Source organism: Myotis daubentonii, chromosome 4, assembly GCF_963259705.1.
Source record: "Myotis daubentonii chromosome 4, mMyoDau2.1, whole genome shotgun sequence".
Lineage (NCBI taxonomy): Eukaryota > Metazoa > Chordata > Mammalia > Chiroptera > Vespertilionidae > Myotis > Myotis daubentonii.
Window position 1 is genome coordinate 21,188,834 of NC_081843.1, and position 72,089 is coordinate 21,260,922.

Here is a 72,089-nt window from a genome sequence, read left to right on the forward strand (position 1 = left end):
ACTAGTACAAACCCCTGGGTATTTTACTAAAATCTCTGTTTAATCGTTAAACCCGACCTTGTAGAAGCCTGTGTTTTCTCAAGGATACCTACCCTGTTGATTGGATCTAGAGCAGTGGTTCTCAACCTTGGCTGCACATTAGAATCACCTGGGAATCTTTTTAAAATCCTGATTTCTGGGCCTCATCCTCTGGAAATTCTGTTTCTTTGTTACTAATGTTGTGGCCCCTCCCATAACAAAGAAACAGAATTTCCAGAGGATGAGGCCCAGAAATCAGGATTTTAAAAAGATTCCCAGGTGATTCTAATGTGCAGCCAAGGTTGAGAACCACTGATCTAGAGGTTAATTTTAGTTCAAGCTGTTGTTACAACAAAAGCCTAACGAGGCAGGCAATCGAGGCTATTTGCTCCTAAAGCAAACAGCCCCTTAGCCTCTCTTTCACAGAAACATGTGTCCGAGCAATCAGTCATCCATTGTTCAGGGTCTGCCGGTCAGCCCCGGCACACCTCAAACTGAAACATCGGCTCTTGGGTCTCAAGGCTGCCAGCTCTCATGTTGGAATTTACATTATTGGCTTTCCTGGGTCTCCAATCGGCTGATTATAGATCTTAGGACTTCTCAACCTCCATTAATTATATGAGCCAATTAATATCTATTCTCTCCCCATCCCCACTCTTTCTCTATTGGTTGTGTTTCTCTAGAGAACCCTGACTAATACAAGTTCTATTTCCACCATCACATAAAAACTTTCATGATGGCAAGGAACATGACTTGCCAGAGAATTACACCCACACCCATCTGGACCATTTTTCTATTCATTTTGTCAGTAAACCCATTCTTTATGCCCTTACATTCATGCACCTCGGTGTGGACATCAATTCCTGACTGTCCTGAGCAAAAATGAACTGAGCAAGTAGCCATATGTCCCCATGACTTCATTACTTGAGGATCTACCTTGTGTCTGAATGACAAACAGTTTCCCATTATTGAGGCAAGAACTTTCTATACTCAACCCAGTCTCCCAGGAGGTTTTCCAATCTGGCTGGTGGGAACAGACCAAAAATAACCCTCACTATTCCTGGACCCAAGTGAATGCCAGCACTGCTACTTCTAATCTTTGGGGGTGGTCCTTTCCCTGGCCCTGATTGCTGTCCTCACCCACTTGTATTGGTCAGTACTCAGCTCTGTAATCAAGAGGGACCTTAGGCAGATCTCCTGGTTTCTCCGTTTGTGCAGGTCACTTTTCTCAGATCTTGTAAACTCCAACCGCTCTTATGTTGAATCTAGACTCGTCTCCATCTGGTCAGCTCAGAGATTTCCCAGGATTTACCTGGGTTCCCATTTTTAAGTTCCAGCCTGGAAACTCAAGGCAGTGAGATGGGGCATTCATAGGACTCATGTAGTTTATTTCCTATCATCTTTTGCCTGCTATTGAGTGTCTTAAAAAAAACATGTCATATAGTTTTGCCCATTTTTGGTTGCTTTGTTTAGTAGATTAGAATATATCCAATCCCTATCGCTCTATCTTGGTCAGAAATAGAAGCCAACAGGATAAAATTTAATGAAGATAAATGTGACCATTAAATCTCTCAAATATACCCCTAGCAGTTAGAATTTACACACCCAAGAGTTATTTTTGCAGCAAATATTGAAAACCCCAGAATCATTAAAAAATCAGATTAGAACCATATATTTTACTGGGTTGAAATGGAAAACTAACATCTTCAGCAGTGAGCCTTCACAAGCAACATGGGTTTGTTCAAACTCCATCACTTGCCATTCATCTGACAGATTTCAGGATATTGCAGAAAAGCTGGGCACTCACCCCACCTCCTACCAGAACAAATATTTTCTTCTGGCTTTAGAAGAACCTCTATAAATGAATCTAATCTGACAAGTGAGAGCCCTCTTTGGGAAATTCAGTAAGCTCATGCCTACTGCAGAGTGGGCAAGCCATCTAGGCACAAGCAACCCCAATTCACACCTGTCAATTGACAGGAGAAGTTAATGTATGACCTTTGGCCACATAAAATGACCCTTCGTCCCAGATGACTTATCTCCCAGACATCTCCAGCTGAAACTTTAAAAGACAGTTTTATTTTGTTTTGAGAAAAATGTGAGTTAAAGATTAGAGGCACCTCTCCAATCCCATGGAGACTCTAGTCATGGAAAATTAGCAGTTCTTTCTGTGATTTTGCCAGCTGTTTGCCCAGTGAAGCTGCAAGCATATGGAAAGAGAGAGACCTAGCTGTCCTCAGATCTTTGTTGTACTGACTCATGTGTAAAGAACCCTGGAGGTAAGACATCAAAACCTGTCCGGCCAGTGTGGCTCAGTGGTTGGGCATCGATCTATGAACCAGGAGGTCACAGTTTGATTCCTGGTCAGGGCACATGCCTGGGTTGTGGGCTCCATTCCTAGCGTGGGGCGTGCAGGAGGCAGCAGATCAATGATTCTCTCTCATCATCGATGTTTCTAACTCTCTCTCCCTCTCCTTTTCTCTCTGAAATCAATAAAAAATATATTTTTTTAAAAGATATCAAAACTTCCTGTCGTCGCTCATCCCATTATCTATTACTCAAGTTCTTGTTTTGAAATGATTATAAATAATGATAAAACTAATAAAATAAACACAAGACATATTATGATATAATAAAATACTTTAAGAGGCCATGGAGATCATATAAATGAGTAAGCGGTTTAGGTGGGCACTAAGGTAAATTGAGCAGGCCCTCCTTGAACTGAAGTCACTTCCCACATTCAGCTGACCATCTCCAGGTGGGAGGAAGCTTCCAGTACAAGATGGTGACCTAGGAGGCTGTTGAATTCACTTCCTCCCACGACACACTGAATCTACAGCTGCACATGGAGCCTTTGATATACATGAGCTACCCAGGCACAATTCTCAGTGAAAGAAATCCAGAAACTAGCTGAGCAACTCCTACAGATCCAGTGAATGAGAAAATATCACATCAGAATGAATAGAAAAGGGTTGATACACACTCCATAAACCCCACTCCCATCAGCAACACACAATCGGGAGGGAATTCACAATGCCCAGGTTCTCCCTGAGGAGCGAATGCAGTGCCCCAACTTTTAAGACTTCCAGGCAGGAATGTGGGATTATCATCAGTTCTTCATATTTTTCAAGACTAGCTAAAAAATATAGTTTTTTCATGAAATCTTACAATTTTGAAAACAGTAAAACCATCCTGTGAGTCAATAACTTCAGGATCAATTTGCAACTTCTGAAAGTAGTATAATAGGGTTTAGATCCAAAGAAAACTGGATTTAAATTTTGGCTTCATTTTATATTAGCTGTGTGGCTTTTGTCAAGTTAACTAACTTCTCTGGTCCCCAGTTTCCTCATCTATAATATGTTATTATGATTTATAATTGACCTGCTGGTCATCTACTCAACACTCATTCCCCTCTTCCTCCTTCTTAACAGAACTCATGTTGGTTGAGCCTTCATGCCTCCCAAAGACTCTATGGCCTTAGGGAAAGCTTACCTCATCCCCAGTTCTAAGAATAGGTCTGGTTTGTTGTAACCTAATCCTATTTGCCTTCTCAGTAATTGGGTCAGGAGTCCAGAATTAAGCCATTTAGCATATGGCATTGGTCCAAAGATGGGCATAAGACCTAATTTGGCCACATAGAAGTTATCCCAGGCATTGCTGGCGGCAAACTTAAAGTGATGAAGGAAGCCGTTTGAGAACAAAAATGACAATTCCCAAAGAGGAGAGTCAAGAGATCACAGGGAAAAGAACCAGAACCTTGATCATACTGCACCTGAAGTCCACCCTACCTCTGGAAATACAATCAAATCATTCAATCACAGAAGTGAATTAGTTGATAATTACCTATAGTGAAAACATCCAAATTCATACCTAAGGACTTAAGATACTGTACCTGAAGTGACTGGCACAAGGAGGCACTTACTACATGGTAGGATGTAGCATTAGAGAACTTTAACACTCCTATTATATCAGATTTTAAAATATATATACTTCCATAATATAACTTATGAAACTCGAAGTATCCCCTCCCATAATAATGTATTATTTCAATGTAATTAAATTTATAACATCTTGTTATTAATCGTGATGGAATGAAAGGGAAATGAGCACAGGTCTCAGGAGAGCTGTTCTCCACGATGCAGGATGCTGAGCAGTGTATGTTTATTCCTTGCGTTGGAACCAACTGAAGCAAATCCTCAGGAAACTGTCTATGGGGATTCGGGCAAGAGTACACCAAACATCAGCAGATCAGCCGGTTCATTCACCAAACGTTGGGACTTGTCGAACACTGTGGCTGGCCTCCCAGGCCCAGGCAGAATCCAGCTAGCGTCACCAAGATGAACAGAGACTCCTCCGTTCCTGGGATCCAGCCAGCCTTGAGGCACTGGGAGCCTGCACCAGGCTGTCACACCCGCAGGCAGGCAGCCCTCACATGGAGGTAGGAGATGGGGAAGGAGAGAAGCCGGAGGACAAAGGCAGAGAACAGGTGAAGAGGCCCATTCTGGCTGTGTAGCTCCCACCTGGAAAGGATGACAAGGAGGGCTTCTGTCCTACCTGTGGGGAGGTGCATAGACAGACACTCTTCCAGAAGAGCCAACAAAAGCCAGCTTGCAAAGGAACCAGCTCTGAGCACTGCCCCTTCACACTGGGCCCCATGCTCCTCTCTTGTGGTGGAGAGAAATCTTTAACTTCATTGTTTTGTGTGACAGCAGATGTTTCCCAGACATGTCAAAAATGAAACAAACAGTAGAGGTTTTCCCCTTCCTGAGGCGTCACCATCTCTCTAAGATATCACCATCTCTAAGATCCAAAGCTTGGCTCACCACCTATGTCACAGCTCCAGCCCAATATGGTATTGGCTCCCTTTGACTCAGAGGATTCCTACTCTATTTTCCCGGTAGTTCATCCTATGATACATTTTACTTTACAACGAGGTTGCACTAAACCCAGGTAGGTTAGCACTGGCCATGGATTATAGAGCTTTGGGAGGTCCATAGTACCATCACAATGTCTAGCATATAGCAGACACTGCACAGACATCGATCTGGCTCCACAACAAAATAAGGACTGGGCTAGGAAGTCTCCATGGGGGAAAGGGAGCTGAAATTCACAACTCCTTCTCCCCAGTATTCTCCTCCCCCTCTGGTATTATTTACTAATCAATGTGAAACTCATCACAGTTTGAACCTGGTCCCTCCTCTGATTCTTCATTCTTCCCTACGTGATCTCACCCAATCCTCAGGCTGTAACTGCCACCAATAAGCTCAAACCGTGTGTATTATATTTTCCGTCTAACCTCAGACTCTTCCCTCCAAATGCCTACTTGAGATCTCCACATGGATGTCTCAAACGTGTGTTTACTCCCCCCGATTTGTTTCTTCACCGGTTTTGTAAAAGGCACCACCATCTATTCAACTGTACGAGTGAAAAATTATTACCATATATCTCTTTTATCGTCTCATAGTCCTCTATCAAGTCTTGTTAGTTTTACCTCCAAAACATGCATTGAGCCTACCCACTCCTCCCAAGTCTTCTCTGCCCTAGACCAGTGGTTGGCAAACTGGCCCCTTGAGTGTGGCTCTTCCACAAAATACCACGTGCGGGTGCGTACATACAGTGCGATTGAAACTTTGTGGCCCATGCCATGGGGCCAAAAAGCCTCATGTGGCTCATGAGCCAAGGTTGGCCGACCACTGCCCTAGACTATGTCATAGTCTCCCAACTGGCCCGGTGCTTACACATTGAACATCCTATGGCCCCAGTATACTCCCGACCAGCAGGCACCAGAGTAATGAAAAGGATACTTTCCTTTGCTTTATCTTTTCCCAGAAGAGAGTTGCAACAAATTATTAGTATGTGTCACCAAATTAACAAGTTTCAAAATGAAAATTTTCCCCAGAGCCCTGAAGGAAATAGATCAATACATCTGTCTGTTAGGCAGGCTGGCCTCCACCTCCAGACTTGCACCGGGACTAAGGCAAATTCGAACAATACTTACATTTTCTGTATGACCCCAAACCAACCCAAACCACCGTTCCCTCAAGGTGAAGGCACGGCCAATTTCGGTCCTTTCAAGTTGCCAGCATCAGGTTTCTACCATTTGTCAAGCTATTCACTGGATGCCAGCTGGAAATGATTGACTTGCATTGCAGGGCTGGCATACGGTGCTTTTGACTCCCAGCCAAGAAGGAGAGGCTGTGTTCCAGGAGAGATGCCACACACCGAGATGACGCCGACGAGAGGCTGTTGACTTAGCTCTCAGGCTGAACACCCAGGGGGCACAGCCCACTTCTCATGGGTCCAGCAGGACACACGAGGGGCCCAGCTCAAGCTATGTATCTGGTCCAGAGAAGCAGAATTAACCTCTGTAGGGTGCCAACTACATCCTAGATGTTAGGCTAAGTGCATTGCGTGCATTTAAATGTTGCCATAACCCTCTATGGTTAGAATTATCTCTGTTTTCAATCAAGGAAATGAAGGCTTAAATCAGGGAAGTAGCTTGCCCAGGACAACCCAGATAAGGAGAGGCTTTGAGCACCGCACTGTCCAAACTCACATCCCACTAAGTCACAGAGTGCCATGGAACATGCCTTCAGGTCTCAGCATGGCACATGCCCTGGCTTCTCTCACTACATATCTCTTGGAGGCTCAGCCTGTCCCTGTTCCTGAGTCCAGAGACCCAATCAGTTTTACAGCACAGACCCACAGGATGGCTTGGTCTCCTGGGTGCCTGGTGTCATTGCCAGAAATGTTTGTGGAGCATATGATGGTCCAACAGACAAATATTTGCAAAAAGTTATCACATTCACCCTGTTTTAACTCCGGTCAAGCTCAGAGAATCAATTGAGCAGGCTCTTCTCTTGGCATCAAAAAGGAACCAACGGTGATCATTCTCGTTGTCAAATAAAAATATGCCAACCAGGCCAGTGCGGTCTCTTCGTGGGTCATTAAATCAGGAACTTTTCCTACAACTATTTTAGAAACAAAGGCTGAAAAAAGCATCAGTGTAACTTGGATATGAAGTAAACTCACTCTCAGTTATATACCTTCCATTCCTTTCCTGTCAGTTGGGTAATAATTTACAAGGTTGTTGCTTCTTAAAGCAGAGGCCTGCCTGCATAAATCAAGAGGTTAATGTAAAACACGTAAGTGGTCATGTCAGGTGTCATCAGTTAAGGCCAAATAACTTTCCCTCAATACTAATGCATAATACTCCCAGGAGAAGATGTTCTTTTCTTACGTGTTTGGGCCATAGATCTACTTGAGCACTTCTATTTGGCTTGCTATGCAGTAACTTCTCCATTTCCTACTCCCTCGACTAACATCAGAGCCACAGGACATATAGTTGCAATTCAGTTGTTAAAAAATGAGACTGGAATACACCTCCATTTCTCACATTCTTGCCTGTACATAGCTTGCAGTGTAACAGTATCAGTTAAAGTAATAATAATGATGATGATGATTATCATCATTATCATAAAATAATAAGAAGGCAGTAATGACAGTTGTGAAATGCGTACCACCAGCCAGGCTCAATGAGAAGTGTTGTACATAGAGACTTTCATTTAATTCTGCTTTAATAAGAACAGATGACTATAATACACACACACGCACACATTTTAGATAAAAACCTGGATTCAGAGTGGCTAGTAACTTACACTTGGTCAGTATGTGGCCAATTCAAAACCAATTCTGTGATATTACCCAGCCCGTGAATTTCTCTATGCCACACTGCTCTTCTTCTCCCTGACCAAATTCCTCCCAAGGTAATCCCTTGGCAAGAGGATTTAGATCTGAAATGCATCTACCGCCCTAGCTGGTTTGGCTCAGTGGATAGAGCGTCGGCCTGTGGACTGAAGGGTCCTGGGTTCCATTCCTGTCAAGTGTACATGCCAGGGTTACAGGCTCAATCCCCAGTAGGGGGTATGCAAGGGGCAGCCGATCAATGATTCTCATCATTGATATTTCTCTCTCTCTCTCCCTTCCTCTCAAAATCAATAAAAATATATTTTAAAAAATTAAAAAATGCATCTAGCTATCCCTCTGTGATCTCTTCCTCAGTAAGTGTAACATGTGTTCCCTCCAATGAAGAACACATGAATACATGCACATACATTTTATCTATTACAGTAACCATGTACAGACTGCTTTCCATATGCCAGGCTGTGGGCTAAGACGTAAATACTTTTCTGATCCCTGTATTTCACCTGAGGGAGCAGATCTGGAGGAATTAGGTAACTTGCCCAAAGCCTTAGAACAGAAGAGTTCTGATCAGGGGTTCAAACCAGACAAGCTGGCTCCAGTGCCCACACCCTTAACTGCGAGGCCACAGTGCCTCCCAGGCAGCCCCATCCACCAGTGAACTGGACAGATCTTGGGACAGAACTGGACGAACAGCCTACGTCCCACCCCAGCAAAACAGGTCCTGGTTTACCTTCCCAGCCCTGGGAGTCGCCAGCGAAAACTCTGTGCTTGGCGAAAGAACAGATGTTTAATAACTTTGCAGTAGCGAGGAGGAGGTTACATAACATGGCTGAGCTATTTTTGAACTTTGGAAAATGCTGACTGCTCTTTTCAGAGTGCCTTCTGTAAAACCAGGAATGTTCAACCTAAAGACTATTTCCCCCTTGCCCCTACTCTTTTCATTCTGGAATCCCAGAAACAGAAACAGGTCCACAGTCAGATCAACACGTCACCCAGAGCAAGCCCTCCTTCATACGGGTCCAGCATCATAAGCAATCAGTCACTGTTGCCATAGCCTAACTACACCAGCTCTGTGCAGACGATTACGAATAACACCCATGAGGACCACCGAGGGGCATCACCACTAGCCCCGAGATGTGCTCACCAGTCGGAGTGGGACCCAGAGCCTCTCAGTAACGCAGCGTGAAACCATCAGGTGTGGCTGCACCTGACGCTTTTCTGAAGCCAGTTGCTTCCCCCACCCCCACACAGTGGGGGTAGTGAGAGCTATTTCTTCACTAGATGCTTTACCAAGGAAGACGTTTTAATCCAGTTGAAATGTAACTTTTAAAGACTGGCATGAGAACCCCTAACTCTAGAGTCCTGGGCTCCACTGAACAAGTGATGGGTCCAACTCTGTTCTCTGCCTTCAGCCATCCAGCAACCAAATGTCCATCCAACGGGGGTGATTAAATCACAGACGCTTAAGTAACTTCTACAACAGAATACAAAACAGCAACTGAGAGGAATATGTATCTTCTATGTATCTTCATAAATCAATCAAAACCATAAGGTTGAGGTAAAGACAATTCTAACACTTTAGATACCATTTGGTACCTAAGAAAGAACTAAATTGGGTCTAAAGTTGCACATATTTCAACAACAAATGTGCATGAATTTGAATGACATGATGTTTATTGTAGTGTTTCCCCTCCCGTGGAGAGGAAGGGAGAGAAGCAGGACTGGACAGAGGTATGATCAAGATTTCTACCTTATCAGTAATGTCTTATTTCTTTTAAAACTGTGAGACACATATAACGTGTTAACCTTTGTTCTCTGTGGTAAGTACTAGGGTGGGCATTTTATTGGACTCCATACTTTCCCATAGTATTCTTTCTGAGAGAGAGAGAGAGAAAGAGAGAGAGAGAGAGAGAGAGAGAGAGAGAGAGAGAGAGAGAGAGAGTTCTTGTTATCTGAGTTTGTCTTCAGACAAATCTCTCCTGTCCTCATCAGATTGTACATTCTCTGAGGGGCAAGGTTACACCAGGCCTAGCACAGGGTCCATTGGGTGGGAGGGGTGATTTCTGGAGGATGGAAAGATACAGTCTCCTTAATCCTTTTCTTAACAACCGCCTTCGTTGGGCTTTCTCAAGCCCCCAGTGCTCGCCTTGCCTTGGAAAGGGCCGCTCTCCCGGGCATGCTTAGGAGCACTGTGATGATGGGGAAATGTGATCCGGCCCTTGCTTGTGCCGGATTCCAGCCCCACACACTCAGGGAGCACCACCGCGCTCCATAAATGGAGAAAAGTTTCATTAAACACCAGGCAGCAGATGATAACCTGCCACACCTGACGCATTCCTCCTCTGGGGCTGAAACATCAGCTCCGAAATTGCCTCCCTCAAAAGCACGACTCCTGGAAATAGCACGACGGCCTTCACAGCAGGAGGATTGTTTTAGGAATGGAATTCAGGGTGGTCACTGGAAGGAGATCTGAATGCCTTGCCAATGATCCTTCTCAAATTCCTTTTCCTGTATATATTATATTTCAATTGCCCTAAAATTGAGTTGTGTTACCATCGAAATTATACATTTCTGAATATCCCAGCTGCAGGGCACTTCTTGTAATGAAGAGTGAGGATCATCAGCCCAGCGCTTGTCTCTGGGCTGGCAGCAATCCTGCCTCTGTGAGAGGCGCCCGTGTGTCCTACAGATTGCCCCCAGTTCCTTCCTGCTATTTGAACAATTATTTAAAATGCTGGAAGTGGCAATGTAGAAACAAGATCATTAAAGAGAGGGGTGGAGGGGAAAAGGGAAAATTTCAAAGGGCCATGATTTCCTAATTCAACTCAATTCAAGAGTTGTTCAGGATTATGTCTATTTTATGCACCTATTACACACACACACACACATACATACATGCACACGTGTAAACATACACACACCTCCAGCCCCAGCCCAGAGATAATCCCTGAACTGGAGCAGATTCAAAGTCCTAAAACCTTCCAGAACCATTTTAGAGAGAGGCGTCACTCTGCTAATAATCAACCAAACTAGTCTGCTGACCCTCATTTCTGGTGAACAGAAAAACTTCACTGATCACTCTGACAGCCACTCAGTCATTCCTAGGTGCTGGGCACTGTGAAAGCAGCACTTTTCATGCATCGCCTCATTTCATCCTCACAAAACACCTAGCACGTTGGTTCTTGATGCATGACCCCCAGCCCAGCAGCACCCGCATCACCCGGGCACTTGTTCGAATTACAGAGTCTTAGGGTCCACCCAGAGCTGCTCAATGAGCTCAGAGCGCGGGGCCCGGCAAGCCGACTTAACCAGCTCTCTGAGTGGCTCTCATGCATGACGAAGGTCAGAGCCGCTGCCTAGAAAGTAAGTGCTGTTATCATCGCTCCTCAACAAACTGAGGCCCAGAAAAGTAAAATGATCGTCCAAGTCACATAGAAAGTGGTTGGCACAAGATTTGAACCTGGACAAATCTGACTCCAGAGTCCAGTCCCTTAATCACGGTGCCACGCGGCTCGTTATCTGAGGGTTGAACATGGATTAAAACAGCAAACAGCGGGCAAAAGCATGCAGGACGGGTGTACGAGTGTGATCCTTCTACATCTTAACAGCTGAGTCATAATGATGGGCCACAAAGAACAATGATACTTCTCCCAAACATACCTTTTAATTTAAATGTCTACCAAAATGGGAGTCATTATATAAATTATGATACATCCATGGGATGGAATATAATGCAGCTTTGAAAGCGTGTTTGCCAAGATTTCCAATGCCCTATAGAAATATGTAGGACACAAGAAGGGGAGAAATTCAGCTACACACTCAGCCAAGGAGCACCACTGTGGGCAGTTTTCCAAATGTTAGCATGTTGGTGAGGATGTGGGAAGTGAAGTGATTTCACAAATGGCTGGTGTGAATATAAATTGATATAGCTACTTTGTAGGACAATCTGGCAGTAGATACTTAAATTTTAAAATGCACGTGCTCTGTGACCCCCAAGTTCTGCTTCTCGGAATCCACCCTAGAGAAATACTTGCACATGTGCATAAAGAGACACATAGGATGATTAGCACTGCAGTTTAGTTTCTAATGAAAAGAAACCTAAAAGAACCCAAATTTCTATCATTATGAAGGCTGGATAAATAAATCATGGTATATTCCTATTGAAGAATGCAATGAGTAAGTTACAAAGAATGTAGGTTTTCATATGTGTATGTTTATAAGTGTATATCTACATATACACATATCTATATATTCATACATATGTATGTACACACATATATCTACATATATGCACATACATATTTGAAATATATCTATAGATAGAGAATTGATGGATGGATAGATAGATAGATCTCAACTGTAAGTTTTCATGGGATATTGTTAAGTAAAAAAATTAAGTTTCAGGAAACAATATAAGAAGTTACTTAAAAACAAAAGGAGAGGAGAAGAGAGGAAGCGGGGAGAGAAGTGCAGAATCAAACAAAATAATCCCATACGCACAAACACAACACTCCTGATTTTCAGTGCACATTTTCAGCAATGAGTACGTATTGCTCTTAGTATTTAAACAAACAAACAACAGCAACAAAAACACAACTCTGATCCCAAGCAGAGAGAGACAAAGCAAAGCGCCGCCTCTTACTGGTGCAGGGTGTGCAGCGGGGCCTCCGGCTTCTCCGTCTGCCCGTAGCAGCTGGCCTTGGCCTCCGGGATGTAGGAAAAACTGTCCAACATGGAAGACGCGGCAGTGGTCAGGATTCCCAGGCCGTCCCTTACTCTCTCCTGCAGGCTGTAGTCCCAGTCATCATAGGACACTGAAATGAGTCCCGATGGAAACTCTTTGGGGATGAGTTCTGTGTTCCCAGAGACCAAGCTGGGGACAATCCAGAAGAAATCATACCCGGTGAGGCCCAGGGAGCGGGCCTCGCTCAGAATGAGGACAGCCTCATCTTTGGAGCAGTAGAGCAAGATGACAGAAGAGTGGATCTTCTTTAGCTGGACTTGCGTCTTGGCATCGTCAAAGGAGGTGTCCAGGGTGATCACGTTCTGCATGTCCCAGCCCACAAAGCTGTTGTCCACTGTGGTCTTAATGAAGCTGATGAAGTCCCTGTAGCCGGGGTAGATGGTGGTCACCAGGGAGAAGACATGCCAGTCATAATCCTGCATGATCTTCATCATGACCACGGCTTGTTGCTGGATGGACGCTCCAAACTGGAAGAAGGTAGACGTCGGATCCTGCCAACAGGTAAAAAAAAGAAAAACAAGATGAGGCAGAAGGCAGTTTATCCAGCACCATCTGTCTTTATAGGCTAACAGAAGCTCCTTCCTAGAAGTGAGGGGAAATAAATCACATATCTATTCATTCGCAAACATTCCTGAGCACCTACTGTACACCCCACCCTGGAAGAGATACTGAAAATACAAAGAGGAGAGAATTCCTGGAGTTGGAGCCCACGCCCTGATACACTGAGGAACATCTGTTACTTCTGTCATCTCATCATCTATTCTCCTCATTTTCCTCTAGTTCATCCCATCCACCTCGCCCCTTTGAGTCCATATGTTTCCAACAGAATGAACTCTCTCTGGCCCCCAGGCTCATGGCTGGGAAATGAAGCCATCAGAGACAAAACAACATCAGTAAATAGAGACAGATTCCTGATGGCACTTAGACCACCTGGAGCCTGCCGTGCCCGTAGCCATTGACTCTGGGCCTGTTGGTTTATAAGCCAACAAGTTCCCATGTTCACCTGAGCCAATTGTAGTAGAATTTCTGTCCCTTGAAATCTAGACTCCTGTGTAATATAGAGGATAATAAATGCTGGGTGGACATCTATCTGCTCAATCAACAAATATTTGGTGAGCACCTAACTGTGCAGCAACAGCTTGGAGAAATGATACATACGGCAGGCACAGACATCACCTCTGTCTTCATAGATCTGCTGGGAATTTGAGAAAGAGCAACTTCCATAAACTGGGGGCTGAGAGGAGCACGAGAGAATGTTGAAGGAGAACCCAGGTGTGGAAAAGGGGAAACGGGTGGTTATTAGAGTCAGAGGAGCCCCGGGAATACATCTTGACTATGCCAAGAACTACAGATAAATGCATTATGGTTTGTGAAACAGAGGGGATGAGATGATGTTGAAGAGCTTGGCAAGAACCCCATCACATATGGCCGCAGGGGTTATGTTCAGAGGCTTACACCTTATTCCGAGCACAAGGTGGAGCTGCTGGGTGCTCTTATACTGAAAGTGGGGTGGAGACTTGTGTTGGGTTGAGGGGCTTCTAATAGCCCAGACACCTCCCCAAGCCTATGGTCTAATCCCAAGAACAAGTTTCCATTTGGAAGAGGCAGCTGATACATACAGTTGTATTACCTTCACACCCCTTAACTCACCAAAGCTGCATGAGGACCCTCAGAGGGTGGTATATTGTTAGCAGAGGAAATAGGCCCAAACTGGTCGCAGCCAGTAGTATCCAAACTCAGGCTCTGATTCCACGTCCAGCACCCTTTGCAACACAAACCACAGCCTTCTTGGGGTCACTGAAGATCAGCTTCACCCGCGGTGCAAAAATGCCAATGAAGCAAGGTATATCTCTGTGTTGTAACAAATCGGGATTTGACCAACGCTGAGATGTATTTCTTCCCGGGAACTAAGAAAATTCTCGAAGGGTCCTTGTTGTACCACAGCCATGCGTGTTTTCATTCTGCATGCTGTGTCTACCACGTGTATTCCCACAAACTTGGAAGTACGAATATGGGAATGGGAACTCCATTGTCTGTGTGTGTGTGTGTGTGTGTGTGTGTGTGTGTGTCTAAAGAGTGAACAACTCCATTCATATCTTTCAGAACAATACTTTGTAGTTGTGTATCTTAATTCTGAACAAGTCTGCATAATTTTTGCTGTGGGCTCTCACTGAACAGGAAGTTTTATCTGAATGGGCCAAAAGCTATAGTTCTTCGAAATACTCCCCTTTTCCAAAATGCAGGGGTTAGGGGGATAATTTGAGTGCACTGTGGCTTGAAGAAAGAGAGGAAGAAAAAAAACAGGAATAAATGCCTTCTGCGCCCCTTCCAACATTACAGTTCTATGAATTTTACCTAATTAAGTCAATTAAAATGGAAAACAGGTTTAAAGACTTTGGGTCCTTACCTTTTTCCCTACAGTAGCTTTTGGAGAATGCCAATATTCTTGGATGGATTAATCATTTAAAATCGCCCTCAACAGGACTGTGGACTACTGAAGGGCAGAGATTCTGCTGTCCTCATCTCCGTCCCCAGCACCTGGCAGAAGGCTTGGCACATGACACATCGGGTAATGGAGGGTGAGGAGACGCGTGAGTGGATGAATGTGCGAATGAAGCTTAAGGAGAATGTCCTTGGTTTGAACATAAAGTGAAAGGGGAGAATTCAGCATCTGAGGCTGTGCTTCGTATGGCTCTTGAATGTCATATCCAAAAACTAAAACCTTTCCACATCGTCACCCTACTACCATGAGGAACCCCTTCTCCATTAAACACCCGAAATATATTTAGGGTGTCCTTTATTTATAACTAGGGGCGAATATCGTGCACTGGGTGTGTGTGGGGGGAGTGTCCCTCAGCCCAGCCTGCCCCCTCTCACATACTGGGAGCCCTCAGGCGTTGACCCCCATCACCCTCCAATCGCAGGATCGGCCCCTTGCCCAGGCCTGACGCCTCTGGCCTAGGCGTCCGGCCCAGGCAGCGGGGACCTGCAGTGGCAGCGGGGGGCGCCGCGATTGTGTGGGCTCTGCCCCTGCCCCTGCAGGATGCCTCTGGCTGAGGCGTCCGGCCCGGGCAGCGGGGACCCACAGCTGCAGCAGCCCCGCGATCGTGGGCTTCGCTTTAGGCCCAGGCAAGGGGCCCCTAGCTCCCGGGACTGCCAGCTTCGACCGTGCCCAGCTCCCATCGCTGGCTCCACCCCTACTTCCTGCTATCACTGGCCAGGGCAGAAAAGGCGCCTGATTCTCCGATCATGGCTGGGGGGCAGGGCAAAAGGGGCCCCAGGGCCACCTTTGCCCTGCCCCCCAGCTCTTAGCACCCCCCTGGGTTTCCGATCACTGTCAGTGGCAGGGGGCTTCTTCCTGCTTTCCCTTTCGCCTCCCTGCATTGTGCCTACATATGCAAATTAACCGCCATCTTGTTGACAGTTAACTGCCAATCTTAGTTGGCAGTTAATTTGCATATAGCCCTGATTAGCCAATGAAAAGGGTATCGTCGTACGCCAATTACCATTTTTCTCTTTTATTAGTATTGATGAGATATAGGAGCCCTATAAGCCCCAACAGGTATCCATAGAACCTCAATTAAATACCCAAAAAAGGCAACAATATACAGAACCCACCCACAGCAGAAAGCACAGAAATGAAGTCAGAAGGCAGTTATAGTCATCAACCTTATGTGCTGTCACGTGCCTCTTGGAATGGGACTGAAAAGTTCCAAACTTAATTACAAAAGAAATGTAATAAGGAGCAAAGGTGCCTCTGAGGAAGCCAGTCACCAGGTACAGCATGACCGCAAAAGGCAATGGGACCAGCATCTCCTTGCACTGAGCACACAAGGAACTAAGGAAGTTCTCAGGAGGACATACGCTAAGGGCACAGCTGGAACCTAATTTTAAAAAAAAGTCTCTGAGCCTAACCGGTTTGGCTCAGTGGATAGAGCTTCGGCCTGCGGACTGAAGGGTCCCAGGTTCGATTCCGGTCAAGGGCATGTACCTTGGTTGCGGGCGCATCCCCAGTAGGGGGTGTGCAGAAGGCAGCTGATCGATGTTTCTCTCTCATCGATGTTTCTAACTCTCTACCCCTCTCGCTTCCTCTCTGTAAAAAATAAATAAAATATATATTTTTTTATAAAGTCTCTGAGACAACCCACATACACAAACTTCCTTGGAATAATTGGTATTGGTGGAGGTGAAGGTCAAACATGTTACATGTAGGAGTTGAGGGTATGTGGGATGCTCCAACACCCTTACTCCATGTACTATGAGCTAGACATGACCAGTGTACCCATGAGCAGCTTTGTGCACAAGGCAGAATTGTATGCAAATGCAGTTTTATCTGGTTCTCCACATAGAGAGGAGGGCACGGCTGCATTGGGAACTTTATGAAGGAGAAAGATAATTATAAGGATAGCAGTTCATTGGCCAAGAGCTTGGCACAGGCCATCTGGGGAAGAGTATGTGCAAACTCATTGCCTTGTGCCATCCCCACCCTCCTGTATTGCCATACTTTAATCCAAGTTCAATCTCTCCTGTTACTCTCTTGTGATCCTCACTAAGATCTTCTCCCTGGAGGAATAGCAGTGTAACTTCTGGGGTCAGACTACCCAGGTACCAATGCTAATTGTGTGTCCTTGGGAAAACTCACTTAACCTTTCCAAGCCTCAGTTTGCACATCTGTACAATGGGTATGGCAATGCTAATATTTACACCAGCTAACATGACAGAAGTGCTTACTATATATGGCAGTCATGTGGCTAACAACACTTTATTTTGAGGAGATTATCCTTTAATCCCACCCCCCAACCAACTTCCTAAACTGGTATTATCCCCATTTTAGAAATGAAGAAATAGATTAAGAATAGAGTGACTTTTCCATGGTTACACAGGCAGTGAATCAGGTTTATCTGCCTTCAAGATTCCAAGCTTTTCACCCCTGCACCATGCTGTTGGCAATGATAGCATTTTCTCATTGAGTTGTATAGAAACTTCCAGTACAGTGCCCACCACATATCAAATGATCAACAAATGTACTAGTAAATCACTGTTATTTCCCCATAGGCCAGGAATCTCAGCATCTCACATCAGGGGCTCATGCTACCCCCTCCACTAAGGCGGTAATTCACACTCTGAACTTGAGAATCTCAATAACTCACCCTATTCATGGCTGCCTGATGCTTTAACCAATCTCCTTCTCTACTCTATAGCCAGTCACCTATGGCCTCCCTAGACCTATCACGTTAAATTTAGACTCTCTAGCCTACCCCTGCATGCTCACCAGTCAAACCTTGTAGTTGAAATAGCATGGGCTCTGGTCTATCAAACCTCAGTTCAAGTCCTCATGGGGTTGCTGTGAGGATGGGATGAGCTGGTAGAAGTAATGGGCTCTTCTATCTATGAGGACCCCAACAGCTTGGGGTTCCTCTCCATGTGCTCTGCCCTCTAGACAACATAGACACCCCAGAAACCTAAGGGGATCCTTATCCTCTTTCAGAAACTGGTATCTCCAGATCCACTGGCATGCTGCTCTTACATTCCCCCTGCAAACCAGCCCACTCTCCCTGAGCACAGGAAGCTGTGTGAAGAGAAGAAGGAACTGTCTTTCCTCACAGTGATGAATAATGCTTTGGAGAGAAACCATCACTTGTGTCCTTCATGGACCTCATGTGGTTACCTTATACCACTTTCATTTCCTCTGACATCTGCAACAAACTTCAAAACCCATTGTGGACCAAAGGCATTGTAATCCCCTCAGAGGGATGGACTCGAGAGTTATTTGCAACACATAATTGCACAGCGAGGCACTGAAGAGCCTCACGTTTAGCATTGGGTTTTTCTAAGGTGGTTTTATGGACTGGCAGGAGGTGATGGGGGAACCTGGCCACATTCCCAGGGCCTGGCAGCTGATATGCCAAATGGCCCTTTCTTTCAGGGCCCTGACCATTCTTCCTGCTCCCTGCATGGATAGCAGAGGCTGTCCCTCCTGCCACCACTCGGCCTGTCCTTTTCGGATTCTGTAGCGCAGCCTCTGACCACCTCTGGCACCAGCCTCCTCGGCAGCGTGAAGCCGGGGGAGAAGAACAGATTTCAGACACCCACTTTGGTTCTGAAGCAAAAGCAGTTTTCCCCATGCTCACTGCTCTGCAGAACACAGAACAAACTGTTTTAAACACAAAGCGAGGGAGGCAGAGAGGTGTGGGATTCTGGGTGTCTGCTCTCAACTCTGTGCTTCAGTCCCACATAAGGTCTCACTCTAATGTTCTAGAATGTTCCAGGGCCTGACTGGGTGCTCAGGGTCAGACCTGACTCCATGGGGATCAAAGTCTGATATTTAATAGAGTCTAATTCCAACTTTTCATTTCACTTACTCATTCCACAAAGGCTATAAAGGGCACCCACACCCGTTATCTCTTTTTTCTTTTAATATATTTTATTGATTTTTCACAGAGAGGAAGGGAGAAGGATAGTCAGAAACATCAATGAGAGAGAAACATCGACCAGTCACCTCCTGCACACACCCCCGCCCCACTGGGGATGATGTGCCCGCAACCATGGTACATTGCCCTTGACCGGAATCAAACCCAGGACCCTTCAGTCTGCAGGCCGACGCTCTATCCATTGTGCCAAACCAGCTAGGGCCCATTATCTCTTTCTGATTCTAAGTCCCCAAGAGATGAGGTATTGCAAGTGGTTATAACAATCATGGATGGCTTTTATCATGAGGACACAGGAGGAGAGGTGAAGAGATTTTCCTAAATCTACGTAGCTCCAAGCTGACAACAACATCTGTTATTGCAAAATGCCATGCAATGTTTCCTTACACCCAAGAGTAGCTCTCATTCCTGGCTGCACAGAGAATCACTTGGAAAGTTATTTAAAAGCGCCAGCACTTGTGCTCCACACCAGTCCAACTGAAATGAATTTCTGTGACCTGAGTATATGAACTCCAGCCCTGATTTATTTGTTTTTCTCGGTCTCATCTCAATGGCAGGGTGTTATTCAAGTCAGTGTCTTCAAAGCCTGGCACAGTGTCTGACACACAGTAAGGGCCCAGTAAATACTGGGTGAGGAAATAAATGAGCAGAAGCCTCCTTCTCAGGAAGCATAAGAGAAACAGGGTCAACCCTGCCCCCATTTCTATAACTTATTTTCCTTCTGCCTGCCAGGGTGGGACCAACAAAAAGGATAATGATGCAGGTGACCCAGCAGAGATCAAGAGAAACTCCTTGGGAGTTTTCTTTCTCCTGTCAGAGGATTGCCTTGGTGAGCCATGATTTACTGTCTGCCACTCTTATTGTGTATCAACTGAGCTTTTAAACATTTTCATTTCAGTTTCCATGGATGAGATAAAAAGTAAAGGTATCAAACTTGATAAGCTTGAGGATTCAGATGAATAGCATTCTCACATCCATATAAGCTACATCTGTCCTATGGGAGGATTTCTATCCCATCATTACCCATCCTCCTTATCATCATCCTCCACCACTATCATCATAATCATCCCCCCATCATCATCATCATCATCCCCCACCATCATCATCATCAGTCACCATATCCATCCATCTTCATCATCATTATCCACCACCACTATCATTATAATCATTCCCCACCACCACCATCATCATCATCATCATCATCACTCACCATCATCATCCTTCTCCTACTCATCATCACCATCACCATCATCACGGTTACAATCACAACTAATAGTAATTGGACATATCCAATATGGAGTGAGAATGTAGCTTGCCCAAACTCACCTAGCTTGGACTTGGCAGGGCCAGGATTCAAGACCAGGCAATCTGAATGCTTAGTTACTGGAAAAGTGATTTCGGGTATGCGGAACAGGAAACGTGTGTGTGTGTGTGTGTGTGTGTGTGTGTGTGTGTGTGTGTGTGTGTGTGTTTTGAATAACCACCACTCAATAAAAGAAAAAGAAAACCTCCAGAAATGAGAATTAATGTCAAAGATCTCCAATCAATTGGCAATCAGTTTATGTAGGAGACTGAGGCTGAGGGGAGAAATCATCCTCACGCGCCGTTTCCTAAAAGCACATCAGCTCCATCATCCACAAACACAGTATTTCATCCCAAGCAATCTCCGCTCATTGGATCATTTCATGACTCATGTGTTAGCCTTCATTTTTTTTCCTATCAGGAAAGCGGAAGGGGTCTCTTCCCACATTTACTCCTGCAGTTAACCACCACTCAAGCTCAGATTACTTCTTCATCACCCCCCACGTTTATTTCTTCTTCCTTTCTCTATTATACCTGCTTATGTTCAGACTGTCAGCAGTTCTCTCTCAGACTATGGAGTCCCTACCCCAGTCTCACCTACATGCCACGCCGCTAACAGAGCTCTTTTTAATGTTCACATTGGAGCACTGTGTCCCCCTGCTTAGTTTTTCTCAGCAGCTCCTACAACGTTCAGGATAAAGTAGAAACACAGACCAACCCCATGACTGTTCAAGTGTTTGGGACTCAGCATCTATCTCAGTACCTGAGAGAGGTCAGGTACTCCATAAACATGTAACAAACTGAATTACTGAGAGAGCTAATGAAGCCAAGTAATGATGCTTGGAAGGAAAACCAAAGGAAGCCTTCATATTTTCCCCTGTCCATCATTCCCCAAAACACATCAGCTCCATCACCCACAAGCACAGAATTCCACTTCAATCAATCTGCACTCATTGGACCTTTTTATGATTTATGTTCTAGTCCCCAGTTTGCTTCCCTTGGGAATAAATCCGCCAGCATTCTTCTAGAATAGCCTAACCCTCTTGGCTCTGCTTTCTCCTCCTCTCTCTTCAAATGAGAAGTTTAATCTTAAATTCCTGGTGACTGTTGGGTTCCCAGCGAGGGTAGCTATCCAAGGTGGCTGGAGTGATCTGATTCAGAAACCAGGAGAGCAACACCAGTCTTCACTCAGAGTCTGTTCACTAGTCTTCTGGAACACAGTGGAAGGGATGGGTATTAAGTAAGGTGATTTCTAAGAAGAGCTCTACAATTTGGGGATCAAGGAAGGGAACCTTTATCCACCTCTGAGCCTGGGCTTCCAACACAGCATCGACTGGCCACCTATGACTATTTAAATATAAATTTAAATATTTGGTTTCTCAGTCACACTAGCCACATTTCAAGAGTTCAATAGTCTTTATACTTCAAAGCCGATGCTCTCCTACCCCTGCCAGCCTCATCCCTAAAGATGCCAATTCAGTTGGTCTGGGACAGGGTCCAGGACTTTTTTTATTCCCTCAGTGAGTGTAATGTGCAGCCAGGGTTGAAAACACTAATCTGAGCCTTCAGTATCCAGCCCTGTAGCTGTGCATCAGCTCACTTGGGGAATTTTTTATGCTTCCAGATTTCTCAGCTCCACGCCATCCCCCACTGCATCGGAATCTCCATTAAGGAGCTCTAGATAATATGCACTAATATTTTCCCCAGAATATGCTGATGGACAGCAAGACATGGTACAGCTAGTCCAGCTTCCATATTTTCTAGGTGAGGAAACTGAGGCCCCAGAAGCTTGGACGACTTGTTTCAAATCAGTGGAACCATGTGAACAGACACAGGGCCTCTCGCCTTCTAATTTGGTGCTCTCTTTGCTGTGTCATGAAGCCATCAGGTACGAAATGTTTTCTACAAGGAACAGGGGCTTTGTAGGAGGGACATGGCTTTGCTGACAGCCCGCCTGAGATCTGCTTTTAGCACAAGTGAGCTATTTAACTTATGCCTCTGTTTTCCCATCTGAAAAATTGGAATAATAGTAACAGTCACAGCCTTAACGGGTCGCTGTGTATATTTTCAGAGGTAATGCACATAAAGCACTTGGCACATAGGAGGTGCTTGCTCAGGCTGAGTTGATGTTAATAGGTGTGATGATGGTAGCCTTGACCATCAAGCCCCAAGTACCACATCCATCATGGACTTCTTAATGTCTCACTTCCTACTTATTCCTACCCTTCTGAATTGCCAGCACCTTTGTCTTTACCTCCCATCCGCAGCCCTGACTTGTGTGTGGTTGCCTAGTGGCTGAGAGGCACGGATCTTGCCTGCCCCTCACACTAGAATTATACAGAGCAGGGCACCAGGCCGTTCTGAGTCCTCCTCAAAACCTTGCATGGCACCAGGCCACACTGCCTTAGGAATGAAAGTAGGAGAGGTATTCTGAGTCTGCAAGGCTGCCAGTGGGCAGAAAGGGAGACTAGTGCTTTATGTATTTGAATGAACCTGCCAGATGTGCTGCTCTAGAAAGAAATATTCATCTACTGATTGCCTTTCTTAAAATATATATATATATATACACACATATATACTAGGGGCCCAGTGCACGAATTCACGCACCTTGAAAGGAACTGTGGGCCGTGAGGCTGTAGTGGGCACAGGTGCGGGTCTCGGCCCATCCTCTATGCCCCTGCCTGGCCCCTCCCACCGTGGCCCCCAGTCTCCTGTGTGCTGGCAGCCCCACTCCCGCTGCCACCACTCACTCCCACTGATTGGGGCCCAGCACCGTCAGCGAGTGTGAGCAGCCCCAATCGCCCCTCAGGAGCAGGGGTAAGTGGAGTAGCCCTGAGGGGCGATCAGGAATGGTGCCAGGCACCAGCAGCAGGTGTGAGCAGGGCCAGTGCCGGCAGCAAGTGCAAGCACCAGGCAGGACCGTGGCATGTGAGAGCAAAGAATTTTCAGTAACCACCAGAGGCTTGCCCTGATGACAGCGACCGGTGCCCTGCCTTGATCTGGCACCCCTGCTCACCTGCTCCACCATCCCGCCACAGCCGACACCCACCATGTTCCATGTGTGCCCCCCTGGTGGTCAGCACACGTCATAGCAACCAGTTGTTCGGTTGTTCCACTGTTCGGTCTATTTGCATATTAGCCTTTTATTATATAGGATATTATATACATTAAATACACACACACACACACACACACACACATATAATTTCAGAGAGGAAGGGAGAAGGAGAGAGAGATAGAAACATCAATGAAAGAAACATCAACACATTGGGGATCGAGCCTACAACCTGGGCATGTGCCCTGACTAGGAATTGAACCGCAACCTCTTGGTCAACCACTGAGCCACCTGGCCAGGCTACTGATTGCCTTTCATTCATTCAATGAATTTAACAAACTCTGGTTATGTGCCAGGCATTGTTCAGGGGAAGTGAATCTAGAGACGAAGGCTACCAAAGCAAAGGTCCCTGCTTTTATGAAGGTTCCATTCTTAGGGGATTAGATAGACAAGGAAGAAGGAAATCAATACATAGACTAGTTTCTAGGAAAGCAGATGCGCAATGGTTCAGGAGTGGTGTGGAAAGCCCGGGAGCTCTGCTTTAGATCACCCAGTCGGCCACATTGGCACTCATCAAAGGGATACCAAGGAAAAGCCAGCCAGGAAAAGCTGAGGGTGGGGGTGCAGGTAAGGAGAGCCATCCAAGCAGAAAGAACAGCGTGTGCAAAGGTAGGAAAGGGTTTAGCAAGTTCAAGGAACAGACGGAAGGTCAAACAGCTGTTATTTAAAGGAAAGTGGTGGGAGATGAGTTAGGATAGTAAATAGAGGCTATATCACACAGCAACTGTCCAGTAGATCTGGAAGGGTGTCTGGATTTAATTCCTAGGCCAATTTCATTCCAAACAACACCTCTGTTAAATGCACCATTAGTGTCTCCCAACAGGGGAGCTGGGAGGGGACCTGGAACTTGGAGCATGTTGGGGTTTCATGTGAGCCAGCCCTGTTCTTCCCTTTGGAATTCTGATCTGTGCCCAGGGGGAAGCCTACATTGAAGATACTGTAAAGCATGTAACTGTCAGCTGTACCAGTTAGTCGATTGGTACCCTAACCCCTAATGGAAAGGCTGGAACTCCCGTGTCTACCTGGGCATTCCAGACTTTTTCTCAGTTCATCATGCAGAGCTAAGCTCTCCCTCCAGCGAGTCATACAATGCTGGAGGAGAGAATGCACAAATGCATGGAGAGATGTATTTCTTGACTGCACCAAGAACAGCCCAACATCCTCTGCATCCATCAGAACCGCCGATGATTGATGCTCTTGGTCCCAACCCGGCTTTCTGGATCGTTAGCAGGGCTGGCCAAGAAGGGACACCTGCTGAGATTGAGGCTCTTATTTCTATGCAAGGACATAGCAAAGGCGGAAGCTGGCTTCACCCAAGTGCTCTGTCAAACTGCAGGTGAGCATCGAACTCAAATCTTCCAAACAGGGTCGTTAGCAATTACAGATCACTGAGGCTACACAGGAGCATCATTTGTTGTTGTTGCTGCTGCGATAGTTATGTTTTATTTTGTGTGTGTTTGTTTTTTTGTCAGTTCCAACTGTAGCCATTGGCCTTGCTCTGTGCACCTGAAGCCATTTTTTTCAGATCCCTTTCTTAAAGAAGCATGAACCTCCCTGAGGCATATTATAGGCATCTGTTATTCTGACCACCGACCATCCTTTCTTCCTTTACTGATAATAGTGAATTTCCACTGGGAGCCATCCTTCCCCCTCTCTCAGTCAAGCCAAGTGGCTCATCCAATCCCCACAATGTCAGCAGTTAGTTCAAGGGTAGGAGCATGTCCTAACCTGGCCCATTCAGACTGACTCCCAGGATTTGTGGAGAAAGCAACTAAGAAAAGACAGTTTCCCTTATTGTTAGACTTGAGTTTCTGGCAGCCATCCTGCACCACTATATTCCATCCTGAGAAGGAACCCATCAAAGCCAAAGGCAAAGCTGAAAGACAGGGAGTCACCATGTTCTAACATCCTTGTTGAGCACCTTGTTCAAGCCACCCCTGCAGCCGAGTACCAATGCTGTCATTGCATGTCCCAATTAATTATCTCTTTCCAGCGGTTCTCAACCTGTGGGTCGCAACCCCTGAAAATACATCCTGCATATCAGATATTTACATTACGATTCATAACAGTAGCAAAATTACAGTTATGAAGTAGCAACAAAAATAATTTTATGGTTGGGGGTCACCACAACATGAGGAACTGTATTAAAGGGTTGTGGCATTAGGAAGGCTGAGGACCACTGGAGCCAATTCAAATTAGCTTTTCTGTCACTGGCAACCAAAGATTCCTGGTGCCACTGAGACTAGGAGAAAAAAAAAAAGAATAATGTGATTCATTCCTCACTCACCTTCCAAACTTAGATCAAGAGAATTCAAACTACACAGTTGTGTGTTTCCCTTCCCCATCCTTCCCTTTTCTTACCCATGCTTTTCCCCTTGGAGCAGCTGCCTCTCTCCACATATCTCCCTCTTCCTGCATGAGCTCTTTATCCTTTTTTTATTGTTGATTTTTCTTCAATATGCTGCTGTGATTGGTTTCTTCTCACAGTCTGACAGCCACCGCCACCACGACCCAGATGAAAGACATGACAGTTGCCACCAGTAATAATCATTTGTCATTAAACCGTTGCAGGGAAGAGAAAAAGCAAACTGGCCGTGTTCGTTACATCTCGATCTCTGGCTGTCACACTCGGAGGGGCTGCTGTGGAACAGCAGGAGACAGCTTTATTTTTGGAAAAAGGAGAGTCTCTGGTGTTCCCATAACACCTGCTGGGGGCAGGCCCTGGTGGTAAACATCAGAGTACAGAGGTCCTCTTCAAAACGCCCATTTCTCCAGGAAATGTCTACAAGCAGCTCTGAGACCTGAGCCTGTGGAGAAAACTGCTTCTCCCTTTGGGAGTCTGTATGTTCATGTTCTTAAAGGCCCAGAGGTTGGTGCCAAATAGACAGAGCGTTCAAGCCTTGGCTCTTACTCTTACTAATGTCAGGACCTTGGGCAAAATCCTTAAGATCTTCGAGACACCACTTTCTCATGTTAAATGGAGGGAACATTAGTCCCTACTCTCGGGAGGTTGGTGGGACTGCGATAATGCATAGATTGCTCTCAGCACATACCAAGAGCTCAACTCACGGGAGCTGGGATTAGGCTGTTGTCACCATGAAAGAACTATAATGACAACAGTGAAACCCAAAAAGGACAGCCCACCAGCACAGCATCAATGCAAACAGAAGAGGTGCCCTGTGGCATGTCCCACTAACAGCCTGACACCAGGCTCCAGAGCAGCTTGTACTGTGTGCCGGGCACGAGCTGGGGACCGACAGGTAGACAACTCGGCCCAGTGTTAAAACTCAACCCCTTCGTATAGTTTCAGTTTTGCAAGATGAAAGGAGTTCTGGCTATGGATGCTGGTCTTGGTTGCACAGCAATATGTAGTACTTACTATCACTGAACTGTACACCAAAACAGTCAAGATGGTCATGTTTATGCTACATATATTTTCTCATAATAAAAAATGTTTGAAGGGAGAAAAAAAACACCTCAACCCCTTCAGTGCTGAGCAAACCAGAACCGCTCCTCAGCCAAGGAGAGTTTCAAGTGCATTTAGTCCTCACACTGTCCTTCCCATGAAGCATTTCTGTTCCTATGCTGCAGTTGAGGAAGTTGGGGCTTATGAGGATATGCCTTGTTGCTTTAATAAACATAGGAAGCACCGGGGCCTTGTCCACTGCAGGTGCCACCCGGGGGGTGCAGGCTGGAGCACTGCCCACAAGCTCCCAGGTAGCACGTATGTGCTGGTCCAGGGACCGAGCTTGAGGAGCAACATTGGAGAGGCTCAGTGGCATGGCCGTGGTCCCGGGCAGCATTGGGCAACGCAGAGGTTCAGACCCGACCCGGGGTCTGACCCATAGCAGCCTTCCGCCATGACACCAGGGGGGGCTCTTTCTTCCAGGAAGGAGTGGGGAGTGACACAGACAGTGTCTGTGGTCGGAAATCCTCACCTGTGAGTTTCCATCAGGCCTCCCCTCTGGGGCTGTGACAGCCGCATGTCACAGCCTGTCCGCACTGTCTTATCCGACAAAGTGCTTGGGAGAGGCCAAGTCAGAAGGCACTGCACTGCGCGGAAGGAAGGAAGGAAGAGGGGCTGCTCTGGGGTGAGCCGCCCCACTCCTGGGAGAAAGCTGGAGCCCCCCAGGAACCAGCGATTTCCGGGAGGTAGGTGCCCACACCCATCTGGGTGAGAAATGATTCCCCTGGGAGCAAAGCCTCCCTCTCTCTTGCGTGCGGCCCTGAGGTGTTCACACTCGAGGGAGTGGCTGAGTCTTTCCCAGCCTCCGTGTTTTCATCTTTGGAATGGCCCCAGGGGGACTGGTTACCTGGAGGGGCGGTGGGCATCAGGGAACCGAGATACACAAATCTCCGCGAACTGCAAAGTGGGGGCCAACGTGCCAGCTCTTTGGGTACAAACGAGCACTGCCACCTCCTCTCCCCCCCCCCCCCATCCACCCCCACGGTGCTCCCGGGTACACACTGTCCAGGCCTCTATTGTGGATCTCATCACCTGGTATTTTAAGTACCTGTTTAAATATCTGTCTCCATGTGACTAGATTAATGCTAATGTACTTCTGCAGCAACAGCACCCAGTCCAGCTCCTGGTACATGATGGAACCCAGAACATGTTAGCTGGAGGCATAAGTAAGCAAAGGAATGAATGAATGAATGAAGGAAGGAAGGAAGGAAGGAAGGAAGGAAGGAAGTGGGTTGTAGGTATGACAGAGTGACGGAATGAATGAATGACTATTCGTTAAGAGTGGCTGGGTGAGGGGCGCATCCATGGAGTTAGGAAGGTGAGGTACAAGTGAGCGTTGCGTGAATGGGGATGTGACGTGCAGGGAGCTGGGGGGCAAATCTGAGTTTCTGAACCACAGGAATCTTTTGCTACCCAAACATTCATGACCTGAAGGCAGGAAACAAATACAGAATTTAGGGGAGTGAGGTTGGCATTCCTTGCTATCTGAACTCTTGCTACCTGCCCTCCAGAACTCAGGAACCAAACAGTTCCAGAGGAAAAGGCTATCCCTCCCTATCCAAACCCAGGAATGGAACAGATTCCATCAAGAACCTGTGTCCACGCTGCTGTCAGCACTGACTCTGGGCTCTCGTGAGCACGGGACACACTGCTTCCCTTCCCCAAACTCCACCTCACTCCCAAGCCCCCTTTTCTGCCTTCCCCTCCCCATTACATACCCTCAGCATAGCAGCCAGACACAAAAGACCACAGACTGCCTGGCTCCATGTATATGGCACATCCAGAACAGTCCAATGCACACAGAGAGCAGACCAGTGGTTGCCCAGAGCTGGAGATGACAGGAATGGGGAGGGACTGCTAACGGATATGGGGTTTCTGTTTGGGGTTTGGGAAATAGATAGTGGTTCCCTGACATTGCGGATGTACTTAATGCCGCTGAATTGTACACTTTAATATGGTTACAGTGGTAAGTCTTAAGTCTACTTTATCACAATGATAAAGACAGAATAAATAAAGAAAGAAAGCAGGCCCTACAACTGGGGTTGACTGCTTCATCTAAGTCCCTTCAGTCTTGTAGCCCCTCTGGTGAGATGAAGGTCTTTGGACCTCATGGTCCCTTGAGGAAGAACGCCTGGGAGCCTGCAGGAGCATGCTGCCATCCATATCTTCCTGCTTCTCCCGGGTATCTGAAGTCCCCAAGCAGCCTCATGGGCATCAGTCACCCACCGACCTCACAGAACCTATTGCTTGAGGGGCTGTGACAATGGTCTGCTCCCAAGCAGGCGTGGCCCTTCCTGTCCTCTCACAGGCTCAAACGGGATGGTACAAGTTTGGCCAGAGCACAGACCCAGCAGGATCACGGGAGGAGAGCTGGTGCGGTGGAAGGCACACGGATATTGGGATGAGGCATATCTGCGTTCACACCTCCGTTCTGCCCCGTGCTAGCCTTGTGGCCTTGAGAAGCTGACTCAACATCATCAAGCCTCCGCTTGAGACAGGAAAAGCAATCGCCACCCACCTCATGGATCAGCTGAGCTCATGTACATAAACCTGTCAGCACCATGCCTGACCCACGCCGGCTACTACCTACCGATTATTGCACGCCAGTCCCTTTTTCCACATTATCTTGTTTAATCGTTAGCACGACCCCATGGAGTAGGCAGTATTCATGTCAAAGTGAGTTCATTGGAATGCTGCTGGATGTTAAGCCCTAGCTTGCCACCACTGGCAATGTGCACCCTGCTCTTCTTCAACCGTAACCTGTTTGCTCCCTTTCCTTGACCCAACGCTGGCTCCTGTTGCCTATACTCTAATGTTGCCTAAAGCTCCCCTTTCCCCAGCACTGCGCAGGTCATTGACGGCTTCTCCCTCTGAAGTAATGCCTCCACAGCAGAAGTATGAGCCCTAAACTAATGCCAAGAGATTTAGCAAGCTAATCTGCCCCATTTCCCTTGGACATAATATTCTGCTTTCTAATCACTTGCCCATGAAGTTCACAGATCCCGGAGCTTCCTGTCACGCATGTAGACTGGGGCATCTGAAGGGCCTCAGATTTATGCATTCATTTCATGCTCTCAGAGACAAATAGACCAATTATGGAATACCACTGGCTCTTTGATCAGGGCCACCGTAAATGCTCATGTGCGCATGTGCGTGCTCCCGCACATCAAAAAGCCAGCATTTGTTTGTTCTCTGCGACAAGCGTTAAGCTGAGATCCACTTGAAGCTCAAAAAAGAAGAGGATTAGTTGTGTTCAGAGTTCACAACACAATTGTCCTCTGAGCACAAATTAGGAGCATAAACTAGGGGTTGGAAGGGAGTGATTTTAACAGAAAAATTGATGGTTTGACTGTTTTCCTGAGAAGTAACATAAAAGGGGAAATTGAGCGCTAGCCTCTGAAGAGGGTTTCAAATCACTATTTATTATTTAATTATTTATTTATGGGGGGGAAAAAACCACAGTTGACAACGGTCGGGCTCTGACCTGGGGCCTCCCAGTTGCAGCCACACTCAGTGCTGGCTTCATGCAGGGCCCAAGTCAGCTGACTCCTCCTCGAGCTCAGCAGGTGTGTCTTCTCCAGCCTCGGACACAGAGGAACTTCAGAGCCTCAGACGCAAGGGGGGCCCTGACAGGTCACCCGCGGCCCTCCAGCCCCAACACTCCCCCTCACCCTCAGATAGTTCACATTTGTTTCAACCCTTGCAGAAGCCATGGGAAATCGGTAGATGGGTCCCTTTCTTCCCTTTTTAGAAAGAGAGACCTGAGGCCGGAGGGTAGGGGAGGAGGTGGGCCCAAGGGGAGGTCCTGCCTTCTGGCTCATTGTGTAGAGTGCCACTGACTCTTGTTCCAAAGCACTTAACACCTTTATGTTCCAAACAATTGCTATGATTTATTTATTATGTTTATTGTTTCCTGTCTGACGACTGTCCCTGATAGAATATAAGGAATATTTTTCTTGTTCATTGATGCATTTCCAAGTATTTGTAACAGAGTGTGCTGTATAATGGAGTGTAATACATATATTTGTGAAATTGAATTGAAGATATTCAAGTTGTTGTTGGAAGGAAGGGAGAAAGTCAGGCAAGGAGAAAGTAGGGAAAGAGGGAGAAAAGAAGAGAGAGGGAGAGGGAGGGAGGAAGAAATAAAAGAAGGGAGAAAGGGAGGGGGTGGGAGGATGGAGAGACAGAAAATGAGTGAGGGGGGAAGAAATCAGGAGCTAAGGTTTTCTACAGTTGATGAAAAGAATCCACTGAGGAATTTTAAGCAGAGATGTGACATAATCAGATGTTTTCTTCTGAAGGGACCACTCTGGCTGGAGCATGAACAGCTGGCGGAGGGGAAGAGTAGAGGCAGGAGGAGCAAGTCAGGAGGACACGGAAGCAATCCCAGAAAAGGGGGAGCCACCTGAACTTGAATAGTGTCAATGGAGACAAAGAAGAAATATCCCAAAGATGCTTAGGAAGTCGATTCAATTGGCTCTGGCAACCAACTGATGGGATGGGATGGGATGGGATGGGATGGGATGGGATGGGATGGGATGGGATGGGATGGGATGGGATGGGATGAGATAGGATGGGATGGGATGGGATGGGATGAGATAGGATGGGATGGGATGGGATGGGATGGGATGGGATGGGATAGGATGGGGTGGGATGGGATGGGATTGGATGGGATTGGATGGGATGGGATGGGATGGGATGGGATGGGATGGGGTGGGATGGGGTGGGATTGGATAGGATTGGATGGGGTGGGATAGGATGGGATGGGATGGGATGGGATGGGATGGGGATTTTGGCGTTTGGAGGGGGAGGGACTTAAGGAGAATGATTAAAGGAATGTGATGTCACTTACCAAGGTGGAGAACAGGTGAGAACACTTGTACCCCTGGCACCTAGCATGGTATCTGACATAGAGAGGTGGCTCAGTAAATGTTTGTTAAATGAAGGAGGGATCAAGGCAGACAAGCAGGTACTGGCAGGAGAAGGGAATAAAGGTTTGGACGAGCTGCTTGTGAGACGCCCAGGTAGATGAGCCCAGCAGGCAGCAGGAGATGCAGGTCTGAGAAGAGAAAAGAGGATAGAGCTGCCGTGTCAGAGACAGGAGCTGTGCTCCTGCAGGGGCTTGTGGACAGTAGATGACATCTAACCCATGCAGAATGGGACGAGCCTTGAGAACTTTAGGAAAACATTAGACTGTCTGGGCTAGCAGAAGGAAGGATCCATGAAAAGGAGACAGAGAAGCCATGCAGGAGAGACACAAGGAGAAAGCAGGGGAGCATGAAGGCTCAGGAGCCAAAGGGAGCAGAGAGCTGAAGGTGGAGGGAAAGGTGAGAGGTGTCCCAAGTGTCCAGGAGGACAATGACCAGAAGGGATTGCTGCACAGGCAGTGAGAGGGTCACTGGGGCTTTCGCAGGAGTGGAGGCACAGAGGCCAGACCTCAGCGACCCAGAGGGCAAAGGAGACACAAGAAGTGAAGCAGACAGTGGAAGAAGACTCAACACTCTCCAGCTAATCTGTGCTTCCTCTCCAATGCCAAGGTGTTTTGAGGCAGAGAGAAGAATCCCTCTGCTACTGGGATCAAACTGGGGCCAGCTGGCTCCTCCCCTGCCTTCTTTTCCCATCCACCGGTTCCTTGACATCCTTCCTCCTGTGCCAGACAAAGAAACGTGTGCAAGAAAACACAGGACATCCTCAAACAAGTCCCTCCCTGCTGAAGGACAATGAAGGGAATGTTCTCCTTATTGTTTTATTCCAAATGCAGGCTTGCGATATACCTTCAGTGTTGAAGAATGGGGTTCCTTAGTTCTTCACTTTGGGCATCCCTTTCTCTTTGCAGAGAAAATATAAAACCTAATCGTGTTCTGCTCCCCAGAACATAAATGAAGTAAAGGCCGGACGCGGTCAGCCGACTGAGACAGCCTGAGCCTCACCGGCAGCCTCTGGAGTAGGGACGGCCGCTCTTTGCAGCTCACACACCCTGCGTTATCTTCCTGTTGCCGGCTCAGTGAGGGCTGCCAACACCCTCTCACTGGAACAGGACAAAGAGAACCGGACACGTAGGGGCCACTGAGCACTCGGCTCATTAGCAGCCCGCTCAGATGCCTCTTTCTCTAAAGCTCACGTGAGATGGCGATTGGACAATTCTGGCATAAAAACCCAACTCTCTTCACGTGTTTCATCCCTTGCCAACCAAATTTCAGGCCACAAATTAGAAAAACAGAAGCACTGCAGGTACCAAAAAAAGCTAGGGATTTAATGAGCCTTTTGCCTCTAAATGACTCTATCTCTCCACACTCAGATGAAATGCCTCAATGAAGCGAGCCAGGCTGTGGCAGGAGCCCCAAGACTCATTATCCGTCAAAGTCCTCTTTTCTCTGGGTCATAGCATGTTCATCCTGTCAACCAGTGTCAAGTTTCTAGCCAGAGGTGGGAGATTTGCTCCGTGGTGGTTTTTATGCGAATAGTGGCTGTAACCATGGGGTTGCCCTCCCCTGAGGTCATGATGCACTTATTCTGCAGGCTGTCTGGTTGGGGTTGGGAATGAGTTTGGCGTCATCCCTGGAGGCATTCTGTAAATCCTCACAACCAGTGACTGAGTCAAGAGGCAGTTTCACTGTCTTGACACCTGAATTTCTCTCCACTCTGGTGCTGACCACTCAGTGTCAAATGGCTCTCAGGACAAATATCACAAACTGCAGTGTGGTCTGTAGATGCCAGCAGGGCCCTGTTACCTACCTGGGTAGGCTCATCTCAGACCACACGCTGCCTTGCTTTCTCCCCGTCCGCTGCCGTGACCTCTCAGCCCCCTGTGCCCCCTGCAGTGCCTTTGCCCGTGCTGTTCCATCTCCCTCCTTCTCAGTCTCTTACTCATCCTTTATTTCACTGCTTGATCATCAATTTTTAAGGGTGGCTTTCTCTGACTTCCTTGATTAGGTAAATGTCCTCTCTCCTATGTTCTTCCTTGGATTTTCATAGCACTTAATGTGGTTGTTAATTCACATTAAGTAAGTCCCCCCTAATCCACAGGAAATATGTTCCAAGGCCTCAGTAGGTGCCTGAAACCACAGACAGAACCAAACTCTATGTATACTATGTTTTTTTTCCTAAACATGCATGTCTATGATAAAATTTAATTTATAAATTAGGTACAGTAATAAATTAACACAAACAATTACAACAATATATTGTGATAAAAGTTATGTGACTGTGGTCTCTCTCCCCCTCTCTCTCTCAAAATCTTACTGTAATGTACTCACCCTTCTTCTTGTGATGCTGTGAGATGGTACAGTGCCTATGTGATGAGATCAAGTACACAGAATGGGGTGCAACTTAACACTTATGGATTGTTTTTTTCTGAAATTTTCCACTTCACATTTTCAGACCATGGTTGACCATGGGTAACTTAAACTGCAGAAAGTGAAACTGCAGATGGGGGACTACTGTATAGCTCTTTTGAATGCGCACCCCCCCCACACACACACACACACGAACTATGTGTGGTGCTTGGTTTTGTTCTCCTTTGTCTTACTAATCACTATATCCCCAGCACACAGAGGGGCCTGACTTGGGTTTTGGTTTGGTTTACCGGCTCCTGGTGAATGAGGTTAGGAGTCTTGCCCAAGTGTGTCAGTGTGCACGAGGGCCTCCAGACACACAGCATCAAGGAGGACATTTAACTGGGGGTCTCTCTCCGCCTCCAACTTCAGCAGCCAGGAAGCACAGTAGGTTACATGACCTCTGGTCAGGAATGCCCAGCAGCCTGCGTATCATGCTGACAAGTCCCGGCCAGGCATCGGGGGCTGGTCCCTGCCATTATTTCCATGTCATGCCTTAATGTTGCTGGAAAGGTTTTCTTGTTCAAGCTGGTGATCAAGATGCAAAATGATTTTGCCAGAATGAGCACTTCTGGCTACTACCTGGTGAACACCGAGGACTGTGCCGGGCAAGTTCAGTGCAACAGGCAGACTTTGTTTAAATGCAGCTCACACTGAGGGGAGGAGCTTGAACAGAATCCATCATCCCATGGGCTCCGTTGTCTGTCTTTTTGTTATTGTTTGCTCATTTTAATTCCTAAAGTTTTAAAACTTCTCTTTTTACCAATAAGCAACATCATACCCATATTTTAAGCAAAGATGAATAAAAATCTCAGATTCTCATGGGTTCTGAGTGAGTCTGGTGTATGAGGTATGTGTCTTGGCAAAGACATTTCATTTCACTGATCCACGGAACCTTGGTTTCTTTGTGGAATGACAAGTAGAACCAGCTCCACCAACTTCCCAGAACTCTACAAAGGACCAGATGTCAAGTGTCACTTAACTGTGTTTCCCTTTAGTTAATTCATTCCTTCATCCTGTTATTTATTCATCTTTGTGCTGAAGGCTGGGGATTCAGTGGTGAACCAAACCAGCCCTGGCACCCGCACCCACAGAGCTTATGGTCTAGATGGAAAGACAAGCATTCATCAAACAACCACGCACATGCAAAATTGCCATTGACATTTGCATTTTAAAGGAAAAGTATATGGTGCTTTAAGGGCACAAAATGAAGGAAGTTGAACAACCTAGGTGCTCAGAGAGTCTCCCAGGAGGGGATGCTGGGACAGGAGTGACCCTGGCGACAGGAGAGGAAAGAATGCCTCCCGGGAAGATGAGCTTCACGTTCAAAGGCAAGAGTGGGGGTCCGAAAGGAAGCCTTTGGGGCAAGGGGGAGAGAGAGACCTGTTTTCTGCGCATAAAACATATTTTTATTCTTTTATACACACAGAACAAGTTATTATCTATCTCTCACCCCTCAGTTGCTCAGGGATCTTTTCACAGTTTCTGTCTAGTCTCTTTCAATAATTCCCTGGCTGCTAATCAGAGAAAAGGTGCTAATTACCTTATTAGCACTGTTTTGTTTCTCTGTGACCACGAAATGCTTTTAACTTCCTCCCACATGGGAATAGCATTGGCCTGTCACTCTGGCCCTATGTGCTCCTGCCTCGAGCCTGTTCTCAGCTACGAAGGAAGGAGACAGACTACCCGGCACCAGACCCTCCTTACTCGTGGGGAAGGTGAGTTAAGGAACCTGCGGGTCCAGGATGGAACTGCAAGGCCAGGGCTGCGTTTGCTGCCTGACAGTCGCCACTGGCCCCATGGGCCACCTAAGGAACATGGTACTTCACTTCCTCAGCATTAGGGTGCAGATACTGTGGTTTCCTTTAAGGAGCCTTCTTTTTCATGCCTCCTCTAATGAAACCCCAATTCCCCTTGAAAGACATTATCAGGAACAAAATTTCAATCCACAGTTGTGCTCTGCTTATATTGAGCAGCCAGGGTGGCAGAAATGAAATAAATATAAACCCCGAGAGGTAGCTTCCCAGAGAAAAGGAGATTACTAAGATTATGCAATCACTTCATGCTTGGAGAGGGGCCAGAATCCCCAACCAAGGAAGGTGGGCGAGGAATGGGGCAATCTCAACTCCTCCTTAATTGAGCGATTTCTCAACCAAAACGATGACCAATGACAATTCTGAAGGGCTAGGTGGCTCAGAGAGGCATTCCCTGGAGCTCTTTGAACCTCACCTGAGGACTGTTCTATAGACATGAGCGGGAGAACATCACCTGAACCTCTTCCAAAGGCTTCCAGCCACCACGCTCTTAGGGTTCTAGGGTGTCACATGGGTCACCCTCGTGAGCAACACTTGCCAATGAAGATTCCCCCTCAAAGGATAGGTTGGCTCATTTGTGGTATTTGTGGTGTGTGCTTCTCTAGGTTACCCTGGGAAGGAGGGATAGTGACTAAGCCTGGTAGGATCCTAGCTCTGCTCTCTCTGAGGTGGGGGACTTTGAGCAAACTGCTTAACGTCTCTGTGCCCTGGTTTCCTCCTCCATAAGTGGGGATAACAACTATACCTGCTGCCTCGGACTATGAGGATTAAAGGTTGCAACTACGTAAAAGCACTTGGCACACAAAGAACTCCCAACAGAGTTAGTTACTGTAATTGCCATCATATGTCATCTAGTCCACCCTGAACTGCTATCACATGCAGCCTCTTTGAATGCTGACTTGCCACAGAGCCATGGCTCCCCATGTTAGGCAATATTGGCCTCCAAACCCATCTCTGTTGGCAAACCACACTGTTAGTTGTCAAAGTTATTATTGATTATCCCTCACACCTATGAATGATGCCACACACACATGCATATATATACACCACACACACACACACACACACACACACACACACACACACACACAGAGTTCAGTCCTGCTGTGCTAAATTTACCCATGGTCTCCTGGGTCCCTGGTTCCATAGATTTTTATTTGTAGAGTAGACCCAAGGTGTGGCAAAGGAAGCAGTATTTTTAAAGCAGATTATGACTCATCAGATCCTCAAATTGGCCCTTAGGACGGATCCCATGGGACGGAAGTATCTTGCCAAAACAATTATCAAGGAACACAGTGAGCTGGGGGAAGAATGTTTACTCCCACACTGTGCACTAGGTATCCATTGCCTATCTTAACTTTCATACCATGTTGCAAACTACTTGAGGACAGAAATTAGCACTTGAATAGCTTCATACTCCCACCTTTCCCCAAACCACATATACTCGTAGTAGGTGCTCAATAAATATCTAAAGTGCCTCAGCAGATTGCAAAGTCCACACAGGCATGGCCTTACTCACTGTTGTATCACCTATGTGGGCATATGGGAGGTGTTCAACAGATATTTGTTGAATGAATTAATGATGAATATAGAGGAAGTATTATGTAAAATGAACAAAGAGAATCGATGTTAATTTGTGTTGACACAGACAAATGTTTAGCTTATGCCTCATAGCACACATTTTTATAATCATCTTTCCATGAAGCCACTGAATACTGCTAGAGCCTCTGATCGGGTGTGCTCTGCATCGATGCTGCCCCATAAGCACTCACTTTCAGTCAAATGTTTGGTTTTAAGAGTCACAAGAATGAGGAACCATTCAGACCACAAAAATAGGCTGAATTTGCATTCATCGGCTGCAATGCCCTGAAATTTGCCTCAAATGATTCACATCCCTTTTTTCTATTTTTAAGAATTTAATTTAATTTAATTTTTTTGTTAACGCTCACCTGAGGATATTTTTCCATTGGTTTTTAGGGAGAGTGGAAGAGAGAGGGGAAGAGAGAAACATCGATGTGAGAGAAACACATCAATTGGTTGCCTCCTGCACATGCCCTGACCAGGACCCGGGCCGGGGAGGAGCCTGCAATCAAGGTACATGCTTTTGACCAGAATCGAACCCGGGATTCTTTTGTCTGCAAGCCGATGCTCTATCCACTGAGCCAAACCAGCTAGGGCTCACAGCCTTTTTAAAAATATCTTCTCCAACTTCCTATGAGACAAAAAGGCTACATTCCTTTGTCCACCCCTGGCCCGCCCACCAGCTCTCATCTCTGAATCTGACACTGTGTTTCCTCCTATTTCAAATCCTCATACCTCCTAAAAATCCTCCAGAAAGCTCAGAATGGGCTTGTGGGTCCCACCTGGCTCTGAGAATCAAGTTATGGCACTTCGATTTCAGCATCCCTCCCATTTGCAGAGCAAGCCTCCTTAGTATTTAAATATGCAAGCCGAGTGTGAGCACAGTATGCGATTTGTGAACTCCTCACCTGGGATGATGCATTCCAGCCCCGCTCTGATTTGTTATACAGGCTTCCTGCTGTGCTAAAGCAAGGAGCCCAGGGGATCTGCAGGGAATTGCTGGTGGTGTCCTCGTGGCTTTCTTCTTTTATTAATTAAAAAGTAGCCCATCGAAACAAACCTAGGGATCCTCTAAAGGCATGTAATTCCAACAATGCCAACACTCTGAGGGGTAGAAGATGGTGTGGCTTCAGGGTTGGGTCCCAACGCCGCTGGCTCAGGTAGGGGACAGTATGCTGAATGGTATGGAACATGAGCTTTGCATAGTGCCTTGCACACAGGAGGGGCTCAATAAATAATGTCTCACAGCAAATAATCCATTCACTTCAGTTGAATGAACATTAAATGAAATGCATTGAAGCCACTGAGTTTATAACAACCCAGGAAAAAGTTAAAGGGAAAGTAAGACATAATTTTGCAGGTATACCACGATCATTACTATAGTAAACAGATAAATAATATACTATATAAAATAATACAATGAGATTATACACCACAAAATAAAATAGGGATTGTCTCGGGGAGGTAGCAGATGGATGCCTTTATGTTTTCTTCCTTTGCTTTTCTATATTTCTCAAATTTTCTATAATTAACCTATATTTCCTTTATAAAAGAAAAATCAATTAACTTTACTTTTAAAATAGACAGCCCAGCCCTGGCCAGGTGGCTGAGTTGATTGAAGTGTCATCCCATACACCAAAAGGTTTGGGGTTCAATTCCTGGTCAGGCTGCATATATGAATTGTGGATTAGATCCTGGTTAGGGACATAAGAGAAGCAGCCAATCAATGTTTCTCTCTCACTATGTTTCTCTCTCTCTCTCTCTCCCTCTCTCCCTCCCTCCCTCCCTCCCTCCATCTCTCTCTCCCTTCATATTTGTCTAAAATAAATCAATATATATCCTCAGGTGAGGATTTAAAAAGAAATAGCCCAGATAAGTGTGGGAAACATATTTGTTGAAATCAACCAGTCCATCATTTATTAATTGTATGACCTGGGCCCAACATGTAATTTCTTGGTCTCAATTTCTTGATTTATATACTAGAGATAATAACATCTACCATTCAAATGAGTGACTGTTATTGTTTTCATTTACATGAGATAACTAATGCAAAATGCTCAGCACAATAATGCCTGGTATGTAGTAAACATCCAATAGATATTAGGTAGAGAAACGCTTGTTCATATGCTCATTTCCTTAATGGCCCTTCATTAAGTCTCTACTATGTACCAGGAACCACTGCCTCACTGAAGCTTTAGCCCATGAGGAAGACATTATAAGCTTGAATCACCAGGTCCCACTCGAATGTCAATAGGAGACCCATCTTCCAGGCCTGGAACTCATCTATTGATATGGGGTCGCTGGTAGAATGGGGAAGCAAAGAGCTTTTAATATGCAACATCATGGATGAACCTCAAAGACATTATGCTTAAAGAATCCAGCCACAAAAGAATGCACCCTATACAATTTCATTTATAACATGACAGAAATTTTATATCAAGTTCAAAAATGTGCAAAACTACTCTATGGTGATTGAACTCAGAACAGTGGTTATCTTGGGATCAAAACAGAACTTTCTGGGACACTGGAAATCTTTTTAAAATGTATATGACTAAATTGGACCCATCTAGATAATCCAGGATAATCTCTCCATCTCAAGGTCACAATAAAACGTCCCTTTTGCTGTGTAAAGTAACCTATTCACAGATTCCAGAGATTAAGACCTGGACATCTTTGAGAAGCCATTATCCTGTCTACCACACACGATGTTACTGAGCACAGTGCCTTGCTTATATGTGCCAAAGAATGGTTAGTTGCTACGATATCACTATTCTCATTACACCAGATTCAAAGGAGAAGGAAATGATAGAGCGTCTGGGCCAATAGGCCTGCAAATCTGAACCCAATAGGCTGGAAATCCGGAGGATGCTCAGGTCTTTCAAAACTGCTCCAAAAGATGAACAAATCTAAAGTTAGTTTCCATTGGAACAAAAGTTTCTAATAATGTAAGACTTTCTCACTAAATACTACCCATAGTCAGATGCTGGCAGAACATACACTGCCTGGTGTTTCAGCATTTCCATACCAACAACCAGAATAGATTCCTCTCCTAACCCTCTGTGCCATACCAACCAGCTGGTCTGGTCTGACTCATAAATGGCTATCGCCTGGTGGTGGGTGACGAGAGCTCTGTAAACCATTTGCAAAGAACTCCTAGCAACTAGTGGGGTAGAACCAAAAATACTCTCAAAAGTTGCTTCAATTTCATTAAAAGTGGTGCAGCTCGGAAGCCAGGAAATTAAACACGAAGCGTATAGGGCTGGGCTATGGAATAGAGCAGGGGTGGACAACCCCTTGCACGCCAGTAACTTTTGCTGGCACGCGAAACCCTCTCTTATAATCTTCCATTTACAATTTTTTTCTTAATATCGACTTTTTTATTTTTCAGATAAATTCAGTGTAGGTGCATCTTAGGTAAATAAATAATTTTACATAACAAGTTATCTAAAGACCATAGACATGGATTGATAAGAGAGGGGAAGAGCAATTTCTATGCTTCTGCCTTAACTCTCCCTGCCTTCCTAGATCCCACCAGTGTTTTGGTTTCATCCACATACGCTTGTGAATCTTTGTTCTCAGTGATGAATTTTGTTAAGTCTCGTAATAGGAGTAGCCTGATGGATGAAAGTAGTAGCTCATGCATATCTCTGAAGGTCACGAAATATAAACATGATGTAAAATCTCTGTCATCAGTGATGCAGCAGCAAAAGTCCCACTGATAATATCAAATGGAGTCATAAAGTTTTCTGTCGGACTATCAGTGTACATGTATACATTAAAAAATAAATGTATTTTTCATCATCATATACTGTGTTTTTGTCGCTCGAATGAATTTTATTATTTCTTCAAGGTTCTTCACATATGTACACCTTAAGAGATATCAAGTAGGCGTAACATGTTCTCAAAAAATTAGGGTTGGCACACAGAAGAATTTTGAGTCAGAGATTTTGCTGGTTTTGGCACACACTCACGAAAAGATTGCCCAGCCCTGGAATAGAGGCTTTTTGGATGGATAGTGAACTTTCTCCTCCACTTTCAGCAGATATTGCCATAGATTCTGACACTGTTTAACAATCCCCCCCGCGCTCGATGAGACTCCTGGCTCCATGAGAGCAAGGACCATGCCTGGACTCCCATGCCTACTTCAGTGTCTGGCAGAGACAGGACCCAGTAAAAGGTGTTGAATTAAAGAATGAATGAATGGCTAGAGAATCACTGATGGGAAGATGAGCAAGCCAGTATCACAACCAAGGGTTAGTATTCTATGACCCATGGCCACACCCACAGTCTATTTTATATGGCCCCCAAACACAGCCACACTCATTCCTTAATGTATTGTCTGTAGCTGTTTTCCTGTGCCAACAGCAGAACATGTGGCTTCTTTGTCTGCCAAGCCTAAAATATTTACTATCTGGCCCTTTCCAGAAAACTGCTTTACAATATATTTTGGTAGCTCCTCAGGATAATCTTGGGATCTTTTGTATACAGCTTCCTAGGCCAAGAATCTGAATTTTAACTAGTTCCCCAAACTCTGAGAATCCTTGCTCTAAAAGGGCAGTGATCTGATTTCACTAAACAGGGTTCTAAACATTTGGATTGAACCAGGATCACTAAAATGTTTGTTAAAATGCAGATTGACGGGCTCTGCCCCCAGAGTTTCTGAGTCGGCAGGACTTGTATGGAAATGAACAATTTTTTATCGTATTCCCAAAGGCTGCTGCTGCTGCTGGCCCAGGGACCACACCTGAGAAGCACTTCATGGGTTACCCAATGTCCATCACTTGTTTGAAGTCACTTGTGTTCCACATGTTAACAGTAGATTCTGGGTTGAGGAGCTCCCACATTTTGCAATTTGGAGTGAATTCTTCCTGCAACTCTGTGGCAATAAAGAATATGAACTATGAATGCACTGGGAGGCTAACGTAGCAAACTGACAGAGAGAAAGGCACTTGGTGGCTGTGACTGAAATACAGTTTCGTACAGTGTTTCATGGCCTACAAAGTTGATCCCCATTTATTATCTCTTTAAAACCCTGAAACAGTGATGGCGAACCTATGACACGCGTGTCACAGGTGACACCCAAACTCATTTTTTTGGTTGATTTTTCTTTGTTAAATGGCATTTAAATATATACAATAAATCTCAAAAATATAAGTCTTTGTTTTACTATGGTTGCAAAGATCAAAAAATTTCTATATGTGACACGGCACCAGAGTTAAGTTAGGGTTTTTCAAAATGCTGACACACCGAGCTCAAAAGGTTCACCATCACTGGCCTAGAACAACATTGTGGGGAGGCATTGCTATTACAACTTGATCCTCCTCCCCATTTTTCAGGAGCAAGAATAATGCTCAAAGAAGTTAAAGATGCAGGTAAGTGTCTCCCCTCCACTCCACCTGCCTGTTTAATGAAAATGTCTCTAAGCCTCGTCTAGCTTCCTTCTTTCTTCTCCTTCCTTATCTCTGACTTCTTCCCTCTACTGACCATTTCACACTGGCCTCAACCATGCCCAAGTCTCTCCCTTCCTAAAAATGAACATTTTATAGCACTGCCTCACCTCCTAGATAACAACGTGACCACTCATCATCCCTTTGCTGCCAAAGAGCAAGCAGCCCATGCTCTCCAAGGTGATCACTTGTCTCCCCTTTCGGCCCAAGAGCAGTCTGCCCTCCAGCTCCACATCCTCACCTGTCATTCACTTCTCAACTCACCATCTGCTGTTCTTAGTCCTCACCCCTCCACAGAAATGGTTCTATGCCAGTGATGTCCAATAAAAATAGAATGCAAGCCACATAGATAATTTTACATTTTATTGCACAAACAAATGGAATCAATTTTAATAAGGCTTCTTATTCAACCCAATATATCCAAAATATTATTTCAATGTGCAATCGCTATAAAAATAATTAGTGAGATATTTTGCATTCTTTCGTTTTCATAGTAAATGTCAAATCCAATGTGAATTTTACATTTACAGCACATCTCAGCTCAGTATAGCCTCATGTCCACCACACAGTAGCCACATGTGGCCAGTGGCCAGCAGATTGGTTAGCATAGGAGGTCTCTGTGCTCAAGATGATCTTCTGGTGGACACATCCCACAAGCCCTTTTCAGAAATAAGGTTGGTGTATCTTTCATCTACTGTTACCTCTCTTTTCTCCTGGCCCACTTTCCTCCATTGTTTTCTGAGAAACTTTTTTCTGCTTGTCCTTCTCATACATCCCTGATCATTCCTTCTCATTGGCAACTCTTCCTTCACTCACCTGTTAAAGAGTTGGTGTTCTTGAAGGTTCTGTTTTGTGTCCATTGGTCCTCTCTTAGTAGGTCAGTTACTTGGAGATTTTATCCTTCTTTATGGTTTTAACCATATGCTGATGGATCTCAAATCCACATCGTTAGGCCTGCCCATTCCACTAGGCTTCTATATCCAAATATCCCGGCCTTCATGGGACCCTGTGAGTCAACTGAACCCAACGGATTCTAAAATTAATCTTATAATCCACCATCAGAACCTGCTCAGTGAATAACACATCAATCCATGGGACATCAGATCAGAAACCCTGGGGCAGTGGTTCTCAACAAGAGGTGCTTATGCCTCCAGGAGTCATTTGGCAATGTCCGGAGACATATCAAATTTTCAAAGCTTCAAGGGAGGGTGTTACTGATATCTAACGGGTAAAGACCAGGAATGCTGCTGAACATCCTACAATACACAAGAAAACTCCCCACAACAAAGAACCATCCACTGAAATTGGATGCTTATCTTACATCATACACATTAATCAACTCAAAATAGATCAAAGGCTTAAATATAAGACCTGAAACTGTAAAACTTCTAGAAGGAAACATAGGGAAACACTTCACAACATTGGTCTTGGCAGTGGTTTCTTGGCTATGACACTGAAGCACAGGCAACAAAAACAAAACTAGATAAGTAGGACAAAATCAACCTAAAAAGCTTCTGCACAACAAAGAGGGGGAAAGAGAGAATGAAAAGGCAACCTCTTTAATGAGAGAAAATATTTGCAATCATAAATCTGATAAAGGGTTAATTCCCAAAATATATGAAAAAATTCTACAGCTCAATAACAACACCAACAAAATAACCCAATTTTTGAAAATGGGCAGAGGACCTGACTAGACATTTCTCCAAAAAGGATATTTTCCAAAGGCCAATAGGTATAAGAAAAGGTGCAACATCACTAATTACCAAGGAAATGCAAATCAAAACCACAATGAGATATCATCTCACATCTGTTAGGATGGCCATTCTCACAAAACAAAAAATAATAATTGGTGATGAGGATGGAGAAAAGGTAACCCTTGTGCACTGCAGGTGGGAATGTAAATTGGTGCACTCACTATGGAAAACAGTGTGAAGGTTTTGCAAAAAAAAATTAAAGTTAGAATTACCATATGATACAGCAATTCCACTTCTGGGAAATGAAACAAAGTTATTGAAAACAGGATCTCAAAGAGATATCCTCACCCCCACATTCATTTGCAACATCATTCACAATAGCCAAGATATGGAAACAACTCAAATTTCCATCAACAGATGAGTGAGTAAAGAATATGTGGCATTAGATACATACTAGTGGCCCAGTGCATGAATTCGTGCACATTGAAAGGAAATTAATTAGAAGAAATCTTTTAATATCGCTATTCACCCTTTCTCTATAAGTGTCAACCAAATTCACAATTGACAATGACAGATTGAAACACACACGTGCAGTTGGCACCAGCGAGAGCTTTATAGATAGATAGATAGATAGATAGATAGATAGATAGATAGATAGATAAACTTGCTTTAATTAGACCTGCTTTCTGATTTAGCTAAACTTTTTCCAGCCCAGTGAAGCACCTCAACCTCTCTTTCAGGCAATTGTCAGCAACACAGCAGTAAATATCAACACGACGCAGATTTTTATTATAGATCACGCAGGGAGAACAAAGGGCAAAATATTTAACTGCAGCAGTGTTTGACTATGTTCTGCACAGTGAGAAAACCTGAAGTCCTTTTCAAGGTCCACCATTTCTTACTTCTTTTCAGTTGGGTCAGGTTTCTAAGCTTTCTAAATCTTTGTTTTTTGGTTAATGAAAAGAAAATAGTATTCCACCAAGTCTCCTATCTACTTACTCCAGGACTTCTATGAGGATCAAATGAGATGAGGCACGGGAAAATGCTTCACAGACATTTGGCTAAAGTGTAAAATGTTTCCACTTGGCTATAAAGCAAGTCGTGTTCCTGGGCTGAAGAAACTCCAAGGAGGCTAGTCACTAGGGAGAGGAAGCTGGGCGTTGCTACGTGATGTCATTACTCAGCGCCCACGGCCACCGTTTCTGGGCTGGGCTGGGCTGTGGCCATGGCCGCATTTTGCACCATGGGGTTTCAGCAGCATTGGCTGCAATTTGGTGGGGTGTCACTCCAGGGTGGTGGTGGGGCCTGTGTCCCACTTGGAGGAAGCCAAGTGTTGCTTTGTGGGTGCCAGCTCCGCAGTGCTGCCATTTCTCTGTAAACAGCCAGTGTGTATCACAGCAGCTCCTGCGTTGAGTTTCTGCCCCCTGGTGGTCAGTGCACATCATAGCTACTGGTCGGACAGTTGGACACTTAGCATATTAACCTTTTATATATATAGATGATGAAATATTATCCAGCCTTAAAAAAGTAGAAAATGCTGCCATTTGTGACAACATGGATGGACCTGTAGGACATTATATTATATTAAATGAAATAAGCTAGACCCAAAAGGACAATTACTATATGGCACCGCTTAAATGAGAAATCTGAAATAGTCAAGCTCATAGAAGCAGAGAGCAAACTGGTGGTGCCGGGCCTGGGGAAGGGAAATGAAATGGGGAGCTGCTGTCCAATGGGTATAATTCCTTATGGCAAGATGCGCAAGTTGCAGAGACCTGTTATAAAACACTGTGTCTGTAGTTAACAATACTGTACTGTACACTTAAAACTTGTCAAGAGGGTAGACCTCATGTTCAATGTTCTTACTATAAAAATAATAAAAGAATTATCCAACTCAAAACATCAAGTGTTCCACTGCTAAGAAACACTGCTTCTAAGAGTAGCCTATGGACTCACTGCATTAGCATCACAGGAGCCTGATAGACAATATATTCTTACGCCCCACCCCAGACCTCCATACCACAGTCTATGAAGTGGAGCCCAGAACCAGTGTTCTCACAAGCTCTTCAGGTGACGCTAAAGTTGGTGAATCATTGGTCTAGGTAGAGACAGCGTTAATGGCACAGACATCCATTGAGTTCCTGTTCTGTGCCCAGCAGCAGAATAGATGACAGAGTAAAGAAAGCGCCAATTCAAAGTCTGAGTCGGCACATGACCAGCTTTCAGGATCCAAAGTCATGGGCCTCCAGGTGAATCATGTAACTCTCTTTTCCCCTTTATTCCATTATTCCAGAGGAAATAAACCCATAAAGCTCATGGTCCAAAGCAACAAGTATAAGATACACAATCCGCTCTTAGTCCTAGAGCTTGGCGCTGATTTCTTGATGTTTGAAACAGAAATTGAGCAGTGCTTGGTGCATTGCCCATTAGAGAGAACTTGGAGTGGGGAACAACGTAGGAAAATCCTCAAACCTTTTCATCCTATTACACTCAGTTTATAATTTTAAAACAAGAAAGAAAGTGCTCTTGAGACATGGGGGTAAAGATATGAACTGGATATAATAAGGAAAGAGGCCTTGAAGACTGTTTAGGTTCAGTCAGCTGCTGGAGAGCCCTAGGAAGAATTCATTTATCTGGAATCCAGAACCAGAACCTTAACTGACAATGTGAATTTCAACAACAAAAAAATCATTCCAGTTCAAGAAATGTGATTTAGCATCTCTATGAGCCAAGCACAGAGCTAGACACTGGGGACAAAATAAACAAAGCAGTCCAAGCCCCCAACCTTGGGAATACAGGTGGTGAATTCTCAATGGGAGAGGCATTGAATGTATCAGAAGATATGGTCCCTTCCCCTGGGAAACTCAGATCAGTTAGTGAGGAAGACAACAGGTCTTATAATTGCAGGACAATGTGATAAATACTAAAATGTGTAGAGAGGCCATGGAATAACATTGAGACGGGAAATTCATTCATGCTGGGAGATAAAGGCTTGTCTAAGAAGGCAGCGAGTTGAGCAGACAGACATTTGAGACAGGTTAGAAGCTAGTTCAGTACCAAGTGGGGTAAATGAAAGATGGCCACACGTTTCTTGCCATCCTCCCTACTGACAGATGGCTCTTTCTCCTCCTCTTGCATCTGGTTGGCCTTCTGACTACGTGACTAATAGAAAGTATCTGATCTAAAGAATTTACTGGATGGATTTAATATGAGAATGAAGATGACTTAAGAAAGAATCAGGGAACTTAAAGATAGATTAATAGAAAGTACTCAACCTGAAAAAAAAAAAAGAAAGAAAGAAAGACTTTTGAAAATTAGCGAAATCTAATGCACATGATTAACATGTAAAAGAGAGAAAATGGGGTAAAAAAATACTGAAGAATACTGGCTAAAAATTCCATGAAAAACCTAAATTTACAAATTCAAAAAGCCCAGAAAACCACAAACAGAATAAATGTGAGGAAAACCATGCAAGGCACATCACAGGCTCATGAAAATCAAAAGAAAAAAATCTTGAAAAATAGCAAGAGAAAAATGACAGGAGCTCATGATTCCAAATTTTCAGTCTTAAGATGAGAAACTACGAAGTCCAGAAGATAGGCAAAACCATCTTTGCAATGTGGGAAGAAAACTCCTAAACTCTGTATTTGGTGACAATGCCCTTCAAGAATATTAGCAAGTTAAAGATTTTTCAAATAAAAGAAAACAAAGAGAATTCATTGCCAGCTGACCAGCACTTCAGGAAATGCTAGAACTTCTTCAGGCTGAAGGGAAATACATCAGAAGGAAACCCAAATTCCTTCAGGAGCGAATGAAGAGCATTAAAAACGGTAAATATCTGAGAAAGTGTAAAAGACTATTTTTTTCTCTTAATTTAGAGAAATACACATACCCATGACTGTTTAAAGCAAACCTTTTTACATTGGCTCCATGGTTTTAATGTATGTAGCTGCAATGCACATGTAGCATAAAAGGGGGTGGGGTGGTAAATGGCTGACACAGTGCAAGGTTGGCTTGTGAAGTGGTACAATATTAGCCCTAGGAACCTGTGATAAGCTAAGGACGTTTAATGTAATCCCCCACCCGTGGTCAGCAAACTGCGGCTCACGAGCCACATGCGGGTCTTTGGCCCCTTGAGTGTGGCTCTTCCTAAGCCTTAGGAGTACCCTAATTAAGTTAATAACAATGTACCTAACTATATAGTTTTTAAGTTTAAAAAATTTGGCTCTCAAAAGAAATTTCAGTCGTTGTACTGTTGATATTTGGCTCTGTTGACTAATGAGTTTGCTGACCACTGCAGGTAATCACTTTAGAAATGCAAGACATATAGCCAAAACCAACAAGTAAGTTTAAAATGGAATTCTATAATATCCTGAAACTTTTTAAAAGGGCTGGTATTATGAATAACTTGGCCCCCAAAGATGTACATGACCTAGACCAGCGTGGGCAAACTAAATGAATAAAACTAAAAAAAAAACACAACAACACCGTACCCTTTTATGTAATGGTGTTTACTTTGAATTTATATTAGTTCACACAAACACTCCATCCATGCTTTTGTTCCGGCCCTCCGGTCCAGTTTAAGAACCCATTGTGGCCCTCGAGTCAAAAAGTTTGCCCACCCCTGACCTAGACTCTGGATCCAGTGAATATGCTGTTACATGGAGAAAAGACCGCAGCAGATGTGTTTGAGGACTTTAAAATAGGGAGGTTATCCCTTGAGTCCAATAGAATCACCTGTGTCCTTAAAAACAGAGAACTTTCTCCACCTGGAGTCAGGGAGCTATGGCAGAAAAGTCAGAGAGATTCAGAGATTCAAAGGAGGAGAGAAACATGACCCACCACTGCTAGAGGGGGCCATGTGGAAGCTGAGAAGGAAATGCAGGCCTCAGTCCTATAACCCTTACGTTCCTCCTAATTTGTTATAGCAGCCGAAGAAAACTAATTCAGCAGGGCAGGGAGAAGAGAGGAATGAAAAATAGGAACTACGGAACACACAATAAAATGGTATATCTTTTCCAAAGGCATCCATAGTTACAGTAAATGGCAATGGACTAAAAGGTAGACATTATCAGAATGGATCAAGAAAATACAGACCAACTATTTGCTATCTATAAGAAATGCACTTTAAATATAAAGACACAAATAGATTGAAAGTGGATTAATGGAAAAATTATATACCACACAAGCATTAGGAAGCTGAATCATCTGTATTAGCATCAGATAAAATGGACTTCAAAACAAAGGTAATAGCAGAGACATTTCATAGTGATAAGAGGGTCAATTCATCAGGAAGATATAAAACTATAAATGTGTGTGCACTCCTAACAATCCCAAAACACGCGCGAGTGCTAAGGGGAGAAATAGACAACTCTGCAGTCACAGTTTCTCTTCAAACTCCATCACTAGCATTTAATATATATACTAGTGGAAGGGAGAGGGAGAGAGAGGTAGAAACATCAATAATGAGAGAGAATCATTGATGGGCTGCCTCTTGTACACCCCCCACTGGGGGTTGATCCAGCAACCTGGGCATATGCCCTGACCTCGTGGTTCATAGGTCAACGCTCAACCAGTGGGCCACACCGTCCTGGCTCAATCACTCATATTTGCCATTAGTTATTCTTTGTCTATAAATCAATTCACTTTTTAGGAGGAAATTAGGCTATTTTAAGGGATATTTTATAGCTTGCATAAATGGGGAACTCTGTGTAACACAAACAATCACCAAGAAAATAAAACACACTGTATTATTAAATCCTAGTGTTCTTGTGTTATTATTCCATGCCCACTCTGAGTCCATGTTCTTCAATCTCATCTGCCTTCATCATCCAGGGACCAAGGTGCCAGGCAACTAGGGAACATCCCTACAGTTAGAGCTCTCCGAATGATCCAAATTAGCCACCCTAAACTGTTTACCCCGTCCTGTCTTGCCCTTCCTTCAGAAACCCCAAGAAAAGCTGTAGCCAAACATTCCACTCCTTCTAGCTCTGCTTCCTGACCCAAACCTAGCGCTCCTCCCTCAGCCCTGCATGGTGTGTGTCTCCTTTCTAGGGGAACTGTGAGTAACATGAAACTTGTCTTTCAATGGCATTGACCTCTCCATATGGTCGCTCGCTCAGTCAGCTTTATAAAGTAAGACCCAGGCACAGAGCAGTGTGCTGGGAGCAATCAGCATCCAAGTGTGTGCTGTCTTTCCGACGTGACTGATGTCATCCACGGAGTTACAGAAAGCAGAGTGAGTACTCCAGTTCCATCAATGGAATCCCAGGCAGGCAACCCCGACCTCACAGGAATCTCACAAAGAATGCATTTTCACCGAAGCTGTTCAGCCGGCAACTTGTACATCCATCCCTCAGAGGGAAGCCACTATCCATCAGGTGGCCAGCCTGGCACCGCACTGAATGAGAATCGAGATCTTGGAGTCCAACTTCTCAGGCCAAGGCCACATTAGTGGAATACAGAATAGTGTATCCTGCTTATGCTCCGTACAGGGTTATAAGTGAACATTGTCCAAGGCTTGAAACGAGAGGGCCATAGCCAATTTTGCTTCTCTTTCCAACAACAAATAGGGAGTTAATACTCCACATTCCCTAACTGATCACAGTGACTAATCTCTAATCAACCTGTTTTTTAGGTGGCCCTCATTCAGTGTGAGGCTGGCTTGCAAGACGCCAGTTTCAAAGTTAAACAGACCAGGATTTGAGTCCGGGGCCTGTCATGTGCTAATTGACCGACATGAAGTTATTTAAGTCTCTAAATCTCAGTGTTCTAATCTGTAACACTGAGGAAGTATTATTTATCTCACCCTAACTGGGAAAATTATAATGAAAGGTAATAACCTTCATGGTACACCATCTTCAGACACTATGTCAGCAGTTCTCAACCTGTGGGTCGCAGCCCCTTTGGGGGTAAACGACCCTTTCACAGGGGTCGCCCTAAGACCATCGGAAAACACATATATAATTACATATTGCTTTTGTGATTAATCACTATGCTTTGATTATGTTCAATTTGTAACAATGAAATTGAGGGTCACCACAACATGAGGAACTGTATTAAAGGGTTGCATTAGGAAGGTTGAGAACCACTGCACTATGTTAAGCCCTCCCCATGAATCAGAGTGCGTATGTAGGATCTAAAGAAGAGTTGTGAGCACAGCCAGGTGCCTGGTGCAGGGTACCACCCACTCCAGGGCTGACAGTCGAAGGCAGAACTCAAGCACGTGTTTAGGTAACTCTGCCACTGAATATTAACTGGTACATATGTACATGCAGCCCTCCCCACCGACACCACACACACACCACTCCGTTCCCATGGCTGACTTTCCCCAGGGAAGTCCACTTTGCTGAATGTGTACCTCTCTTGGCCTTAGTCCCAGCTCCAAGCAAACCGAAAATCCATTCTAATTCACAAAAGAAGGATGCTCTTAATTAGGTTGCCCCTGGAGCTTGGACCACAGAGGTAATGAAGCAAGAGCCCTTTGGCAAGAACGAGGCAGCCAGAGTTTGAGAAGAAGGCAGTACACTTGGACTTGGAGCTTGGGTCCTGGCTCTGCTGCTTATTAACTGCGTGAGTGGGGATTCCTTCACATCTCTCAGCCTCTTCCTATGGCAACATGAGACCATTAGATGCTACGTTTCTAGACTCTAAAGTGCTAGAGTGCAAGCAAAGCACCAACCACTGACTCGTCAAAGCATCCATGGAGAGACTGTGCACTCAGGGAGTGGAGCTTCAGAGGACGGTTCAACTTCCCCCTTCACCCTCTCCTCTTACTCCCTCCTCTTCCCCCCTCCTCCTCCTCCCTCTTCCTCTTCCTGCCTCCTCCCCGCCCTCCTTCCTCCTCCTCTTTACTTTTTCTCCCTCCTCCTCTCCCTCCCCTCTTCCTCCCTATTCTCCTCCTCTCCTTCCCCTCCTCTCTTTCCCCTCCTCATCCCACACCCTCTCCTCTCCTCCTCCTCCTCCCCTATTCCTACTCCTCCTCCTCCTCCCCTATTCCTACTCCTCCTCCTCCTCCATAAAGAAAGGGTCCATCCTCATTGATAACATCAGATTTCTCCCACTCTGTGGCCTGGGTCAAGTTCACCATGAAAACAACTCTGCCAGGAGGAACACTCCTGTGGAAGGAATTTTTCATTTCTTTTCTTTCTGAAGAGCAAGCAGGGGATCAACAGTGTCGTCTCACAGAAGATGAGTGCCCCACCGGAACCAGAGCGCCGTCTTCATCGCTGTTCTGGTGACATGACGTGGCTCCCATTCTTCATCGCAAATGGCAGGTTACTCAGCGAGGCAGAGGGAGAACAGCAGATGGATGTGACAGCAACTTCTGCTATGTACCCACAGACACTTCTAAGACATTAAAAAGTTGTGCCCACATTTCCTACTCCCACAGCGAACCCTGTGAAGAGATCCTGACGTCAGCTTGAGGAGCATGTGGGATCGCGCCCTCTCTTGTCACCACAAGTCCTTCCTCTGGTCACGCCAGGCACAGCTTAAGTTGACCTCTCTGGTTGTGAGAAAAGAGAGGCGAGGGAAGACTAAGACTGTAACAGGTTTATTTTATCTGCTTAAAAGGAACACCAGTTCTGGAGCCTGATGAAAAGAATCCGAGCTTTTGCTCTGTGACTTACTAGCAATGAGAGGAGAGGGCTGCCTCAGTGCTCCCATCTCTGAAATGGGAGGAGCACTGAGAGCAGCTCCATGTGGTTATTCTGAAGACCAAATTAGACCCATCTCGGGCCAATCTCCCTTCCCTGCACCTCGACGGTTTCTGGACTGTAATTGGCTTCTGGCCTCAACCCCTTTTCACTGGCTGTTCCCTCTGTCTGGAATGCTTTCCCTCCAGCTCCTCCCATCATTATTGGCTCCCTTCCATCAGGTGTCAGCTTATGTGTCGCCTGCTCTGAGGTTTTCCCTTTCAGAGCAGGGCCTTTGCCCATTTGTCCTTACCACAGCTCTCTGCTTATCTTCTCCCCAGAGCACTTTTCAAAATCTATGATTAATTCTCTTGCCTGTGTATCGATGTCTCCCTATCCTGGAACGTAAGCTAGAATCTGATCTTTGCATACTATGCCCTCATCATAGTACAAGGATGGGGAACGTCTGGCACTCAGGCCATAAAAGGCCCGAGAAATCTTTTGATCTGGCGCTGCCAAGGCAACCGCTGGTGGGACTCGAAATTCAATAAATCTAGGAGCTTTTTTCATAGCAACTAAGTTCATATTAAGTGACTTATTTCAAGCAAATGATGATATAAATATCCAAATGACCCTTGGCAGAAAAAAGGTTCCCCACCTTTGATCTAGTGCAACACCAGCTACATAGGCATTTCATAAATATTCACTGAATGAATGTATTAGAAAATACTTGGGAACTATAAAGTCTGGTATACATATAGGAAACATTCTCTGTACATATTGTATGGATATATATATATATATATATATATATATATATATACACATATATATACATATATATACATATATATGTATATGCATATATACACACATATATATATGTATGCATATATATGTATATATATATATATATATATATATATATATATATATATACACACATATACTATACAAAAAGTGAAATCACAGACTCATTCTGATGATATTGGAAAATTCCTCTGTGCCCCACCCCCACCCCCGGGGTCTCTACACCCCACCACTAACCTAGAGGAGGAAAAGAGGTTGGCATGGGCCCCAGACCGAAAAGACATCAGTCACTGTGACTGTCAAGCACAGGAACGGAAAACGCCAGCCCGGCTGTTTGTTATTAACTTCCTGACTTGACGGATTCTCCTCCATAATCTCAGGACAGCCTTGCCATGCTGCTCTCAGGGCCTCCAATACGTTTTTTTAATATTCTGTTACATCCTTTTTTCTGATTTGTATTTGAGATATGATTGACATATAACATTGTATTAGTGTAAAGTGTGCAACATGTTGACTTAGTACAGTGATATATCATTACCAGTGATTACCACGGTAACATTAGCTAAACACTTCTACCACCCAGTAATGTTTAAAAGAAACTGAGCTGGTAGATTTTGACCAATCTGCAAAGCTTTGTTATAACTCAATTAGATCATTACAGGAACATTTGCATAAACTTAGGGCATTATAGTCATTATACACATGCCACTATTGAGAAATGTCAAACAGAGAAAAGAGAAAGAATATAATAATGAAGTCCTATGTACCACTTCACCCAATTTCAACCATTTTTGATTCGTGACCAATCTTGTTTTGTCCATATTCTTACCAATGTCCTTCTTTCCCTGGATGATTTTGAAGCAAACCTCCAGACATCACATCAAGTATTGCAGTATGTATCTCTCAAAGTCAAGGACTCTTTCTTTACAAAATATCACAATACCATCATCACACTCAGAATGTCTGTTAAATCCTTAATGGTATCAAGTGTCTGGTTTTGTTCACATTTCCCTGCTTGTCCTATACACTTTTCTTTTCAACATTTTATTTCTTTGAATTAGAATACCAAAAAGGTCCATATATTATGATTGTTTAATATACCTCTAAAGCAGTGGTTCTCAACCTTCCTAATGCCGCAACCCTTTAATACAGTTCTTCATGTTGTGATGACCCCCAATTTCATTGTTACAAATTGAACATAATTAAAGCATAGTGATTAATCACAAAAACAATATGTAATTATATATGTGTTTTCCGATGGTCTTAGGCGACCCCTGTGAAAGAGTTGTTCGACCCTCAAAGGGGTCACGACCCACAGGTTGAGAACTGCTTCTAAAGTCTCTTTGAACATATAGTATTTTATTAGCTTTTTATTTTATTTCATTTCATCATTGGTTAAAAACCTGGGTCTTTCGTCTCTGTTTCCCACAGTCTGGATAAGCAGCATGAGACAACTGGATTCCCAAGATGTCATTGATCAGACCTCTATCCCTCCCATGTTTGTTGAGAACTGTTAGCTTTATTCAAAGGCTTGATTGGATGCAGATTTCAATTATTTCCTCTCCAGACTATTTCATAGGTGATGTATACTTCTTTTAGGGGAAAAAATGTCTAGTTATCTCTTTTTGTAACATTAACGGGCATTGATGATCATTGCCTAGATTTGTTAATTCATTGGAGTCTGCAATTCTATTATTCCTTTTCATTTATTACCTAGAAGAATGCCAAAAAGAGAAACATTCCCTCATTAACTATTTGGTTAGCCTGATGGATAGTTTATTCAAGAAAGGCAGGATAAATGCCAATTTTCTCCCCTTCATGTAGGTTTTTAAAGTGATGAGTTGGTTTCTTAGCCTCCTCAGAAAGTTCCCAATGCTTTTTCTTTAATATATTTTATTGATTTTTTTTTTACAGAGAGGAAGGGAGAGGGATAGAAAGTTAAAAGCATTGATGAGAGAGAAACATCGATCAGCTGCCTCTTGCACACCCCCCACTGGGGATGTGCCCTCAACCAAGGTACATGCCCTTGTCCGGAATCAATCCTGGGACTCTTCAGTCCGCAGGCCGATGCTCTATCCACTGAGCCAATCCGGTCAGGGCCCAATGCTTTATCTTTTAAAATATTTCATTATAAACCCATAACTGTGTTATTATAAACTCATGGATTTTTCATGTTTTGATCCCTTGCAATTAGCATCCTTAACGATGCCCCAAGTGTGCCAGCTCTGGCTGTGGGGACTTCCAGCTGGCTTCTGAGCTCTTCAGGCCTGCTGTCCTGGGTGACTGCTTTGCTCTCTGCTAGGAAATGATGCTCTAGGAAGGACCAGCCCCGCCCCTAGAAACAGCCACTTTCCCAGCGGTTTCTCTCTGTGGAAAATAGTATTAAAAACCAAACCCCGAGTGCTAGGAGTGCTTAATGTCACTAGGTCGGTTGCTGTTGTAGATTACATGTAATTTAGGTCATTTCTAAGAATCAGCAGATACTGGAGAAGCGCTGAAAACCTAGTAGAAGTTACCCTTTTATGGGAGACGATTGCATGTATCGCTCCCAAGTGTTTTCTGATCTGGTGCATGCATTCAGCGCTCAATTGTCTTCTTCTTTTTTTTACCATAATGACTTTGCATGGGATCGAACTATGATCCTTCTATGTTGCTCTCTTTTGGTGAAATTTTGTTTTCCTGCACTTTCAGGAGGAAGAGGCGGGCCCAGAGAGCTTCTCTCCTTCCTGGTTTTGTGGTTCCCTGTTCTGTTTTGATCATAAAGTGATTAAAAATGCGGCCTCTCATTTTTTGAAAGCTTCTTCCTCTGCTTCTCTGAGCCTCCCATCTGGACTACTTCTGCCATTTCCCTTGTTATCTATGTCCTGCCTACTTCGGTTTTTGCTTTGAGCTTTTCCCCCTGGCATGCAGGGCTCTGTCCTGGAAGAATACTCAGGTTTGTCAGTTCTGAGAGGTTGTAGGGTCATAGCCGCAGGCTACTCCAGTACCCTCAGCCCTTCCTGCAGGCCCCTGTACTCCCTCTGGATTACAGTCTGCAAGACACCCTCCAGTTTCTGCTGTCATTCTTAGCATGGTCCCCAGGAGGGCCCAATGATCATTTTAGACTTCTCAGAAGTAGCTGCCTTTTCCTCTCTTTTCTCAAACACAGTGTCTAATGCCCCATGGGAATTGGAGCTGCTGGTGGTTTTATCCACATGCTCATTTGGAGGGTTGATGGGGACATCCTGTCTCAGAATTTCTTTGTAGATGCTACCCAGGAGGTTGGTTGGTTTGTTTTTTTTCCTTTGTTGATCTGCCTTTTATTGAGGCAGGGTTCAAAGATGTTCAAAATCTCAGCTGCTACTACATTCCAGATCTCCTTGGTAAACATATTCTTTTTTTTTTTGTAGCAAACGCTATCACCTTTAGTTTTAAATCAAAAATAAAGAAACTAAGTTAGTATGAGCAACAGATGCACAAGGAATCACAAACCACTACAAAGGAGACTAAAATTCTTTGAGGCATTCCAGAGAAGAAAACCAGTTCACCTCTGAGGTCCAGGATATTGGAGGTGAACGTTCTGTTGAAATCTAGGTGTTCTAATAGTTACTTTCCAATCTCTAATTTACAGAGGCCCAGGTATCCTTGCCTTTTACTCTATGTCGACATGGCCAACCCCAAAGATTGATGCAATCAGAGCTGATAAGTTTATTCTTAATGTGACTCTCTTTCAGCTACAAATGGACACATACCAGTATGCGGCCCTTCTCTCACACATGCACACAAGTATGTGCACACACACACATACACACACACACTCTAAAGAGTGACTTGACTCTCTGTGTGTCTCTGCCAGGAACTGAACCCTTAACAAAGTTGCCTGATTTGTCCAACTCTGACTCCTCAGTTCAGTTGGGCCCAAACTCAAGAGAGAGCAGTTCCCTTGCCAGCAGTAAGAATAAACCAAATGGTGTTATTACAACATCCAGCAATGGAGCGAAATGATTTATATGTTCATTTCTATATGGTTCTCCATATGGCATGAAAAGAAATTTCAATTTATCCTTCTGGTTCCTAGCTGCCTTCATCATTAGGAAGTGATATTTATTAGTCAAAATTTTAAAAGGAAAATACATTGGAATGAGGTTGTTCTCTAGCCAAAACCATATGCAATCACAGTCATCTTGATTTCAGCAAGTAGAGGATTCTTGATTATCTGGCTGAGTAACAACTTTGAAGGAAAACAGAAGCATCCATCTTCCTCTAGAAACAGAAACCATCAGCACCACGGTCCCTTCTGCCTGGGTACCAAAGTACACTGACAATAAAGGAAATCCGCCAATAAAGCAGAATTCTATAAGCAAGAAGAAAATGCTCAGGGTGAGGTTGTAATAACATAGGAAATGCTTCAGCTAGGGAGTTAGGTGAATAAAAACAGGACACAAATGAACCTATGAGATGGCCTTAAAAGATACTCATAAGAAAAATAAGGCTACCAAAATGTTACAATGATGATGGGACTACAAGTAATCTTTTTCTATTTTTGGTAGTGTCGTTTTTAACAATGTGCATTTATTATAACCAAAAAAGGAATAAAGTGTGCTAGTATTGTCAATGTTTTGTTTACCTTCAAGATCCTGATGTCACTCTCCCTCTTCCATGAAACCTACAAAAGGCATAAACCCTAATGGCATAATTCAATTATTTGGTGAGCGTCAGAATCACTCAAATGAGAGGTGTGTGTTTTTAAATCTTCGCCTGAGAATATGTTTATTGATTTTTAGAGAGAGGAAGGGAGAGAGAGAGAGAAACATCAATCATTTGTCTCCTGACCAGGGATCAAACCAACAACCTAGGTATGTGCCCTGACCGGGAATCAAACCCACAACTTTTTGGTGTACAGGGAGATGCTCCAACCAACTGAGCCACCCAGCCAGGGCTCAAATGAGTTATTAAAAGGCATATACCTGAGTTCTACTCTAGCCCTACTGAATCAGAACTTTGGAATATGGCGCCCAGGAATCTGTATTTTGAACCGGCATACCCGGTGTTATTAATGCAAGTATTCCTTGGGCCCTCCTTTGAAATATACCGTATTAGGGACCTGACTTGGGGACATAAGCTGATAGTTCCTGTTAATGGCTGTTTGTCACTGCAGAGCATGTTTAAGTGCCTGCAACCAGATTACTAATTATAGAAAAACAGCCACAACTTGTCTCAGAGCCCTCCAAAATGATTCTGAGCAATAAAGACGACCCAAAGACATGCTATCTCTTCCTCTTTAAAAACATTCATTATGGAGTTGTTTAGCAAAACCTGTCCACTTCCATCTGTAATTCAGAAACTAAGGGAGAAGGAAAAGCAGCTAGAATAATGCCATTTTCTTGGTATACCATTAAGCCCATGTGTGGAATTCCACCTATCCACAAAGAATATCTACCTAATGACTGCTAGTTTATGCCCTGTCCAAATGCAGTAAAATAAATGAGGGCATGTGAAAATACATATTTAAAAAGTGGTTTACTAAAAATATCTAGTCTCCTCTGCCTTGTGCTAAACTGAGAAGATAAAACCAATAACACAAACTAGAAACAAATTATTAGAGATTCAAGTTGTCTACATTTGGCATACAAAAAGCAAAAAGAGGAGTTGTCAGGCACATGAGATCTGTTTACTCTGATTAGCCCAATTCAGAGGTAAGGTCTCGATCCTTCTAGACCAGTGGTTGGCAAACTGCGGCTCGTGAGCCACATGTGGCTCTTTGGCCCCTTGAGTGTGGCTCTTCCACAAAATACCACATGCGGGCGCGCATGTACAGTGCGAATGAAACTTCGTGGCCCATGCGCAGAAGTCGGTATTTTGTGGAAGAACCACACTCAGGGGGCCAAAGAGCCGCATGTGGCTCTCGAGCCGCAACCACTGTTCTAGACCATCCTGGTCTAGACTGGGTAGATACAGCCATTCTAGAAAGGAAAAAGTCCCACCGATGCAACCAATTTGATAAACATCAAGCGATTGTTTTATAAAAGTCAATCTTTCCAGATTGGGGGCAGGGATTGTCTCTACCCAAGACATGAATCCCAAAAAGTGTAAGACTAATACATCAACACATCTAGCAAATGGTTTACCTGGTAAATGGTTTACCTGGATCGTGTCTAATCCTTACAGTGACCATTTTACAGACAAGAAATCTGAGGCTTGTAGAAAATAAACCCAAGATTCTAACCCTGGCATCTCTGTCTCCAAAATCCACATTGTTCCCACTACACCTGTCAGAGGCAATGGAAGAATATCAGATTCAAAGAGCAACACGGACCTAAGTTGCCCCTGATGTCAGGGGCAGGAAGCAACTGTGGAAGGAAGGACATACCAAGATGTTCTGGGCTTGTGTCTCTCCTGGCCACTGAGAGAAAGAGCCCTGTCATTATAAATGTGTACTTATGGGTATAAAATATCTCACAGACACGCATTTTTAGTAAAATCTTAGTACTTACTAGTAAATAGTGGACAAATCATTATGGAATACCACTCAATTTTCTTTTACAATTTGAAAGCATCCATGTAACCGCTTCCCAAATCAAGATACAGAGCATCACCAGAAACCTCCCTCCAGCTTCCTTCAAGTCTATTCCCCTCAACAGTTACCTGGTCATCTCTGTCTCTCTCTCCCCCCACACATACTTTTAACAAGGACAAAGAATAAAGAGCACCTCTGTATATCAGGTACTGGGATAGGTGCCTTAATCTTCCGTTTATTTCATTTTCACAACACCCTTCTGAAGAAGGCATTATTATGTCCATTATGTGGAAGAGGGAATTAAAGCTCAAAGGTGCCATATAACTTCCCCAGGTTGATACAGCTAAAAATAAGCCAAGGCATGATTTGCTCTCAAACCAGACTAACTCCCAGCCCATGTTCTCTCCATAACACCACAGAACCCCCAGTTCTCCCACTCTGATAGAATGTAGCCCCAGATCCCCAAGGACCCGATGTCATCAATCAGAAAGATGAGAAGGAAGAAGGGTGGTAATCAATATACCTACCTAGCTAAGAGTTTTAACCCTGTAACTAACCCTATTTTCCACTTACTCAATGTTGAAACCTTAGCATGTTGGTCCATTTTCCTGCCTTAATAAGGAGATACAATTTTGATGTGTGTTGAATCTTGAAGACTCTGGCAGGGGGTTGGTGTACTCACTCTGAACATGAATAATCTTTGCCCTTTGGGATAAAAAATATATATAAGGTTGAGGTACAAATGAATGCCAACCCTAGATTCTGCCTAGAAATAGAGTTCTGAGTACATTCTTAACATTGGCATTTCTTCCACCTGTTCTGATCTCATAAAGGTCAAGTGTAGGAGAAATTCTGGCTAACAGAGCTTGTAAGGTAGGTTTTGAATAGCACAGCTTTCTTTTTTTAACAAATGACCTGTTATTTGTAAGATGCCAATGTTCTCATTACAAAGAAAATGGAAAAGGCGAATGCCTGGCATTTCTTAATGAGGCACTACACTGAGCACGTCGCAGGAGTTATCAGACTTAATGGTCCCTGATCTAATATCAGGTACTGTTAAGTCCATTTACAGATTGGAAAAACAGAGGGAAATGATGTGCCCAAGGTAGAGAAACAATTGGATGGATCTTGGTCATCTGGCTATCCAAAGGAAAACCATGACAGTTACAAAAGACATGTGGAAGACAAATGGATTTCAAGAAGACAAATACAAATCCATCACAATGGCCTTGGAGAACATATTTCACTTCGCCCTACTATTAAATCTAGTTCTGAATTATTAAATGGTCCAATTGGTAAAATAAATGATAATTTCAAGTTGCAACCATGGTTCTTAATATGAGGGCTTCTCAGAGGACAAGACAGCTTGTAGAGAAAGCTGGAGGAAGTGGAAGGAGGGGTTTATATGTCTAGAAGCTCTCAGAGCTGAAGTTCCCACGTGAAGATGGAACAGGGGAGAGATATTCTATTTGCTCAGCAGAAAAAGGGCCAGTTTCACTCTCGGCCAGTTAACTGCAAACTGTTTGTGCCCTATTTCTTGGTGCCATTGAAGGTAAGAAACAGATCAATATGTAACTCAGCTTCCAAAGTTAAGGAGAAGGTATCTCTGGCGAAAATAACCTGCCCTGTTTTAGCTCCTTCAACCAGAGACAAAGAACAGAAACAACTAACATTTATTGTGAATAATTGCTGATGGGGCAGATTATATATTGTTCTTGATTTCACGCAGAGGTTCTGTTTGCATCAACCAGAGCTAATAAATCAGGACAAAGAGGAACCAAAGCAGTTCACAGGGAAATGTTGACACTGGACAAACCTGAGACAGTGGGGCAATGCTCGACTAATAAGCAGTATATAACAGGAAGTACAGTGAAAGCCACACCCGGGCCCCAACTTATCTCCTTTCTATCCTTCTTCCAACGTTACTTTTTCCTGCAATAAATAACAATGATAAACTCTCACATCTTTAAAAAAGTATTTTGTTTCTCCTAAGAGTTGAGACTCTTCCATTTTGAATCTCTCCCATGCTTGGGACATTTCTCCATCCTTGTATTACTAGTGGTGAAACAAAGACACAGAATAATTTGGGGTGATGTCAGGTCCCCATAGCACCAAAAAACTCTGTCAAAGGGAGAACTGAGAAGAGAACCTAAATCTGCCCTATTTCCAGCCCCCCAAGAAAAGACCCAGGCTCCACATCAACAGAGGCAAGAGGCCTCAGGGCCCATCATGAGTCAGTACGGACAGCTTGTGGGAGGAAGCGGATGCAGCCCTTGTTCTCACGCTGTCCCTGATTTCAGAAGCATAACTGCCATGTCACAGTGTTCCATTACACTGTCACTTCTACTCCGCTACAAAGAGTAGTTTCCTATCTTACAGGAATTGCAGATGGATACTTACTCTTGGGCATTCTGGAGCAAAGCAAGAAGAAATTCCATCACCTGGGATCTTGTCCTGCGTGCTATAATCTCACATCTTTGGCACGCATGCTCAGCCCTAAAGGTAATGCTGTGAAACACACACACACACACACACACACACACACACACACCCGCTTTGAAAAACAAAATGAAAACTCAAGATCTTCAAGTGCAAGGTTCGTTTTTCCAATTTCCAAGGCAAACTGCTGAAGACAGCCTTGAACTTGTCAGAACACAAAACCCATTTATCGGCTCCTGGATAGTTTCTTTCTGTTATTTGAAGAGGTGACTTGGGTTACTCGTCTCATATTGCCTGTGCCCATGCCTTGTATCTCCTTCTCTCTAAGACAATAAAGCAAAATGCCATTGTTCGGGGGACTGCAGAGCCCCCACATCCCCAGGTGAGAGGTGGAATGAGAAGGGCTCAGCCACGGGATCCAATCAATTAGGAGGAAAACATTCTCTTCACTAAGCTCTGCCCCAAGGATCGACTTCCCAAGATGCTAACCTTTGCGTGTCAATGCAGTGGGGAGACTGGAGAGTGGATTCACTACTCTAAATGCAGGGGCAAGATGAGGGGAACTATTGATTTCTATCAAAATAGACAAAGAGCAAACAGAAGACCACGGACAGAGAAGGATTTGAATACAAATGGAGACCGCCGGGTATACTAGTAACACTGAGAATTTCTGGACTAAGTTTCAAGCCAGGGTCACCTACAGCGCTGGAGCATGAAAAAAATATTGAGCAAAATTCTAGGCTCAACCAACATCTCCATGTCATTGGATTTCCATTATCCTGAAAGTGTTTCTTTTGCCTACAGTTGTCATGGTAATGAAGGTGTTCTTGGCCAGCATCTTGATGACATATAAGCTTGATAAATGAGCAAATAATCTAATTCCAGCTAGTTATAAAGGTTGAGGCAAATAAATGCAAGCTGATGTGACAGGATGTGATGGAGGGGACACTCCTGGAGACTGATCTGGCAATCCATGTCCCCTAAAGGTCCAGGGATGGGCTTCAGGGAGCTGAGAAATCCCCTGGAATTGGGGGGAATGAAAACTGTTATGTGTATGTGCATGCTCCTGTGAAGAAAGCCCTGGGCTTTCTTCAAATTCTTTGCAGGGTCTATTCACCCCTACTAAAGGTTAGGAATAACTGCAAGGGAGAATCACTCAAGAAGGTCATTCTGAAGACCCGATGACAAGAAGAAAGCAAGCGTGTGGAGACTTGGGGCAGGTTGGGGAAAGGAGAAGGGATAGTGATCTAGGTGATAAAGATGGTCAAGAGAATTGGAGGGGAACAAATAAGGAAGGTTCATGAAGGGGATAGAGGAGGAAATCGGATTTTCAAAAGGCTTCCTAGGTGTTCACCCCCTCAGGATGTTCAATAAGACAAGAATTTGTTGCTGTTGTTTGGCCAAGGTATCATGAGGCAGGCCACACTTTCAGGCTACACTGCATGGTGAGCAAATGTACCCAAGGTCTGGTCATCTAATAACAACCTACCTCCTGCCACACACACCCCCACACACAGTGTGTATTGTGCTTTTAATATTAGTGATTCTTGCACACTACATCCCTCCATGTCCTCACTCACTTTTCCTTGATAGGTTCCCCCAATCCTATATCCTCAGGATGTTTTTTCAATGTAAGGAGTAAATGGTCCCTATGAGGCTAATTTCCATTTAAGGAGAGATAATGAAGTAATACTTATAGGATCCAAGTGGCACCTTCAGTGGGACCAAGATATAATGGAGGAGGGGCTTGTAGGGAGGCACAGAAATCAAGAAGCAAGAAGAGCTGGAAGTATATTGAACCAGAGTGACCAGAGAGGTAAAATCACAGATGAAGGAGGAAATGGAATGAGAAAATCAAAGAGAATAAATAATAAGAGGGAAGATAGAAGGAAGAAAGAGAGCAGAAAAGGAGAAAGAAGGGTTTGGAAAGAAAAGAAAGTAACGTAGAAACAAGTGTGGAAATAAAGTAATAAAAGGATGGAAGGCGAGGATGCCAGAAAGCGAAAGAGCAAGACAACCAAATAAAAGGCAGAGTTATGGAAGGTGGAAGGTCACCTCCAACAATTCCATCCAACTGTGGGTCACTGTTTGCTTCGTTCTGCCCCCATGATTCAGCTGCAGAAGGGGCAGGCCTCAGTCTCTCCCACAGCATTGCACTGTGTGAAATCCCTTCTGCTCTCCCTGCCATGAGGCAGGCTCCCTGTGCTCTCCCGCACAGCGATTCTCTCAGACGCGGGTACACATGGAAATTGAGTTCAACAAAATGTAGTCTGAACCCCAGAAGACCCATTTATACCCATTACCATAGTCATTAAGAGGAAATTAATTGCCTGAGGCCAGAGTGCAGAAATCTACCCAGACATCTCCTCCCAATTGCTCTGTCCCTGAGTGGATTGTAGTGGGCACACCTGTAAGTAATATTCCAACTGCATTTGCCTACACGGAATTTCCTTGTCAGCACTTATAATCGCATATACATAATGGTTGGGATTGCTGTAAAATATATGTCTCCCCAATACACTGTAAGCTCCATCCATGGGAACAGGCCATGCCTATTTTTTAACCCCCTAGTATTTGGTGCATACTAACTACTCATTAAATAATTGTGAAGAATGGGTAGATGAATTGGGGTGGGGATTTCAAACCAGAACTCACAGTTCTTAACAAAGAAAGCAGAATAAAAGAAACACAGCTCATTTTTCTGCACCGATTTCTTTACCAGGTTTTTTAAATGAAAACATAAAATTATATCCCACACCTATGAAGTTCCCAACAAAGGTGCCAATCTTAACACAATTCCTTAAGCTATGCTATTCCATTCTTTTAAGCAAACGATTTCTTTTTTATCACCACCATCCCCCAAATTTCTCATCTTGTCAACACAGAAAGAACAACTTGATTAAGCTTGGGAAACTTTCTCTAAAATCAAAACACTGTTTGCCCAGTAAGACTCAAAACAGTAGCTTCGTCCTGAACTGGCTTCTAGTCTTTCTAACACTGGAACAAACCCATAATCACCAGCGTTCAAGATGCTATAATTAAAGTCAGTTTATCACAATGGGGAGAAGGTTGAGTCTAAAAGCTCCCACTGTTCAGCACTCCCCCAATCCTGCTATTCCACACCAAAGGGTAGAGTAATGGTGTGATGAATGGTTTCACCCAAATTCTACCCCACGGCATCTCTGCCTCTCTGTGGACTTCCCTCTGTGCCTTTTTCTTGGCATTGTTGGTCTCTTTCTCTTCACTTCTTTTCTTTTTTTCTTTCAATTCATTTATATGCACACATTCAAAATATGAATATATCCTCCTTTGGCAAATCCAAACATTGAGAGACAAAGCTAAAGTCCCTTTGACCACCCCCTAATCATCCCCACAGCAGCCACTGTTGTGTTATGTATTGTTGTATTTCTGTGCAAACTTCTGCCTGTGCATTTATGTGCCTATATTTATATAGAGAATTATATGACCCCATTTCATAAGTATTTACATAAATAATAGGAAATGCTTTTCATTCTATAATGTACTGTTTTCACCCAAAACAACATCTTAGAGATCTCTGTACATCAGTATGAAACTATTTCATTCTAACACGTTCTTTTTTCCGTAGGTTAGCCATGACCTTGAAATTCATATTTAGTCCATGTCCACTTGTTGTTATTGCCATTGCTACATGTTACAACATGGATAAACCTCAAAAACATTGTACCAGTGCTGGCTGGTGTGATTCAGTTGGTTGGGCATCATCTTGTGCACTGAAACGTTTCCGGTTCAATTCTTAGTCAGGGCACAAGCCCTGGTTGCGGGCTCAGTCCCCAGTAGAGGGCCTGCCGATCGATGTTTCCCTCTCACATAGATGTTTCTCTCTCTCCCTCTCCTTTCTTCTCTCTTTAAAAATTAATACAATAAAAAACATTGCACTAAGTGAAAAAAGCTAGACATAATATGTATGATTGCATTTGTGTAAAATGTGCAGAACAATTAATCCATACAGATAGAACACAGATTGGTGGTTGCTAGTTTTGAAGGGGTGAATGTGGGATGACTCCTTATAGGAATGGGGTTTCCATTTAGGGTGATGAAAAAGTTCTGGAACTAGATAATAGGGATGGTTACATAAAACCATGACTGTATTTAATGCCACTAAATTATACACCTTAAAATGGTTAAAATAGTAAGCTTTACATTATGGGTATTTTGTTCAAATAAAACAAATGTAGATGTGCTGGATCTCAGAGTATATGATTTTATAATTGTATTAAAGCTTAGCAAATTGCCCCGTAAAATCTTACCCCTTTCTCTCTGTTTGTATTAATATATATTTTTTCTATGTATCTTTTCTGATTTATTTTATCTGCCTCTCTCTCTCCTTCTCCCTGCCTTCCTCGCCCCTTCTCCCTCCTACCCTCTCTTAGCTCTCTCCTTTAACCCCTTCCTGTCCCATCAATACTCTTTCTATTTCCTTTTCAGGAGAGTGGGGAACTCCTTCTGACCTTCGTCTCCAAGTCTAGGAATGATTCTGACAATAGTCACAAATATTTCCCCCATACCCCAAAAATCGGGTGATGTATCATTTCAACTACAAGCATGGCCTTCCCCTTCCTGCTGCTCATGGCTGGCTTCCTGCATGGCTAGTTAAGGAACATAAACATGCTGGGAGAGGGGGAACATAGGAAATCCTTATCCCTGTAGCCAGGTCAGAGCCAGTGGAAGCACTGCATGAGTAGAACAACCAAAGTTAAGGTAGAGGTTCCAGGGTATCCCAATTTCATCAAACAGATAAAGTATTTCCCTCAGAACACTTACGGCAGCTTCCCAGGCACCTGCTGGTGCAGAAAGGACATCTTTATATCTAAGACTTCCCAGCTATGCTAGGGGTTAGTGCAGTGCAGTGGTTGAAGGCCCTAATTCTGGTATCAGTCTGCCTGGGTTCAAATCTTTATTCAACTGCTTAACTAATGAAGTGACCCTATATATATTAAGTACTCTCTCTAAGTGGCATTTTGTAATCTTTACAATGAAGGACTGATAGGAATCAAGAAAGAATGTATGCAAGACATTCCGCACAGGTGCTGTCAGGTGCTGTATTAGATTCTGTTTGCTGCTGTAACAAATTACCACAAACTTTATGCCTTAAAACAACAGACATTTACTAGTATTTTCCTACAGTTCTGGAGTCCAATCCAGGAGCCACAAGCATGCTTCTCTGTGTCCTAAGTAATAAGATGAGGGCCTCTTCAGAAGGTTCTCAGAAGCCTCCCAACCAAATCTTCCCCAATCTCATTGTTCATAACTATGACCCATGCTAATCTGTGAACCAATGACCATAGCCAGTAAATAAGAATTGTGTTGGTTAGTTTAAGCCTGTCACATGGCCTGCCTTCCCCAGAGGACATGAACTACATGAGGTAGGGATGGAAATCCAAATGAAAGTTATGGCAGTTGCCAAAAAACAGAGGAATAAATTTGGAGAAGACAAACACAATGCCTATCACACTGGCCTCTGAGAATATATTTAACTTCAATGAACCCCTGTTTGCTCATCTATAAACTAAAATAATACCTGCCATTAATTCAGATTAGATACACTAATTCTTATTAATCATTTATCCAGGCATAGGTTTTACCCTGACAGCAGTTTTCCAATGAAAGGCAGCTACTAATATCATCATGATTATCAACACCATTATCATCACAAAAACTAGCATATCTTCCTTTGGGTCTTACCAAGTGAACGTTGAGAAATCTCTAAGATGGCCTCACACATCAGACAGGAGCTTTCAAATGGCATGAAACAACCAGGTAAAGAATGGTACAGGATGAGGCAGCATCGGGGTCCCTGATGCTTTATAACCAGTACAGAGCAAATGTTACCTTTCCAATCCTTGAGAATATGGTAGAAATAAAGTTTGGGAGAAGTAGAATAACTCAAATAAATGCCCACTAGTATATCACCAACCAAGGGGTGGGAGGATTTAAGAGATGAAAGCACTACTTCAGTGTGTGAGGGAACTCTCTTCCAGGGAGAGCTGGTTACAGAAGGAATAGCTATAGGGCTAGGCAATCAACCCATCATCTCTGGAGGTTGAATGACCAAGAGATAGCAAAGGGACATCCATGGATCAGGGAGGAGCCTGTGTAGATGACTATATCAGGCCTTCCTCCCATCAGCCTGGAACTCCTTGAAGCGAAGCTGCACCTGAAATGTCTTCAGAAATCAGGAAGGTAACGAAACGGAGCCAAGCAGGGTGGATAAAGCCAGACCTAGATGAACCAAAGATTGCCACCTCATTCCCATTGCCACTACTCAACTCCCTCTGACTGTGGCCTACGAGAAAACAAGCTTCACTCAGATCTTTCAGTATTTTAAGACAATAGAGAAGTCAGAATTTTGTGTGAAATCTTCCTATTTTAGAAGTTGGCAACTCATTCACATTTAAGATCTATGTGAGTCAAAGATAACCCGTTGTGATTCAGAATCATGCCACGGGCCCACATTTGTGGCCTCTGTGAGTAAGGTCATTTCACTTTAAGGCACCACATGACCTTTATTATTCACGTCAAAATTCATCAACACTTTACAAAATAAAATAAATTATTAAGCACCAACTATTAGAAATACCTAGTATATTGCCAAGGAATGACTAACAACGTTAGACATTAGAACCCAAACGAGCTCCTGATGCATGTTTTAAGGGGAAAGAGAACATGAAGCAGTCCGTGTAAAATCAGAATCACATTTCTTGGAGGGCTCCATGTGTCTTTCTATCTGGGGAGTGGGGAGTTCCTGATCTTCCCTCCACCCATTTGTAAGGTGTCCAGTTCAAAAGTAGAGAAGAAACAGAAATCCTGGACTCCAATTCCAGTGGTGGAGGCATGGGCTGCTTAACAATAGAGTGGGGGAAAAAGAGAGAGAAAAGTCCATGTGGAAGGTGTTGAAGGTAGTAATTATCACAGAGCGATTTCAGGGATAGGAAATCTATTACAAGAAAAAAGGAAAGGACAGTAGGATTAGCAAAGAGAAATTACAGAACTAAGCCAGTAAATTCAAGAAAAGCAGTATAGAGCTGCTAAAACACTCATAGAAAGAGAAACAATGGACAGGAATGATCACTGACTGGTGTGCATTATTTTGGCTATGGAAGACAGGTTAACCAAGAACACAGGGGGAATATCCCCAAGTAGATCTGCGTACAAGGACGAGGCTGAAATCGTGCACGCTCCCACTTCTGGTTGCCTTGACAATGAGACTCCTACTTTATCCTAATGAATGAGTAAAACCCCATGCAAACGACATGGTAATTAGAGGCAGAGCCACATGTAGTCTAGCCTGCGCCATATCAGAGGGAAGTGTAGGGAATAGTTTGGGTGGGCTTGTGCAGCCAAGAATAAGGTGATAAAAGCAAAGAAATTAAGTTATGAATAAAAGGGATAAATGCATGAGAAAACTGAATCCTACTGACTCATTGATTTTCCCACTGATTTTGGTCAAGTCGTTATGGATAGCAGATCATGCAGTCACCTCTCCATCTGCTCTATTTGTAGGTGTCCCTCCTAGGAAAAGGGAAAGATGGTGGTTTACTCTCCTAGTTCCTTGTGTGTGCCGGCTCCCCCTGTTGCCCATAAAAGGGAATGAAATGGGGGCTGGAAAAGCTTCATGGAGGGTTTTGCTAATATACAAAGAAAGAGGCCCGTTATGGGATCTGTTAGTTTCCTATTGCAGCTGTAACAAATTACCACAAACTCAATGGCTTAAAACAACACACATTTATTCTCTTATAGTTCTGGATGCCAGAAATCCTAAATCAGCTGCACCAGGTGGACACTGGAGTGTCAGCAGGGGTACACTCTGCTTCACCATCAAATGCCTTCATCTTTTCCTGCTGTAGAATCTCTTTTGCTTTTCCCTTGTTAGGATTTTGTGATTATATCATTGGGTCTAGCTGAATAATTCAGGATAATCTCAAAATCCTTAACTTTATCAACCCACAAAGTCCCTTTTGCCATATAAGATAACATATTCACAGAGTCCAGGGATTATGACATAGATTGTGACATGGCCATTTTAGCAGGTAATAATCCAGCCTACCACATGAGGGAAGAGAGAGTATAAGTGGAGAGGAAAGGTGATTTTAATAATGGGAACTTAAATTAGATGCCCATTAATATTGTTGGAAAGATCCAAGTAAAGTTAGAAATTTATTTTTAATGTGTTAACTATGTTTCTCTGAATATGACATGGTTTTGAGATTGAATCACAAGGAGTACAGGCATATGTGTAGGTTAGAAGCAGCAATTAAAAGAATCATCAAAAAATTACATCTAGCAACATGCCTCACTTAAAGCAATCATTTCATGTTATTCCTTCTGTGACAGCACTTATTTTAAATGAGTTTTGATGTGCAAAGTAGCAGGCAAGATTTAGACATCAAAAGCTACTTATATTTTGGGTGAATGTAATATTAAGTGTTGGTTCCTCACCTGTTCTTTCTCTCTCCAACATCTATTTATATTGAAAAGCTTCGGCAATTATACAAATTAACAAAGATGGATATATCATTTTTTATTACTCACATTCCCTGCTATTTCTCATTCTGAAGCGAAATAAATGAAAAATTTTAGAATGAAGGTCACAAAAGCAAATGCTCCAAGCCTGTGACATAAGTGACGGAGGTGATCCAGGTAGGAAAGGTGGCAAACTGAAGGGCATATCCCACCCCCCCTCCCGTCCCTAGAGAAAGCAGCCACTACTCAACTCTGTCTCATTATTGCCATTCCAAAGGCAGCATCGCCAGAGCTTTTAAGTTTTCTCGAGAAGTCAAAACCCCAGAATTCCATGTAATACTTCCTGATTTTTAAATGTTGGAGACTAATTCAAAACACCATTCAGGCCAAATAAAACATATTAAAACCTGTATTTGACACTTTGCAAACTCCATTATAAATTCTGTTAAGTAGTTTTGACTTTTTTAAAAAATATGTTTTTATTTATTTCAGAGAGAGGAAGAGGGAGAGAGAGAGAGACACATCAATGATGAGAATCATTGATCAGCTGCCTCCTGCA